The sequence below is a fragment of the Artemia franciscana genome, chromosome 3 (assembly GCF_032884065.1).
Source record: "Artemia franciscana chromosome 3, ASM3288406v1, whole genome shotgun sequence".
Lineage (NCBI taxonomy): Eukaryota > Metazoa > Arthropoda > Branchiopoda > Anostraca > Artemiidae > Artemia > Artemia franciscana.
Genome location: NC_088865.1, coordinates 40,808,108 through 40,873,440, shown reverse-complemented (window position 1 = coordinate 40,873,440; position 65,333 = coordinate 40,808,108). Strand labels below are relative to the sequence as shown.

The 65,333-nt window shown below is 35.1% G+C and overlaps 1 protein-coding gene across 1 annotated transcript; it reads left to right on the top strand.

Moving 5' to 3' along the window:
* The first annotated feature begins 10,355 nt into the window (after positions 1 to 10,355).
* On the top strand, positions 10,356 to 56,084 carry LOC136025268 (CWF19-like protein 2). Its single transcript, XM_065701129.1, has 5 exons — positions 10,356 to 10,584; positions 17,467 to 17,583; positions 23,998 to 24,153; positions 27,475 to 27,657; positions 55,893 to 56,084. Exons 1-5 carry the CDS (start codon positions 10,435 to 10,437, stop codon positions 56,031 to 56,033), a joined length of 747 nt encoding a protein of 248 aa, XP_065557201.1. The 5' UTR covers positions 10,356 to 10,434; the 3' UTR covers positions 56,034 to 56,084.
* Positions 56,085 to 65,333: the final 9,249 nt, after the last annotated feature.

The following is a 65,333-nucleotide window of genomic DNA, read 5'->3' as shown; positions in this document are numbered from 1 at the left end:
ATCGTGAGTCTGCTGAAAAGACAAGTGGATTACTGACAATTGAAAACCAGACCAGAAAAGACAATTTTTTTTTTTTTTTTTTTTTTTTTTAATGGTCTCTTGTAATTATTCCACATGAGAAGAAAGTCACAGAAAAGTAAATTATTTTTTCTTTATTTTACGGAATTTTTCGGATCATGCAAATTCTTATTTACTGTGGATTGGATTACCGAGTTCTCGGTTCTGTCACAAATATAGTATCGTTCCATCTACCTCTATATTCTGAGGTTTCTCTGATAGGAATTGTGTGACTCCTTTTCTGCTTAACACCCACATGGATGGCATGGAAATATAGATCCCAGGTTCACAAAGGCCGAATTCCTAGAGTAATTTTAATCTGTAATCTGAGACGTTCCAAGCTTCTTTGACCCTTTTTCTTAACTCTACTTTTTAAAACAGTAAGAAACTTTAGCGTAAAGAGCGGGGCGTTGAGGAGGAAAAGCCCCTTTCATATACGGAGTAATTTCTGTTCGTTTTAAGTTTTAATGTCGTTCCTTACTTTCCATTACAAAAACTTGTTTTTTTTATATAATTTCTGGACGTTTTTGAATTAATGCATGTTTTGATCTTTGCTCTCCGCACATAAATAATTAAAACAAAATTTGCATATTAATTAATTGCAATTAATCGAAAAATTTTTAGAAAAAAGAAGCAAAGGAGGAGGCCTAGTTGCCCTCCAAGTTTTTGATTACTTAAAAAAGAAACTAGAACTTTTAATTTTTTACAAACGTTTTCATTGGTAAAAAATATACGTAACTTACGAATTAACTTACGTAACGAACTTCTATATTCGTATGTTTTTATTGCGTATATGAGGGGGTTCAACCCTCGTTGATACCTCGCTCTTTACAGTAAAGCTTAGATTGTGTCCCAATTCCTTAAAAATGACCTCTGAATCACAAAGGCCGTAGAATAAATATTTGAAGTTACTAAAAATGCTTTAGCGTAAAGAGTGAGGTATAACGAGGAGGTAAACCCCTCATATGCGTAATAATTTTTGTTTGTTTTAAGTTTTAATGCTCCTCCTTACTTTCAGTAGAAAAATATTTTTCATATTTATTTTTTCATTGTTTTTTCAAATAAAGCTAGAAAATCCTGCGCCCCCTTCATTGAAATTCTCTCCCCCCATGAGAGGTCTCTCCATGGAAATATCTTCCCACGGACCCCCCCCCCCCCTCAACTTTCTCCCCTAAACCAAAAAATCCCCCTGAAAACGTCTGTACACTTCCCAGTAACCATTACTATATGTAAACACAGGTCAAAGTTTTCAACTTGCAGCCCCTCCCACGGGGACTGCGGGGGAGTAAGTCGTCCCTTAAAGACATAGTTATTAGGTTTTTCGACTATGGAAAATAAAATGGCTATCTCAGAATTTTGATCCAGTGACTTTGGGGAAAAAATGAGCGTGGGAGGGGCCTAGGTGCCCTCCAATTTTTTGGTCACTTAAAAAGGGCACTAGAACTTTTAATTTTCCGTTAGAATGAGCCCTCTCGCAAGATTCTAGGACCACTCAGTCTATACGATCACCCCTGGGAAAAAAAAAAACAAAAACCAAAAAAAAAACAAATAAACACGCATCCGTGGTCTGTCTTCTGGCAAAAAAAATGCGAAATTCCACATTTTTGTAAATAGGAGCTTGAAACTTCTACAATAAGGTTCTCTGATACGCTGAATCTGATGGTGTGATTTTCGTTAAGATTGTGTGACTTTTAGGGGGTGTTTCCCCCTATTTTCTAAAATAAGGCAAATTTTCTCAGGTTAACTTTTGATGGGTATAACTGATCTTGATGAAACTTGTATATTTAAAATCAGCATTAAAATGCGATTCTTTTGATGTAACTATTGGTATCAAAATTCCATTTTTTAGAGTTTCGGTTACTATTGAGCCGGGTCGCTCCTTACTACAGTTCGTTACCGCGAACTGTTTGATTAAAAAAAAAAGCAGTTTTCTCAACTGCAAATAAGGAACAACACAAAAATTTGAAAAGAATAGAAATTAATATGTATTTGTGGGAGGTTACGTAATATTCGTGATAATTTATATTACGGTATATACGTAATAATTTCTGTTCGGTTTAAGTTTTAGTGTTGCTTCTTACTTTCAGTTGAAAAAACTTGTTTTTTTAATCTAATTTCTGATCGTTTTTATAAATAATGTCGGGAAATCTCCTCCCTTCTTTAGGGAAAAATCCCTTCCCCTACGGAAAATTCCTCATGGAAAGATCCTCCCACGTTAACCCCATAAACCCCCTCCCTTACCAAAAAGATCCCCCTAAAAAATATCTGTATGCTTCCAAATAGCCAATTCTTAAAAGAATGGGATATGTTCATAGCCAGCAGCCTATCTCCCGGGGCTTTTGGGGTTCCAGTCATCCTAAAAGACACATTTAATAGACCTTTCAACTATGCTGAACAAAATGTTTATCTCAAAATTTTGATCGGATGACTTAAGAAAAAAGGGGGTGGGAGGGAGGCTAGCCGCCTTCAATATTTTTGGTCACATAAATTGGGCACTAGAACTTTTGATTTCCGATCAAATAGATCCTCTCCCGATATTCTAGGATCACTGGTTCGATACGATCACCCCTGGAGAGAAAACAACAAATAAACACACATCCGTGATGTTGCTTCGTGCCAAATATGCAAAATTCCACATTTTTGCGTACAGGAGCTTGAAAAGCGTTGCAATATCGTTGTCTGATATGCTGTGTGATTTTCATTAAGATCAGTTAATTTTTTGGGGGTTCTTCCTCCGTTTTTTTTTATAAATTGGGAAAAACTTATCAGGTTCGTAACTACTCATGTATAAATATCAAACTTGATGAATTTTATGTATTTTGAATAAGCATCAAAATTTGATTCTTTTGATGTACCCATTGTTATCAAAACTTAAGGAGCAACATTGAAACTTAAATCGAAGACTCATTATTACATATATGAGGTGAGTTGCCCCCTCCTCAAAACCTCACTCTTTGTGCTAAAATTTTTTAGCGCTTAAAAAGCTTTTTATTGTTCTAATTCAAGAACCCTTGTGGTTCAGGAGTCGTTATTAAAGAATTTGGACACATTTAGAACTTTAGCGTAAAGTGTGAGATATTGAGGGGACCCCTCCCCCATATACGTAATAATTTCTGTTCGTTTTAAGTTTTAATGTTGCTCCTTACTTTCAGTTGAAAAATCTTGTTTTTTTGGTTTAATTTCTGATCCTTTTTGAATAATGCCGGGAAATTTGTCTTTACCTCAACGGAAAGATCCTCTTGACGATTCAATCCCGGATAAAAATATACCAAAGACAATTACCCTTAACATCTCCAAACGTGACACGGAGACGGGCAAATAACTAAATTAACAAAAAAAAAAAACTACAACCTAGTGATTTTTTCTCACCGAGTGGTAACCCTCTTTCGGTGTCTGATTATAGTGTCCTTCTGTTATGATGACAAGAGCGTAGGGATCTGATTATTATAAGAAGAAAAAAATTTAATGTGATCCTTAATGAAGAAAAACTTAAGTTGGGGATTCAAGAATCACTTAAACTGAATTATTCCCGAGAAACCTGGATGAGATATAGTATCAATCCCAAGTTTCGGGAAAAGAAGGTTATATTTTGTTCACGATTCTTCCATTACTGGATCCTTTAATTTTGTGTCCTTTGTAAGAGCTACGAATTTTGCGACAAGCCTACAGCTGTAACTTGCGCCAAAATGACAAGATACGTATGTAATTGGATCCATTAGTTTCAGTTCTATCCATTTACCTAGCCAGAATTATGGTATTACTTAGGTATTTTCTTATAGAGTGATCTGAACTTGTCTAAAAAATAGCAAAATTTTCCTATTTTGCATTTTTTATTGCATATTTTAACCATACAATCTGAAAAGAAAATACGCAGTAAATATCAAAAATATAATTTTGTAGATGGAAAAAGCTGAATCTAAGCTATCGAATGATAGCGTAATTGTCGTCTTAGGTTTAATTAAATAAAAAAAACAAGTTTTTTTAAACTGAAAGTAAAGAGCGACATTCGAACTTAAAAACGAACAGAAATTACTCCGTATATGAAAGGGGCTGTTCCCTCTTCAACCCCCGCTTTTCACGCTAAAGTTTGACTCTTTTTCTCAACTCTACTTTTAAAAACAGTAAAAAACCTTTAGCGTGAAGAGCGGGGCGTTGATGAGGAATCAGCCCTTCTCACATGCGAAGTAATTTCTGTTCGTTTTAAGTTTTAATGTCGCTCCTTACTTTCCGTTAAAAAAACCTGTTTTTTTTAATTTAATTTCCTAACGTTTTTGAATCAATGCATGTTTTGATTTTGGCTCTCCGCAGATGAATAATTAAAAAAAAATTTGCATCTTTGTTTTTTTCGCTAAATGGCTTTCTCATAGTTTTGATTGAATGATTTTGAGAAAAAAGTAGCGGGGGAGGAGGCCTAGTTGCCCTCCGATTTTTTGGTTGCTTAGAAAGGCAACTAGAACTTCTAATTTTTTGCGAATGTCTTTATTAGTAAAAGATATACGTAACTTATAAATTAGCTTAACGTAACGAACTTCTCTATTCTCCTGTTTTTATTACATATATGAGGGGTTTCACTCCCTTGTCAGTACCTCGCTCTTTACACTAAAGCTTAAATTTTGTCCCAATTTCTATGACCCCTGAATCACAAAAGCCGTAGAATAAATAGTTGAAATTACTAAAAATACTTTAGTGTAAAAAGCGAGGTATTAGGAGGAGGTGAGCCCATCATATGCTTGATAATCTCTGTTCGTTTTAAGTTTTAATGCTGGTCCTCACTTTCAGTGGAAAAAACTTTTTCATATTTATTTTTTCATTGTTTTTAAAAAAAATAATGCTAGAAAATACTGCGCCCCGTTCATGGAAATTTTCTTCTCCCATGACAAATTCCTCCAAGGGAAGATCCTCCCACGTAGCCCCCTCCACTCACCCCCCTCCCAACCAAGAAATCCCCCTGAAAATGTCTGTAGACTTCCAAATAACCCATTACTGTGTGTAAACGCTGATCAAAGTCTGTAACTTGCAGCACCTCCCCCAGGGACTGGGGGGGAGTAAGTTAGCCCCAAAGACATAGTTATTGTGTTTTTGACTATGCTGAACAAAATGGCTATCTCAAAAATTTGATTTGTTGACTTTGGGAAAAAAAGAGCGTGGGAGGGGGCCTAGGTGCCCTCCAATGTTTTTGGTCACTTAAAAAGGGAACTAGAACTTTTCATTTCCGTTAGAATTAGCCCTCTCGCGACATTATGGGGCCATTTGGTGGATACGATCGCCTCTGAGAAAAAAACAAACAAACAAATAAACACGCACCCGTGATCGGTGTTCTGGCAAAAAATACTAAGTTTCACATGTTATAGATAGGAGCTTGAAATTTCTACAGTAGGGTTCTCTGATACGCTGAATGCGATGGTGTGATTTTATGATTGTATGACTTTTAGGGGATGTTTCCCCCTATTTTCCAAAACAAGGTTAATTTTCTCAGGCTCGTGACTTTTGATGAGTAAGATTAAATTTGATGAAACTTAAATATCTAAAATCAGCATAAAAATCCTATTCTTTTGGTGTATTTATTAGTCTAAAAAATTCGTTTTTTAGAGTTTTGTTTACTATTGAGCCGGGTCAATCCTTACTACAGTTCGTTATCACGAACTGTTTGAAAATCAAAAGCATAGGACTGGAGAAAAATGAAATGCTAAAAACTTAAACTGTTTGCAGGGAATATGAACAGTTTTCGCAGGGAGTGCAAAAACTGAAAAACAAATGTAGACAAATCTTTGTAGACAGGTCTTGTTATCTCGGCTTGGCTCAATGTGTCCACTCTTGTCTTGGGATCTCAGAGTGTGTTTGCAGTAAATATGTTGTGGTTGTTGTGTTTAGGTTTCTGTTGATTTGTCGTTACAGTGTTTTTTTTTTACTCTTTGTAAGTGACCGGTTGGCCTTTTTTGTGATTATTTCTGTTTTTTTAAGCAAAATAAAATAAATGCCCTTAAAATTTTCCTTTATATCTTCTAATAGACTTTTCCCCCTTCCCTATTCAGCTACTATTTCCATTGATTTTCTTCAAGTAAATTGCCTTTCCAGCTTTCTGCTACCAAGCCTCGTTTTCTAATCTTCTATCAATTTGAAGGAAGATTCCAAGTAAACTGAATCAAGATGGGAAGTACTAATGGGAATACTGATTTTGGCATAAATCTTCATCACTGACCAAGGAAAAAAGAGGTTTCTACATTCTGACTTTTAAGATAATCGTAACACCAATTAACTCTTTTTTTTCTTCTTTTTTTTACGATAATTGAACATATTAGCGGCCACAGGAAAAACCCCCAAAAACCTGGAATAATGCTTAGTCATATCAAATTGTTCTTTTGTTCATGTTTTTTTTCTTCTCCATGCATCTCCTTTTATTTCTGTCCCTTTTCATACTTGTATCTACTTATATCCTTAAGTTCAGATGAAATTAAATTCATTCCACATTTTCCTCAATTTTTCATATAAATGAGAATTTTAAGCACCTAGAAGATACTGGTTTCTAAGTAGGCAGGGAAGCGAACTATTTTGTAAATTGCTTTTCAGCATAGTAAGTGAAGTTTTTTAGGGCTGTATTGAAAGCATTTCTGAGCGCAACCTGGCGGGCAATTTAGTTCTGCTTACGTATTGTGTTTTAAAACAATTGAAATCAAAATTACATTTTTTTAAAAACAAACGCGTATTAATTGGCCTTTTCATTCCTTAGGCATTGTGAAAAATGACTTCAATTCCATTCACATTGCCCTTGTGTTTAGTATTCGCTCTTGAAGTATCGGAAAAACAATTCTAGCTTTAAATTTTACGATCTACAAATAGGGTCCTGGAAAAACTGTGTGGTCTTCAACTATACAGACAGTTTCTTATGAAATATAGAAAAAAAAAACACATTTCCTCTATCGGCTGAATGGCAGAATACGTTTTGAGCCTTTTATGCAATAAAATCATAAAATCAACCACGAAGTTCTGTAAATATGTAAGGTCATTCCTAAATTCACATATAATATAATTTTTCACACTATAATGATGGAATTTTTTATGAAATTAAATAAAGAAAAACTAGTTTTTTTTAACTGAAAGTAAGGAGCGACATTAAAACTTAAAACGAACAGAACTTACTCCGTATATGAAATGGGTTGTCCCCTCCGCAATCCCTCGCTCTTTACGCTAAAGTTTTTAATTGTTTTAAAAGTAGAATTGTGGCAAAGAGTCAAACTTTAGCGTAAAGAGCGAGGGATTGCGGAGGGGACAACCCATTTCATATACGGAGTAATTTCTGTTCGTTTTAAGTTTTAATGTCCCTCCTTACTTTCAGTTAAAAAAAAACTAGTTTTTCTTTATTTAATTTCTGAAAGTTTTTGAATTAATGCAGTTTGATTTTGGCTCTCCGCACATAAATTATTAAAATGAAATTTGCATATTAATTCCTTTTTTGGCTAAATGGCTTTCTCTTAGTTTTGATCAGACGATGTTGAGAAATAAGGCATGGGGAAGGAGGCCTAGTTGCGCTCCAATTTTTCGGTTACTTAAAAAGGCAACTAGAAATATTAATTTTTAACGAACGTTTTTATTAGTAAAAATTATACGTAACTTAAGAATTTACTTACGTAACAAAATTTTATATTCTTATATTTTTATTATGTATATGAGGGGGTTGGTCCCCTCGTTAACACCTCGCTCTTTACACTAAATCTTAAATTTTGTCCCAATTCCTTAAGAATATCTCCTGAATCAGAAAGGCCGTAGAATAAATAGTTTAAATTACTAAAAATACTTTAGCATAAAGAGCGAGGTATTTATCTTCTCCTAAATACCTCGCTCTTTATGCTAAAGTATTTTGAGAACCCCTCATATGCGTAGTAATCTCTGTTCGTTTTGAGTTTTAATGCTACTCCTTACTTTCAATTAAAAAAAAACTTTTTCATGTTTATTTTTTCATTGTTTTTTTTTATAGTAATGCTAGAAAATCCCGCACCCTTTTCATTGAATTTATCTTCCCCCATGACATATTCCTCCTAGGAAAGATCCTCCCACATAGCCCCCTCCCCTCAACCCCACCTCCAAACCAAAAAAATTCCCCTGAAAACGTCTGTACGCTTCCCAATAACCATTACTGTATGTAAAGACTGGTCAATGTTTGTAACTTGCAGCCTCTTCCCCAGGGACTGTGGGGGGTCAGTCATCCCCAAAGACATAGTTATTATGGTTTTCGACTATGTGGAACCAAATGGCTATCTCAAAATTTTGATCCGTTGACATTGGAAAAAAAATGAGCGTGGGTGGGGGTGCACTCCAATTTTTTGGTCACTTAAAAAGGGCACTAGAACTTTTCATTTCCGTTAAAATGAGCCCTCTTGCGACATTCTAGGACCACTTGGTCGATACGATGACCCCTAGAGAAAAAATAATAATAAAATAAACACCCACCCGTGATCTGTCTTCTGGCAAAAAATACGAAATTCCACATTTTTGTAGATAGGAGCTTGAAATTTATGCTACAGGGTTCTCTGATACGCTGAATGCGATGGTGTGATTTTCGTTAAGATTCTATGACTTTTAGGGGGTGTTTCAATCCTTTTTTCCAAAATAAGGCACATTTTCTCAGGCTCGTAACTTTTGATGACAAAGATATAAAACTGAATTTGATGAAACTTATATATTTAAAATCAGCATGAAAATCCGATTCTTTTGATGTGTCTTTTAGCATCAAAATTCCGTTTTTTAGAGTTTCGTTTACTATTGAGCCGGGTCGCTCCTTACTACAGTTCGTTACCACGAACTGTTTGACAAATAAAAGCAAAGCTTATCCTTTTCATTTTGTATGAAATAAAGTCACAAAATCAATAATAAATTATATGAATATGTACAATCACATCAAAAATTTATTTCTTGTTTATCTTATATACTTCATTTCTTGGCAACTCAACCATTTATAATGGCGTCTTCAGAATAAAGGTAAGCCCAGCGTCACTGGTAAATAAGTTTTTTGATATGTAAAAACGGTTTTGGAAGAACGATGTAGTGTTGACACTATAATGACGGAGTTTATTTTGCGAAATGCGAAAAAAAGAATATATCCTCCACTAACTGGATAATAGAATATTTTCAGAATTTTGTATGTTATAGAATCACAACATGGACCACAAAATCAAGAAAATATTCACAATCACATCTAAGTTGCTTGTTGTTATGTTTAATATTGTTTACTGTCTTGATTGCGGAACAATTTACAATTTAGTCTTCATATTAACTCCGATTTCAGACAGTTTTGTAAAACAGTTTTAGACCGGTAAAAAAGACTTGAAAAAACACTGTAAAACGAAACTTATATAAAATATCACCCTCTAGCTGAACAACACAGTATTCTGAGAATCTTTTATGTGCAAAAATTTTTGGAAGTGAATAAAAAATTATTTAAATATTCAAAACTACATTTAAAGACCCGTGTTCATTTTACCTGATTAATTAGTTTATTAACTGAACCGTTTATATATGACTCGGCAATTATGGTAAGTTCACATACACTGTATCTGAACGTATAAACATAGTCATAGGCAAGCAGTATATCCCCAAGAAGCAAAAAAAAAGAAAAAAAATTGGAGAAAAAAAGAAAAACAAAAGAAAAATTTACACTTGCAAAACAGCGAAAGCAGTAAAAAATTGTAGCCTAATAAGAGACAAAAAAATGCAACCAATCAAATATAAATATAATAACAATCCGAAACCAACGTGACCAAAGTGTTCCTTTGCTTTCTTTTTTGTTTTCTGTAACTGTAAGGAAGGAGGAATACAGCTATATAGTGACCAACACTCTAAAAGCTTAATTTTGATATCAATAGATGTATTAAAAGAATTAGCTTATTATCTTCATTCCAAATATTTACAAATCATTAAGTTTAGTGTTACCCATCAGCAATTACGACGCTGACAAAATTTGCCTGATTTTGAAAAAAGTAAGGGAATACCAGATAAAAGCCAGGTGATCTTGATAAAAATCACACCCTCAGATTCAGCATATTCGAGAACCTATTGTAGACCACCCCCATCCCCAAGAAGACCTATTGTAGAACACCTTCTTATCCCCAAGAAGCAAAAAAAAAAGAAAAAAAATTGGAGAAAAAAAGAAAAACAAAAGAAAAATTTACTCTTGCAAAACAGCGAAAGCAGTAAAAAATTGTAGCCTAATAAGAGACAAAAAAATGCAACCAAACCAACGTGACCTGCAGTTATCTTTTTGTGTTTTTCAACCAGTTCTGATACTGTGATTTTTGGGTGCCTGAGCTTACCATTTTTTTTCAGGGTTTGGACAAAACCGATGAGGATTACACTGTTGATGAGGTTTTCATTTCAAGGGCGCAGATGGACGAAAGTGATGCTAAACAAGCCGAAAAAGATAAACAACACGCTATCAAAGAGTATAAACAGCAAAGTCGTGCATTGGAAGGTTGTAATCGATGTCTTGATAACAGAGAAACGATTAAGCATTTAATTGTTTCAGTTGGATCTAAGGTAATTAGCCTTGATGTTTCAGTTATCCCTGCATAATAATTGTCAGCTTGTCTAGTCTTAGATTTTTTTTGCAAAAAGAATGTTCAGGATTTTTCTGATTTAAAAAGTTTAACTATTTTTGGTCTATCACATCCAGTTTTGCAAAATAACGCTTTTTAGTTTTCACTTGCCGCCAAATTTGGTATTTTTTTTATATTTGTTGTGATAAAAAGAATGGAATCACCCTCCCCCATTACCAACGGAGGCAGAATTGACCCTGATCATCGAAAAAGCATAAATGTGACTTCAGTTCTTGCTTCCACAAAATTTTGGTTTTTGACTGATTTGTGACTAACTATTTTTTTTTATAAATAAATTAGACAGACACAGGAAACTTGTTCTTGTAGGTTTTGCTACAAACAAAAGGAATGTACCCTTTTCTAAAAGGTTGCATCGGTTACGAACTTCAAAAGCCCAGAAAAGAAAACTTAACCTTGATGTCAACTGCTTCCTTCAGTGTTTTGCCAGTGACGCCTCTGGAAATATGGTATATGTGCTGCAGACTAGCTATTAACGTGTAGAATGAACATAGCATACAATTTGAAATTTGATAACCCTTTCTCTAGGTTTCCTAATCACAAGAACTTAGAACCCCCCTGTCCACTCCCCTCCCACCAGGGGTCATATCAGACGGGATCTCCCCAAAAATATTCAACTAGTACACCTACTCGTAGTTTCTACCAAGTTTCACTGAAATCTGATAACACCTTCTGTTAGATAAATTTGTGATGATGGTTCGCTTCCCCCTTCTTCCTTACCTTCCTATCCCCCACTGAGGCCAGGTTCTTGGCTCTAAGAGGAATAATAGGACAATAGGTTTCAGTTCTAAGTTTGATTTTGATTGGGCAATCTATTTTGGTGGATGTTCCAGTTGCAGGGAAAGTTCTCCCCCCGCCAACTGAGGTCAGCTTTTATCTATACCCAAGAGGCACAAAACCGATTCTAAGTTTTACATCTCATCAAGTTTAGTTTAGATCCGACGAACCATTTCGGTAGATGCACAAATGCCAAAATTCTGCAAAACACCCTCCATTTCCCCCACCTGTAAGACGAATGAAGAAGGACTTGTTTCAGTATACTTCTAAGACAAATTTTCGCATACGAAATCTCAGGAAGTCTGATTTTAATCGAAAATTTCTTAAGAATAAAATGAAAAAGCAAAATGTAGGGTTTCCAGAAAGATCTCTTTAGAATTATTTCTTAGAAATATATCTGAAATTTATGCGGTCTCAGGTCTTAAAAGATGACTCCATATTCGTGCTTTACATGGTTCTGACACTAATGATCTCTAACAAGTTTTTCTTCTGAGCCAAGACAAGTTCGTTTTGTTTATTGTTTATACTGTTTAGTAGGCTAGAAAAAAATGGCGTTTTCCTTTCAGAAAAATGTGGGAACTTGGTAAACTTCAGGGAATCGTTTTTCTCTGTCTCACAATCCCAATGCAACGTTTTGATTTATCTTTTCTTACCGTTATTGAGGTACAGACCGCTGAATATTATATAGAATAAAAGTAATAATATTGTTCTGCAGCAGGATCAAACGTTACGATATGGAAACTGAAAAAAAAAATGAGAACAAGAAATAAATTGTTGAAATTTAGTTGTAAAACATGAGGGATGGCTGAGAAACTTTTCTTGTGGAACTTCAGAATTATTTTTTTTTTATGGCTTTGAAATAAACTCTCTTTGATAAAGATTTATTTTCAGATGCGTTGCTAATTTGCTGGCGTTGTGGAAACCCAAAAGATTTTAAAAGAGAATTAATAAAATGACTGTCTTGCCTTTTTTTTGTCTTGCAAAACTGGAATATAGTCACTTGCAACTTTGACTTACAAAAGGACTTTAGTATTTATTATACTCATTTCATGTTAAAATCCCTTGTGCTTTACTAATTTAGTTTTCTGGGCTGGTTTTTCATATCCTTTTTTTACGTAGTTGTGTTTATGGATTTATCTATTTTTTTCTGTTTTTTTAATGTTGTTTTATTTTATGTTGTTTTTTTTATGAGGGTAAAGTCGCAAAAATTTAAAAGGTCGATTGTAAACCATTTATTTCATGTTATATAGATTTAAATGCAAAAATAGTTTCAAAAAGCATATACCACATGAACACCACATTTAACCTTCAGCTACCCAATGGAAACATGCTTTACTTTTTAATTGTACATCAACGTGTCTTAAGACGGATTGCAAACAACTATTGTTAATTTTCAGACTTAGAATTTGGGCCCATGGCACCCACAGACGTCTTTTGTATGAGTTAAATAAAATCAAAAGTTTTTTGACTGAAAATAAGGAGCCACATTAAAACTTGAAATAAACCAAAATTAATGTGTATGTGAGGGGGAATATCCCACCCTCAACCATCACTCTTTACGCTAAAGTCTTAAAGTTCTTTGGAAATACTTCTCTCTCAAAGTCAACGGTCCTTGTGTTTGAGTAGTAGCCTATTTCTTGAAGAATTGTGACAAAGTCAAACCTTAGTCTAAGGAGCGAGGGCTTAGGAAGGAGTAGTCCCCTTCATATATTGAATAATTTCTGTTTGTTTTAGGTTTTAATGTTACTCCTTACTTTAAATCGATTTTTCTTTATTTGATTTCTGACTGTTTTCCAAATCATGCCAGGAAATTAATAATGCTTAATTATTGGACATTTCAACTATACTGAATCGAATGACTATATCAAAGTTTTGATTGGATGTCTTTGTGGACAAGAGGGGGGTGGGAGAGAGGTAGTGCCCTCCATTCTTTTTTGTTGCTTAAAAAGGGAACTAGAACTTCAGATTTCTGTTCGAATGGGGGCTCTCGTGATCTCCTAGGACCAGTGGTTTGATACGATGACCCATGGTAAATAAAATAATTAAATAAACAGGCATCTGTGATCTTTCCTCTGGCGGATTACGCAATTCGTCATTTTTGCAGATAGGGGCATGAAACCTTAAACAGTAGGGCTCTCAGATATGCTGAATCTTATGGTTTGATTTTCTTTAAGATTGCTTGACTTTTGGTGCATAACCCCCCCCCCTCTTTTGAAATCACGCAAATTTTCTCAGGGTTGTAGCTTTTGATGGTTAACATTAAACTTAATAAAAAAATATATATTTAGAATCAACATAAAAAGTCAATTCTTTTGATGTATCAATTATCAAAGTTCCGTTTTTTAGAGTCTCGGTTACTATAGGACCGAGTCGCTCTTTACTTACAGTTCGTTATCATGAAGTGTTTGACAAATACAAGTCGAATTCAAAGAGGACTGGAAACTATTACCTTTTCTAATTTTCTCAATCTTTTTCTTTAATGTTCTCTTATTTTTTTTCCCTGATTATAGAGTCGCAAAACCGTAACTCACGATAAAAATAGTACAACAGAAGAAGCATATAACACACATATGCTGCTTTTACCCTTTAGCTACGATGGCAACAGGCTTTATCATTTATTTCTACATCAGTTTATCTCCAGGCGAATTAAAAACAATCAAACATTTCGTGGTAGCGAACTGTAGTAAGGCTCGATAGTAACCAAAACTCTAAAAAACGAAATTTTAATACCATTAGTTACATCAAAAGAATCTCGTTTTAATGCTGATTTTAAATATATAAGTTTCATCAAGTTTAGTCATACCCATCAAAAGCTACAAGCCTGCGAAAATTTGCCCTGTTTTAGAAAATAGGGGGAAACACCCTCTAAAAGTCATAGAATCTTAACGAAAATCACACCATCAGATTCGGCGTATCAGAGAACCCTATTCTACAAGTTCCAAGCTCTTATTTACAAAAGTGTGGAATTTTGTATTTTTTCCCAGAAGATAAATTACGGATGCGTGTTTATTTGTTTGTTTTGTTTTTTTCTTTTTCCCAGGGGTGATCGTATCGACCAAGTGGTCCTAGAATTTTGTGAGAGGGCTCATTCGAACGGAAATGAAAAGTTCTAGTGCTATTTTTAAGTGACCAAAGAAATTGGAGGGCACCTAGGCCCCCTCCCACGCTCATTTTCTTCCCAAAGTCGTCGGATCAAACTCTGAGATATCCATTTTATTCAGCATAGTCGAAAAACCCTATAACTATGTGTTTGGGGACGTCTTACTCCCCCACTGTCCCCGTGGGAAGGGCTGCTAGTTACAAACTTATGACCAGTGTTTGCATATAGTAATGGTTATTGGGAAGTGTACAAACGTTTTCAGGGGGATTTTTTGGTTGGGAGGAGGGGTTGGGAAGAGGGGTTATGGGGGGAAACTTTCCATGTAGTGATTTGTCATGGGGGAAGAAGATTTTCATGAAGGGGGCGCAGCATTTTCTAACATTATTTAAAAAAAACAATGAAAAAATAAATATGAAAAGAAATAAATATAATATTATAAATATCTATATAAATAGAAATAAATATAAATATTTCAACTGAAAGTAAGGAGTAGCATTATAACTTAAAATGAACAGAAAATATTACGCATATAAGGGGTTCACCTCCTCCTAGTACCTCACTCTTTACGCTAGAGTATTTTTAGTAATTTCAAATATTTATTCTACGGCCTTTGTGATTCAGGGGACAAAATTTAAGCTTTAGTGTAAAGAGCGAGGTATTGACGAGCGGGCGAACTCTCTCATATACATAATAAAAACATACGAATATAGAAGTTTGTTACGTAAGCTAATTCGTAAGTTACGTATATCTTTTACTAATGAAAACTTTCGTAAAAAACTAAAAGTTCTAGTTGCCTTTTTAAGTACCCAAAAAATTGGAGGGCAACTGGGCTTCCTCTCCCCTCCTTTTTTCTCATAATCATTCGATCAAAACTATGGGAAAGCCATTTAGCCAAATAAATAAATATACAAATTTTGCTTTAATTATTCATCTGGAGAGCCGAAATCAAAACATGGATTAACTAAAAAAAACGTTCGAAAATTAAATAAAAAAACAAGTTTTTTTTACTGAAAGTAAGGAGCGACATTAAAACTTAAAACGAACATATATTACCCCGTATATGAAAGGGACTGTTCCCTCTTCAACCCCCTGCTCTTTACGCTAAAGTATATACTGTTTTAAAAGTAGAGTTGAGAGAAAGAGTCTTTAGCGCAAAGAGCAGGGCGTTGAAGAGGTTAATTGTTGACAAAAAAAGACGTCTTTTGCGTGAACAGATATGAATTTTGGCCAAAGGTGGCTGAAAACTGTTATACTATCCTACTAAAAATAGACTAAAGATACTAAATACCTAATAGGACATCTTTAATGATTCAGAAGTAAGGATACAATTTATGCTGGTGATCAATAATTGTTCATCGGAGCATTCATCATAAATTAAATGGCTGTGAAATTATGATCACTGAAGTGTTTCCCATCTCACCTGATACGAAACAATGTCCTAAGTAGATTAAATGGGACTAAATTGCATTGGACAATTTTTCAGTCTAAGAAGCAAATGCAGTTTCCTAATAATTATATTAGATGATAGATTGCGTGATTTGGGTTTTGAAACGATAGAAAATTTCTTTTAAGTTTCGGCAGGCAGTATAAGTGTTATAAGAAATGAAACTTACAACAGAAAAAAAAATCGTTTTTTCTACGCTAATTGGATAAAAAATTGAGATTGCACAAAATGACATCAATTAATTAAAACAAAAGCTTACGAAGTTTGTGTTTTAGGTAAATAGCGAAGTTGAAACTTAAAACGAACAAATGTTACCGCTCCGCAATTTATGCAATATATTTTTGAAACAGTATTTCAAGTAGACTTTCTAGTGAGATTTCTCTGTATGTGTATAATTCAGAACTTTTGACCTTAAAATAAATGCCAACATAACAAAAAGTATGGTGAACATTGGATCTCCACTCGACCTACGATGCAATAACCAGACGATAAAGCACGTCATGGAGTTCTCGTACTTAAAAAAGTACCATCCACAGTTCAGGATCGTGTCAGCGAGAAGCCAAGCCAAGAATAGGCCAGGCTAATGCAGCTTCAGGAAACTGTCTCAAATTTGGTGCAGCCAGAATTATTCTCTGTAACTCAAGCTGAGGTTGTTTAACAGTAACTTCCTCTCAACGTTTTTGTATGGCTCTAAAACCTGGCCCATAGATCAAAAACTTGAAAAGAAACTCCTCCTGTTCGAAAAAATGGGTTTAAGGCGCATCCTAATATCAACTGATTCCAAAAAGTAACGAACGCTACTGTACGACAGAAGACATCTTAGCCACTGATAACCAAAGTGATCAAATATAGGAACTGGACATATCTCAGTCATGTGATCCGTATACCCGAAGTTCGACTACTGAAGTTCGTCCTACAGTGGTTGTCACGTGGTACCAGAAAAAGATGACGCCCCAAAAATACCCTACGACGCAGCTACCGGGCTGACCTCGAAAATATCAATGCCTCAGTCGAACCTGAATGGGAAGATGTCTGGGTGGCTGCAGCAATGAGATATGACTAGTGACTCTTCTCGGATGCCCTAAGCCCTCTGGAGGCACAGGAAAGTCTAAAGTAAGGTATAACACAGAAAAACTAGAGCTTCAATTTTACTGCAGGATTTTAATAAAATAAAAAACTCAAGCAAGCTTAGTCTTGCTAAACTCAAAAAAGCTTATCAATGAGTCTGTCTAAATAAATATGCTGTAACTATTTTGTAACTAGTTACAGTTTCTTCTAATCAGTTTTTCAGTTTTCAGAATTAAGTTTTCCTAATCGAAGCTTGACACTGATTTTACTCTGATTTTACACTGATTTTACACTGATTTTACTGATTGACACTGATTTAAATTGGTAATAACAAAAAACAGTTTTAAGTTTGGCAGTTACAATAGGTTCATTGGGTATCAATTGCACGAGTCTATGCCATTTAATTGTTCTTTCAGGCCTACCTTGCCTTACCCGCTCACACTCCTCTAACATCTGGACACTGTCTCATTATTCCGGCTCAACATATATCCTGTTCTGTGCAAGCTGATGAAGATGTCTGGGAGGAAATTCAGGTAAATAACGGTCCTGTTTTCTATTTCATTCAGTATTTTAGGCCACCTATAGATACATATATTTTGTCATAACGGGGTCAGCAGAGTCATATACGGATTTACAACCTGTACAATTGGCGTGGACCTGTGGGCCAAGAATCCTCCGCTAATCTCATATTTGTAAAAACATTAAACCTCTTTTGAATCGAAACTGTTCTGAGATCGTTTACTGAATCATAATGCTGGTCGTCAATCGTCTATATTTTTGAATGATTGTAATTTAAGAAGTGTGGATCATCTGCTGTCTACTATAAAGGTTGCAGAAGGGATATCTAGTTCCTTGTACTTTTCGATTATACAGATTATAAATCTTTGCATAGTTATGATTTCTGCATGGTAGTGTGTGCCCAGTTTTCCACCAAAGGACGATGGAAACCTTCGTCCTTGTGAAGGAGGGGATGGAAACCTTCAATTTTACAAATTATAAATCCCTGTGCGATTCCCATTTTAACGAAATGTAGCATGTCCGATATGTAGCATGTCCACTCCATCTGCCTAATAGCGTCATAGCAATCACTTCGAAATCACACTTGCCACCCTATTTCATACCCAGATTCCATTTGTCAGATCCATCTATATTTCACACATCAAAAAGATGCTTTCTTTTTTGCGCCCAAACAAATTGGCTACATATGTCGATCTTTTCCCTTTTTTGCTTCCAGTTGTTTTTTTTTTTTCCTCGAGAGGCAACCAACTAATTCAATAACCCATCTTAAAACCTACCTCTTTAAATTCTTTTTAAAATAATTGATTTTCTCCAAGTCTCTTTGGACCGATAATAGATTTTCAAGGATTCCACGACTTTTTTTTGTTTTATCTCACGTTTGGATTCCTAGGTCTCTCTAAACGTTTTCTATGTTTATTTAAGAAAAGTGAACGATGACTTTTCGGACAAACTTTTCGAAATCAGCTCAGGTATCTCATCCTGAAAATGTGATAGTTTTGTTGGCCTAGCTCAACTAATTTTGTTAAACACAGAGAAAAACTCTCTCAGAAGTAATTGTTTACGCTACTGCTACTTCCCAAATCACTTCATTTCAACCCTTTTCCCTGTCTAAAAAATCTCTAAAATATTACTAATTTTATAAGAACTGTGAATCCTTATCCTACTCCAGATGTGTCAACTTTACTATCCGTTTTGTGGCAACTTAACAGTTTTTTTTCATACCATTCTATCTATAGCGGGTTGCTTTTCAAAACACGTTTTTCTAAATATTTCTGTAAATAATGATTCCCTATTTTTGCTTATTTGGCCCCGGGTTACTGATTTTTATTTTCTTTATGTTGCCTAGCTGTTCAATCTAAAATACGAACAAGTTTTAGGACTTGTTCGTTTCTCAATTATTTTGATCTTGTTTCTTTTTCAGGTATGAGTTTTCTTGATTCCTATTACTTGAGTCTCCAATTTCCTATTATTACTGCAATTCAGAAAAGATGAGCCTGAAAATTTTCATATTCAACAATGCCCTAAATTTTCTCTTTTTGCATCAGGTTAACAAATCTTCCTTGCAGTATATTCATTTACTTTTTGTAATTAAATATTAGATATATATTTGATATGAAGTAAAGAACAACATTATGGTTTAAATTATTGTAAGTTTCAATTGTGTTGCCGATCCCTCCAAACTCCCACTCTTTGGACTGAAGTTGAAATAGCGCATTAAGCAGAACTACGTTTTTAGAAATGCTCTTGTTAGAAATTGCAGTATTCTTTTGAAAGACAATGGAGCAGAATTAAATGATAATTATCTACTTGTTAGGTATGAAACATTCTATTAAGTGATGAGTACCATAAATTGAACTTCTGCGTAAGGAACAATAGCAGTTCATGCCCATTTACTTAAATTTCCGCTTGTTTTAAGTTCTGCTCTTCAATTTCTTGTAACAACGACCCTGTTTTTTTTTTCCTTCGATTTCTTTGATAAATGAATTACAGACTGCTCAGTAATTTGCTTAAGAACAAAAGCCATGACTGTACGTGTATTTGCTCTGGGAAACAGACATTGTTTTCCTAAGGCTTTTCAATTGCTTAAAGTGAAATTGTTAAATAGTAATTTTCATCATATGAAATTTTGCCCTATTTGGCACACGTTTGCGCTCTGCTGCATAAGTTTAGGAAAATATGTTAAGTTTGATGGCATAATTTACTTTAGATATTGTATTCCTTTTCAGGTTTTCCCTCTTTTTTCTAATATGATAGAATTGTTTTCATGCTAGTATCCTCTGATGGATATCTTCAAACCTAATTTATTTTACATATTTTGAATCAGCTTGAAAATTATTTGGATCTCCAGTTATTGTTGACAATGGTCGCTCTTTACTTAATGTCTTTACTATGACCAGTTTGATCTAGAAAACGGGAAAGTTGCTAGTTCTTATTCTCTGTTTATAAATTTCTCGAGACTTGAGATTTGCAATGTGTCATCCATATCTGAAACAATTTGATTTTAATTTGTTTTTAGAATAGTCCTTAGTACGGTTTTGAGAAGAACAAATAGGAACTTTAATTTTGTTAGGAAAAAACTATTGGTACCTTTAAAAGTGCGATGAAAATAGCATATACAAACCGGAGTCTTTTTAAACAATTATATATTACCCCAAAGAAAAAAATGGAAGCGACTGTCGTTTGATAACGGAAATACCGATAACAGTTTTAGAAAGTACCTTACGTGTATAAAGTTATACATCAAGAGATAATTGTCATGTTCCAGAAACAAATTATAATATTAGCATTTTTTTAAATTTTTTATATTATATAAAGAATATTTTTTTATTTATATAACAAATTTCTATATTATAAAAAAATAGAATTAAAAATTTTAATGATTTTTTTTTAAATAAAACCAAAAATTTATTGGAATATAAAAAATTAAAGAAATTATAATATAAAATGAATCATAAAAAAAAAACTGTATCTTAAATAGTAAACACTTTCAAATGGAGAAGAAAATCAAACTATGGACTGTTTCCCTTAGCCTATTGATTCCCTGAAGTATCCTAATATTAAAAACAGAAAGGTACAAGAATGAAAATTAACAAAGATTTAATTTCTAAATTTATGTATTAGAAGGCGGCTGTCATGATCACAAAAAATTCATACAATAGAAAATGAAAAAATTACGAATATCCAAAAGGGTAAACCAAATCAAAAGTATAAAAAGATCAGAAAAGAGAGAGAACCACTTCCTTTATTGGTATCAAACCCAAGATCTACTCGAAGAAAGGCGTACCCTGACATAATTGCCCAATGTCATGATGATCTAGTTTCTTTTGTTTCGTATGTAGCTTTATCCGCATTAAAATACGTAATGTCCTTGCACTAACAAAGAGCAGTCAGTGTCGTGATTTAATTTTAGTGAATTTGTGTTAAATTGTTTAACACAAATGAATGAATAAATGAATAAATCTATTGAAGAAGATTTATTACTTGTAAAACGTAACATAACTTCTAACGTAACGTAAACGTATCTTCTGCGGTTTCAATCTCTGTATATGAGTTCATTAAGATCCCAAAAGTGTAAAGAGCGTATCGTTGATTTTCCTCTAAACTGCATCTGTGTTTAAATACTAAATACTGAATACTGAATACTGTACTTAAATACTGAATACAGTACTTAAACACTGAATACTGATGGTGTTCATCAGAGTTGATTTCATTTTCTACGTTCCTAGCTGTTGTTTTGCTTGAATGCTATGTAAATTCTTTTTTTATCGTTTTTACTTTCGTTTTTAATTTTCTTTTTTGTGTGTTCTCTTTTTGCATTTATCTACTGATATGTAACAGTATTTTTAATTTTTGTAAGAAATGATTACTTCTATTATCTTCATTATATGAGTGTCGGTGCTTTAAATTTACTGAGATTCTAAATTCTAAGATTGTATAAATGGGCTATTCCAACCTAACGTGGCTGCTAAAAGCTTGGAAGATCCTTTATCTTAACTGTTCTTCTCATATTTAGCGTGAAGCGCTTTTTGCGAGATTCAACCTCCAATCTCGTTTGTAAGGCTAAAACTCTCTACAAATTATGAATTTGTTATAATAAAGTTATAAATGCCTGCTTTTAGGTTCCCCCCTCTCCTCTAGTGGGTCTAACTTTTTCTTTTACAACCCTTACTTTTGATATTTCTGCTTGAACCGCATGCCAACAAATTTATTTCAATTCGGAGAGTTTGCCCTTCTATCTGTGTGAACATGTAATTATATCGTAAAAAGAAAATAGATTATTATTAGAAGAAAAAAAGTTTCAGAAGAGATGATGCGTTTCATCAGATGATCCTTTCCATCTTTGTCATTGAGGAAAATTTATTTTTCACTGAGACTGACTTCTTAAGTCTATATTAGCTGTTCCATAGAGAAAAAGAAATTTTGTAACAGAAGCTTAGAAATTCTATATATCTTTATAATTGCTCCACTCCTAAATATTATAGATTTATTCTGTCCACAAGGCTTAGTATGATATTACTTTAAGGGGCTAGTCTGTATGTCTATTTCCCTTTTCTCAGTGAAGTGGAAAGGCTGATATAAGTATCATCAACAACGGTTGAATAAATCTCTTTCTTTTTTCTTTCTTGCGGAAACGATTTGTCAAATGAACTCTTTTACATCTATGAACTTGTTAGGTATAAGAGGGCATTGATGCTTTTGGTAAAGATATCTCTTTGAGTTCCATTTAGAAAATAATTCTGAAAAGACGAGGAGGATTTATTGTGTGTTAAGGTTCTATATAAATTTTATTGTTTTGATTGAATTACAATGGCACATCGGACACGCATGAAATGTGGCTTTTCAGCCTGTAAAGCACCGTCTTAATTTTTAAATAGTGGCCACGCGCCTTGTGATGCCTATACAAAAACTGCGAAGAACAGGTTTTGCCTAGTGTTAATTCATGTTTAAGACGATTGGAGGAGATCTCGTCCTCATCCCCTTTACCTCCCTCCTTATTAGTTTAGGAGACGATTTAGAAAAAAGGAGACGATTAGAAAAAATCATGGATCCCTCCTTCCAAACCAATAACCATTTTGAACCTATAACTGGGTATTGTTTCAATATTAAGATGAATAAGAAAATTAAAATGGTGTTTTACTATAGCATTATTAGCTTAATTCTCCTTATTCACGCTATTGCCTGAAAATGAAGGATCCTTATTAATTTTATTGACCAATTACGGCAACCGACTACGCCATCTAAGACGGGTCTTATAGCCGGTTACTTCGCATGAAGAAATTATTTGTCGCCTTTTTATCTAGAAGAGAAAATATTTTGCTGCTCACCATTTTCCATTCCTGTTCATATTTGCGTAAGAACTTTCCCTTTCTTGAAGAAGACATAGTAAAGCAGCAGAACCCCAAGTAAGACGGGTCTTAATGACGATATCTTGGCCTGGAAAAATATAATTGTTCGTCGTTTCTTCTAGAAATGAAAATATCCTGCTGCTCACCAATTTCCTGTTCTGCTTTTATTTGCATAATGATTCTTCTTTTCTTGGAGAAGACCTAGTAAAGCTACAGAACCCCAATTAAGACGGGTCTTAATGACGATTTCTTGGCCTGGAAAAATATAATTGTTCGTCGTTTTTTTTTCTAGAAATGAAAATATCCTGCTGCTCACCAATTTCCTGTTCTACTTTTATTTGCATAAAGACTCTTCCTTTCTTCGAGAAGACATAATAAAGCAACAAAACCACCAATTAACGTCTTATTGGCCTGGAAAAATATCATTGTTCATCTTTTTTTCTTGAAGAGAAAGCATCCTGCTGCTCCCCAATTTCCAGTTTTGCTTTTATTTTCATAAACAACCTTCCTTTCTTGAAGAAAGCATAGTAACCACCATTTAAATGCTTTAACTGAGCTTTTGTCTATTGATTCGAAAAATTCTCCCCCTCCTCTGGAAATCTCTTGCGTGAGTCAAAAACACTTCTCAAGGTTGAAGAATATTAAAGCTCTGTTGGATGACTAAAAGTGCAAGGGCTATACAGATTCCATTTAACTTAAAGGTGTAGAGTGTACCTCCGTGGCACTAAATCTATGAAGCATAATGAGTTTCTATCAGGATTCAAAAATTGATTCCCAGGTTAATAAATATCCCTGTAATTGCTAAACTTCACAAAAGAATAGGACAACCAGTTACCCAAAGTTCAGACAAATATCTCCTCTAAACTTTGGAAATTCTCCTAGGTTTTGCAGGCAATACCTGACCCATGGTTTTTGGAGAGGAAGGGGCCAACTTTAGAAAACAGTGTGTTTTGAAATAATTTTTTAAAGTTAGGTGAGATTTTCAGATAATTTTCTGTTTTTGCAATTTTGATGAACTTATCCTCTCTAAAGTGTGACACTAATCCGCTCAAAATAAGCTCCTTACTTATCCTCTCCTTATAGCGATTTAGGAGAGCTCTTGTATCTATGCTCAGTGAGGAAGAAGAAGACTGTGTCTTTTTTGAATCGGCAATGAACTTGAAAAAATGGCCGCATATGGTCACTGAATGCGTCCCTCTTCCAAGAGAAGTTGGTGATCTTGCACCAATATACTTTAAGGTAAGTTCTATTTCCTTTTTTTCTAGTTATAATAGGCAGATTTATCCAATGGCTGGAATCGGTAAGTCCAGATTTTGTATATTAGAAGTATTTAAGTCATTAAGAAAAAACAAACGCCAAAATAAAAGTATATACATTCATGGAAGTACAAACTAATACCCAAAAGCCATAAAATATTTGTTTTGAAGGAACGGGCATAGATCTAATGCTCTTTTATCAATGGAATTATACTGGAAAGAAGAAAAAGTGAAAAAGATTTCAAAGAGGAAAAAGAGCGAAAAATTGCAATGAATAAGTATAGACAAACGAAAAAGCAAACAATAAAGATGAATTATGCAAAGCAAACAAAAAAGGATTGATAATTTAATTTGCGGGCTCTATTTAAATCTCCAGATTTACTGCATTATTTAATAAGAATCACTTTAAAGTGAGTTACTTTATATCCTTTCGTTTTTTAATGTTGCTAGAGATTGTGCTAGTCGGCCATCCGTCCAGGTTCAAACGAAAAGGAGGTCGTCCTATATTGGAATGGGAGGATGTCATAAGGAAAGATTCGAGGGAAATGGGTACTTCCTGAGAGGGTGTAAAGAGGGAGGCTTTGAATAGATTGAGACGGAGGAGGAGTATGTGCAGCTGTGTTGGTCTCAGACGGCTTGTTGCCGTAGTGAGTTGTTAGTAGCAGTAATAGTATTAGTAGTGTTAAACCACCAAGTTGGATCTTTACGTAGTATGCTTTAATAGTAGAAGAAGTAGCCGATAAAAGAAGGGGATTTCTCCTATTTAGATGCTGTAAAAACATTTACCTGAATGAGTGTCTACCCCCCCCCCCAGAATCTGGAATGGATTCTCCAGAATGACGGAACATCCATAAACCAAAACTACATCCATATCCAAGTCAGGTAGTGTCATGATCATTAAGAGTAAATATTGCACAGGACAGTATAAAGGATGGTCTTGTGACTAAAAATCAGCCCGTGAAGCCTAGAGCACTGAAAGGGCACCAATAGCAGCATTGCAATATCCTTTGGCGTTGTAAAGAATGCAAACTACATCACCACATGATTAATCTGCCTAATTCTGGAATAAAGGGGGAAACACCCCCTAAAATTCTAGGAGTCGTAAATAAAGCATACCAGAGAACCCTACTGTAGACGTTTTACACTCATATATACAAAAATTTAGAATTTTACATAATTTTTTCCAAAACTAATTCTACAGATTCGTTTCTATTATTCCTTTTCCCTCGCGGATGATTGTATCGAACAAGTGATCGTAGAAAATCTGGAGAGAGATCATTTGATCGGAAAGCAAAAATTATAGTGCCATTTTTAATTGACCACAATATTGGAAAACTGCAAGCCTCCCTCCAAGGCCCTTTCTTTCACCAAAGTCTTCTGATACAAAAATTCAGATAGCCAATTTTTGTTCAAAATATTCGAAAGATTTAATAGCTGCGTTTTCGACGATAACTTAACCCCTCAACACCCACAGGTCAATGGCCCAACACTGTGACACTTCAAACCTTTAATTCAAGGCACTTCTTAATCAAATTATCTAGCTTTTTTTACAATTGCCCTCTCTCTTCCCAAAAATGGAAAATTCATTTACGAGTTCGAATTTAGTTTCTTTTTTTTAAGTTATATGCTTTCTGCAAACGCACTCGCATAAGGAGTAGTTGTTAATAGCAAAAAAAAAACGCTGACTGTGTAAATGTTTGATCACTTGAAAAGGGAACTAGAGCTTATAGTTTTCGTTCAAATGAGCCCTCTCTTGATTTTCTAGAAGCATTGTTTCGATACGATCACTCCTGGGAAGAACAGAGAAAAAAGTAATAAACACGCATCCTTGATCCTTCTTCTGGCAAAAAATACAGAAATCCATATTTTCGCAGATGGAAATTCTGATACGCTGAATCTGATGATGTGATTTGTTTAATGTGGTTATTTATTTTAATTAGTAGATCTTGTTGGGTTTCATCTATTTATTGATAGTAATTTCTTTTTGTTAGAATTTTAAGTTAGAATTATTATGTTGGCCATTATTTTTCTCGGAGTAGCTTTTTTTCGTGAATGTTTCTGTTTTTTAAATTAATATCCAGCAATAAGGAGGCTAATAAAGTAGGAAAGGGTGTAGTTCTTTTAATTGTGCCATAAAGGAATTGAGACAATCTGAAATCTGCTCTTAGCAAATTGCTGTATAAGCTTCTTAGGGGGGAGGAATCGTTATGACCCTTGATATCCGTATATCAAGCTGAGTTGCTGATATAAGCTGATTCAAGCTGAGTTGTTCGTGGTTTGCAATCATTACTCTCAAAGTTTAGCTTAAATCTTGATAGCAAACCCAAATTTAAATGAACTAAATTTACAGAATTTACGTTTATAAATAAGCCAGTTTAAATACTACTGCTTCTCATGCTCAATTTGGAGAAGTTTTGTTTCCTGTCTTTACTTTCGTATCATAAAATCGAATGACTTTGACATGCAAATATGAAGACATATCCATCACTTAGATAACGTGGTTTCATTACTTTGAAGCTTTTTCGTAAGACCAAATATGTGTCTGGTAACGTAATGACCCGAATAGAAATGAATCAACGTAATGGAATCAACATATCATGTGTCAAAACTGAATAATTACAAAATATCTTTCAACAAATTGCCATTGTAAAACAATAAAATACCCCCCCCCCCCTCAAAATTGCTAAACAGGGATGTTCTATAAATGGTTTGAACCGGATCTCTCTCTCTCTCTCTCTCTCTCTCTCTCTCTCTCTCTCTCTCTCTCTCTCTCTCTCTCTCTCTCTCCTCTCCCTCTCCCTCTCTCTCCCTCTCTCTCTCTCTCTCTCTCTCTCTCTCTCTCTCTCTCTCTCTCTCTCACTCTCCCTCTCTTTCTTTCCTTTCTCTTTGAGTATTATCAGTGTCGTCTCTCTTCCACGCTCACTTTTATGCCGCTTGACTATATTTTTTATATTTTACCGGACCAATTTTGCTAAGAGTTACGGTCTTTGTTTACTCAATGCTGTTGACTACCAGCTGTGATGAGCTATGATAAGTAGGTTAGAAAAATAGGTTTTTCACGAAGATTAATTCCCGTCTTCTTACTACTTATATTATTTAGATTACTAATTATCCTATCGACAATGGATAATATAACCGCCAATTTTCTTTTTCTTTTTTTTCCTATATTCAACTTCAATTTACTGAAATCTTTGACCTTATCTTTAACCTTTTTTCTATCTGTGGTCTAATTAGGTTACTGTTGAAACTTTTGCTACTCTGATCGATTAACCTTTTTGTTTTGTAATGAGTAATATGCTTTTAGAAAGCAATCTTGGAATCAGAAGGTGAATGGACGCAAAACAAAAAACTAATTGAATTGCGTGGAAGAGATATCAGACGGGCTGTACCTAAAGCACTCCCATATTTTTCTTGTGACTTTGGCAATGAATCTGGCTTTGCACATGTCATTGAAGAGGAAAGAGAATTTCCAAAAAATTTTGCACAGGTACAGAAATTTTTCCTTACATTATGCTCTATTTCTCCTTAAATCATCCTATATTTCTATTTCTATATTATTTTATATTATATTCTATTTCTCTTTACAATAAAGTTGAAACTATGCTCTATTAACAGCAAGCGTAATGTCCCTGATTTGTTGAATTTTCGGTGTAAAGAATATAGAGTAAAAGTGGGTGGCAGCTTCCCTCATATGTAGGATTATTTATGTTCGTTTAAGTTTTAATGCTGCTCTTTACTTTTATATGTAAAAGCTTTTTTCCTATTAGATTTTTGTCTGTGTCTAATATAGCATAAAGGGCTATTAAATATGAAGAGAGCTCCCGACCAACTCAATACTCTGCTCTTCATCTTCAAGTACAATTTTAAATAGTGGTCAATAGCCCATATTAATAGTGAACAATAATGACGATCATCCCTTAAAAAGTACAAATTTCTTGAAATATTTTTAGGGGATGTTTTTGAATGGGGTTGTAAGCATTCTTCGGATGCCTCTTGGAGAACTCTTGCTCATGGAAGATGCTTCTATTTCTTCCACCGCTACAAGTGAGAATAAGAATTCAAGCTTGTGTGTCAAAGTATACACATTATTACAATAAGAGGGGAGCTTTCACAGCCTCAGCGTACAAATCGCATTCTTAGTCCAAATTCATTATTTTAAATAAAGGGAGGCGAGGTAAAGTCTCGTCCCATACTGATAGCTCTTGACCCATTGGCTATCTCATTATTTTTGTTCAGTTTTATTTTGGCCTTAGCCGGGCCAAAATTCTTATTTGATGGCATTTAATGACTAAGATTCGTAATTTGCTGATAACTTCAAAATTCCTTTCGAATGAACACCCCGCTGGGTAGATGGACTTGTCCCTTCTGAATGAAAAAGTGATAACAGAAGGAGTGAACTTTAAACCAGCTGTCTCTTACCTTTTTATGACACTTGGTACTAACCAAGTGACATATAGCAATCGCAAATTCTGTCGGTCTGTTTGTCGGTCCCGATTTTGCTACTTTAGGCACTTCCAGGTAAGCTAGGACGATGAAATTTGGCAGGCGTATCAGGGACCGAACCAGATTAAATTAGAAATAGTCGTTTCCGCGATTTGACCATCTGGGGGGGTGGTTTGGAGTGGGGGGCCCGTTAATTCGGAAAAAATAGAAAAATTGAAGTATTTTTAACTTACGAACGGTTGATCAGATCTTAATGAAATTTGATGTTTGGAAGGATATCGTGTCTCAGAGCTGTTATTTTAAGTCCCGACCGGATCTGGTGACATTGGTGGGGGGATTTGGGAGGGGGAAACCTAAAATCTTGGAAAACACTTAAAGTGGAGGGATCGGGATGAAACTTGGTGGGAAAAATAAGCACAAGTCCTAGATACATGATTGACATAACCGGAACGGATCCGCTCTCTTTGGGTTAGTTGGGCGGGCGGGGGTAATTCTGAAAAGTTAGAAAAAATGAGGTACTTTTAACTTACGAACGGGTTATCGGATCTCAATGAAATTTGATATTTAGAAGGATATCGTGTCTCAAAGCTCTTACTTCAAATCCCGACCGGATCTGGTGACATTGGGGGGAGTTTGGGGTGGGGGGAACCTAAAATCATGGAAAACGCTTAGATTGGAGAGATCGGGATGAAACTTGGTGGGAAAAATAAGCAGAAGTCTTAGTTACATGATTTACATAATTGGAACAGATCCGCTCTATTGGGGGGGGGGGCAATTATGAAAATTAGAAAAAATGACGTATTTTTAACTTACGAAGGAGTGATCGGATCTTCATGAAACTTCATATTTAGAAGGACCTCGTAACTAAGATTTCTTATTTTAAATCTTAACCGGATCCAGCGTCGTTGGGGGGGGGGGCAGAAATCGTAGAAAATACTTAAAGCGGAGAGATCAGGATGAAACTGGATGGGACGAATGAAAACCTGTCTAAGATACTTGACTGACACAACCGGACCGGATCTGCTCTCTTTGGCGGAGTTGGGGGCGGGGAATTTGGAAAAATGAGGTATTTGTAACTTACGAAAGGGTGACCAGATCTTAATGAAATTTGATATTTAGAAGTATCTTGTGCTTTAAAGCTTTAATTTTAAATTCCGACCAGATCATGTGACGTTCAGGGGAGTTGGAAGGGGAAACTGGAATTCTTGGAAAACGTGAAAATTGGGGTATTTTTATCCTACGAATAGGTGATCGGATTTTAATGAAATTTGATATTTAGAAGGATTTCGTGTTTCAGAGCTCTTATTTCAAATCCCGACCAGATCTTTTGACATTGGGAGGAGTTGGAGGGGGAAATCTTGGAAAACACTTGGAGTGGAGGAATCGGGATGAAGCTTGGTGGATAGAATAAGCAAATCTCCTTGATACGTGATTGACGTAACCGTACTGGATTCGCTTTTTTTGGGGGAGTTGGGGGGAGGGGTTCAGTGATTTGGCGAGTTTGGTGCTTCTGGACGTGCTAGGACGATGAAAATTGGTAGGCGTGTCAGGGAGCTGCACAAATTGACTTGACAAAGTCGTTTTCCCCGTTTCGACCATCTGGGTCGCTAAAGGGAGAGGAAAAATTAGAAAAAAAATAGGCATTTGTAACTTACGAGTGGGTGATCGGATCTTAATGAATTTTAATATTTAGAAGGATATCGTGACTCAGAGCTCTTATTTTAAATCCTGACCGGCATTAAGCCTCTGATTTTCCTTTTAAATCAATCTATTGATTCTTAGAATTCTGTTAGAGCTCATACCATATGAGCTCTTGGCTCTTAGCTCTTCTTGCCTCGTTACAATTGCAATATGAGCTCTTAGCTCTTGTTTTTTAAAGCATCTCATTTAAAAATGCCTAAAATTCTAGCCCCTCTCCTTTAAGGATTAATTTGATTTAGCAGTTGGTTAACCATCTTTCAAGATCGGAAATTGAAGATCGTTCTTTGCAGTTATTAAATGAAAAAAACTAGTTTTTTTTAACTGTAAGTAAGGAGCGACATTAAAACTTAAAACGAACAGAAATTATTCAGTATATGAAATGGGTTGTCCGCTCTTCAACGTCTCGCTTTTTACGCTAAAGCTTTTAATTGTTTTAAAAAGTAGAATTGTGGCAAAGAGTCAAACTTTAGCGTAAAGAGCGAGACGTTGAAGAGTGGACAACCCATTTCATATACTGAATAATTTCTGTTCGTTTTAAGTTTTAATGTCGCTCCTTACTTACAGTTAAAAAAACTAGTTTTTTTTCATTTAATTTCTGGACGTTTTTGAATTAATGCATGTTTGATTTTGGCTCTCCACCATAGGACTTGTCCAATCTTATTGAATTTTTTGTATTGAATCAGAATAACAGATTATTAAAATGTAATTTGCATATTAATTCCTTTTTTGGCTAAATTGCTTTCTCTTAGCTTTGATCAGACGATTTTGAGAAATAAGGGGTGGGAAGGAGGCCTAGTTGCCCTCCAATTTTTCGGTTACATAAAAAGGCAACTATAACTTTTAGTTTTTAACTAACGTTTCTATTACTGTTTATTACTGTTTTAAAATGTAGAGTTAAGAGAAAAAGTCAAACTTTAGCGTAAAGAGCGGGGTGTTGAGGAGGAAAAGCTCCTTTCATATACGGAGTAATTTCTGTTCGTTTTAAGTTTTACTGTCGCTCCTTACTTGCAGTTAAAAAAAACTTGTTTTTTTATTTAATTATCGAAAAGCGCTTGCATTGCTATACATTAGTTTTTGCGACCATTCAATACTTTTCCTATCTGGTATTTCACCTATTCTGAAAAAAAGACAAGATCTGGCTGAATTGTGTATATTATATTTCCGCTATTGTAAGTTTCTGTTTCATTTACCCCGGTCTTATAGGAAAAAGAAAATAATTCGGTATTTCGGGGCTTCTGACATTATTACTCCTTTGCGGAAGTTAGGCTCAAAATTGGAAAAGGATTATATTTTTTCTCTGGGCCCCTTCCACCTCTTAGTTCGTTTATTTTCCCGTTAGTTTTCACCTGTTTTCGCCTTATAGTTGGGTTATCTCTTAGCAGTTCTTTCGTTAGTTGAGTAATGGTTGTGGTATATATGTTTTATCGCTCGTATAGTTGTGTTATTTTCAAATTATACTCCATAATAGAGAGGCTCCGAACACCCAGCATTGTATATTAAGCTCTGAATTTGACGTTTTTTTCTAACGTGACCAGATTAGTCCTGCGCCCTGCGCCCTTTTCATTGAATTTTTCTTCCCCCATGACATATTTCTCCAAGGAAAGATCCTCCCACATAGCCCCCTCCCCTCAACCCTACCCCCAAAACCAAAAAAATCCCCCTGAAAACGTCTGTACACTTCCCAATAACCATTATCAAACAGTTCGTGGTAACGAACTGTAGTAAGGAGCTACTCTAAAAAATTGAATTTTGATATCAATAGCTACATAAAAAGAATCGCATTTTAATGCTGATTTCAAATATATAAGTTTCATCAAGTTTAGTCTTACCCATCAAAGGCTACGAGCCTGAGAAAATCGTAGGATCTTAATGAAAATGCATCATCAGATTCAGCGTATCAGAGAACCCTACTGTAGAGGTTTCAAGCTCATATCTACAAAAATGTGGAATTTTGTATTTTTTGCCAGAAGACTAATCACGGGTGCGTGTTTATTTGTTTGTTTGTTTGTTTTTTTTTTTGTTTTTTTTTCCCAGGGGTCATCGTATCGACCAAGTGGTCCTAGAATGTCGATAGAGGGATAATTCTAACGGAAATGAAAAGTTCTAGTGCCCTCTTTAAGTGACCGAAAAAATTGGAGGGCATCTAGGCCCCCTCCCACGCTCATTTTTTCCCAAAGTCAACGGATCGAAATTCTGAGATAGCCATTTTGTTCAGCATAGTCGAAAACCATAATAAATATGTCTTTGGGGATGACTTACTCCCCCACAATCCCTGGGGGAGGGGCTGCAAGTTACAAACTTTGACCAGTGTTTACATATAGTAATGGTTATTGGGAAGTGTACAGACGTTTTCAGGGGGATTTTATTTTGTTTGGGGGTGGGGCTGAGGAGAGGGGGCTATGTTGGAGGATCTTTCCTTGGAGGAATCTGTCATGGGGAAAGTAAAATTCAATGACAAGGACGCAGGATTCTCTAGCATTACTATAAGAAAACAATGAAAAATAAACATGAAAACGTTTTTTCAAATGAAAGGAAGAAGTAGCATTGAAACTTAAAACGAACAGAGACTATTACGCATATGAGGGGTTCTAAAAATACTTTAGAATAAAGAGCGAGGTATTTAGGAGGAGATAAATACCTTGCTCTTTACGCTAAAGTATTTTTAGTAATTTCAACTATTTATTCTACGGCCTTTCTGATTCAGGGGTCATTCTTAAAGAATTGGGACAAAACTTACGATTTAGTTTAAAGAGCGAGGTATTAACGAGGGTACAAACCCCCTCGTACACATCATAAAAATATAAGGTTATGAAAGTTTGTTACGTAAGTTAATTCTTAAGTTACCTATATTTTTTACTAATAAAAACGTTCGTTAACAATTAAAAGTTCTAGTTGCCTTTTTAAGTAACCGAAAAATTGGAGGGCAACTATGCCTCCTTCTTCACCCCTTATTTCTCAAAATCGTCTGATCAAAACTAAGAGAAAGCCATTTAGCCAAAAAAAGAATTAATATACAAATTTTATTTTAATAATTTATGTGCGGAGAGCCCAAACCAAACATGCATTAATTCAAAAACATTCAGAAATTAAATAAAAAAAACTAATTTTTTTAGCTGAAAGTAAGGAGCGACATTAAAACTTAAAACGAACAGAAATTACTCCGTATATGAAATGAGTTGTCCCCTCCGCAATCCCTCGCTCTTTACGCTAAAGTTTGACTCTTTGCCACAATTCTACTTTTTAAAACAATTAAAAGCTTTAGCGTAAAGAGCGAGGGATTGCGGAGGGGACAACTCATTTCGTATACGGAGTAATTTCTGTTCGTTTTAAGTTTTAATGTCGCTCCTTACTTTCAGCTAAAAAAATTAGTTTTTTTTTTATTTAATTATATGTAAACACTGGTCGAAGTTTGTAACTTGCAGCCCCTCCCCCAGGGACTGTGGGGGAGTAAGTCATCCCCAAAGACATAGTAATTATGGTTTTCAACTATGCTGAACAAAATGGCTATCTCAAAATTTTGATCCTTTGACTTTGGGAAACAAATGAGCGTGGGAGGGGGCCTAGATGCCCTCCAATTTGTTTGGTCACTTAAAAAGGGCACTAGAACTTTACATTTCCGTTAGAATGAGCCCTCTTGCGACATTCTAGGACCACTTGGTCGATACGATGACCCCTGGAAAAAAAAAGAACAACAAACAAATAAACACGCACCCGTGATTTGTCTTCTGGCAAAAAATACAAAATTCCCCATTTTTGTAGATAGGAGCTTGAAACTTCTACAATAGGGTTCTCTTATACGCTGAATCTGATGGTGTCATTTTCGTTAAGATCCTACGACTTTTAGGGGGTGTTTCCCCCTATTTTCCTAAATAAGGCAAATTTTCTCAGGCTCGTAACTTTTGATGGGTAAGACTAAACTTGATGAAACTTATATATTTAAAATCAGCATTAAAATGCGATTCTTTTGATGTAGCTATTGATATCAAAATTCAATTTTTTAGAGTTTCGGTTACTATTGAGCCGGATCGCTCCTTACTACAGTTCGTTACCACGAACTGTTTGACAAGTTTTTTACTAGTGATGAAACGTTATTTTTTTTTTATTTTAAATAACTTCTTATTTGATGGTATGAATGAATGAATGATTTTATTCAGTGACCAACACAAGAACAAGGGTCTTTTAGTTTTCTGCCTTAGGATTACAAAAACTTTTTGTCAAATTCAAAGGCCAATAACTAGTTTTTGCCTGGACAGATTGAAAATAATTTGAATCCTTGTCAATCGATTGAAAACGTTTTCTAGTTCATTTTCACGTGAACCATTTTTTTTCAAGTTTTTTTTTTATGCACTCGGGATTCATTCACCCAGGGATATACAGATATAAGTCTGAAGTTGCCTGTAAAACAGCTTTTGGTCCATTTTATATCCCTTTTCATGGCGAGTTAACATCTTTTCAATTTTTTATGTGTTGAAGTCTAATTTTCCCAATGATCTGCAGAAGTAATCACCAAGACAACCAACAAAATCAAGTCGGTTTGTCAATTTTTGAACATATTTTTTGTTTTTCTTTTTTTATGGGGGGGGGGGCTCAACCCGTGGATTTTGTTTTCAAAAGTTCTCTTGTCCCCGGGGCTTTGGTCTGGGATGTAAATTTCAAGTTGGTTGTACAAAAATAAATAATAATTTTTGTTCGTTTGGGCCCAGGACAAACCAATTTTTTGTCAGGATACCCATGGACAAGGGACTTACGAATTGAAACGAACTAATTGAAGTTTTAAGTGAAATAGAGCCAAAAGTTTTCGACCCATTTTCAGGCCGTATTCTCCCTTCCTTCTCCCGACAGAATTTGCAGTCATCACTGCAAGCCATCATTCCCTTCTTCACTTTGACTCCTCTATTAAATTTAAGTTGTTATTTTGGTACGTTAGAATTGCTTCGTAAATGCGATTCTTGTTACTCTTTTAAAGAGAACTCTGACCAAATTTATTGTAAATTTGGCTTATCATTATTTTGCGGAAGAAGATAATCTTATTCAATTTTCATGAGAACGTTGACCCCCTTCATGTGGTAGCACATAAATAACACTTTGCATCTAGCCCTTCTTCCCCTTTATTTCGTGTTTTTATCTAAGTCAGTAGTCATCTAAAAGAAGAAAACAAATTAGGATGACATTTTTATAAGATTTTGTGGGACCTCGTAAAAAACACTAAGAAGTCATTTAAAGGGTCAAATGTCAAAGAGATTGGCTCAGGGAGTTTGCCAAAAAACTGTAAAGGTCCTATGAAACGGATATTTGGCTAGAGACTTTTGCTATTTATGGGACTATTTTATAGTCTCATACATCATTTTAGCTTTTTTAAGTGGATCATTACATCTATCCTTATTAATAAGGTGATGTTCTTACATATTTTTTTTAAATGTATATTCTCTAGAACAATAATATACTGAAAATTATACTAGAACTTCCGAAGATGATCTCAAATCACTATCAGGTGCAGTGCGCCCGGCCTAAGTAAAGAGTCATAGGCCTACCATGTATTTTTTTCACCCGTCCACTACGGAATGGCTGATCATGAAAACTTTGGAAGGAGCTCAATCAATTGAAAATTGACATCCCTAGTGCCCTTTGTAAGGATCGAGTGATTGGAGGGAAACTAACCCCTCCCAAGCTCTTTCTTGACACCCACCCCCCTGTGGCCCCCAAGACATTTTGTCAAAATTCTAAGGTAGACATTGTGTCGAAAATAGTCAAAAGCCACTCAAAAAATTTGCTTTCGCAGTTGGCTTAATTACCTCAGTCTGTAAATAATGAGATAATATAGGGCCGTAGTAGGAACTTAAAGTGAAAAAGTGTTTGGAGATTAAAGACAAACATTGGTTAGCCTCTCCCCTCCCTGAACACGAGATACGTCGTATTGCATTACCCTGTCCTCTTCTTGCCCCTAGAGTAGCCGAAAGTTTCAACTCTAACCCCCAAGCCAGCCCCAAGGTATTGCACGTACGGTACTTAAATAATCTGAGTGCACCTAGTTTATTTTGAATTGGTTCTACACTCTTCCCCCAAGTCATATTTTCCCTCTCATCGCGTAAGAACTCCCTTAAAGTTTTATTTGATACGTCAAGCCTTACTGACATACACTATTCTGATTATACCAAGTAATACAAGTTTCTTTTGATGAAATGCGCTACCGTACTGTGTATAGATTGTAAGTTTCGTAGGAGGTTGTTGTGCAAAAACATCTTGGCTGACTGAACACCCAAATTGTTTAGCGCCTTTTCCCCTCTCCCATCTCTCTCTACGCAAATATTGAAGCCCCCTTGCCCCACAATGACTTCCTTTCCAATACCCAAAAGTTCATTCCCCAAGATATACCCGATATATCGATATATTGCACACTGGTATTTTGATGAGCTGGATATAGTTTCTTTTAAATTTACCTCTTTTCTGTCCTTCAAGTAAAAATTTAAAATAAACGTGACTATTCCCTCGAACATATCCCGAGAATTTCAACTCAATTCCGCTTGTCATTTGTGAGTAATTGCGAGTAATACGTGGATCCATCTAGCGTCTTTTTATCTACGCAGGTACACTTCATCATTTCCAAAGTGTACCGTTGGAAAACGCTGGGGATCTCGACTAATCGAATGATGTCTAGGAGGTCCTAGCTGATTAGACAACCAAGACCAAACATTATCATCTTTTCTACCGACGCCTATCTGGAAAAAAATGGGTTGTTTACATAATATAGGGATATTGCCTTTGGAGCTGTGGTGGTGATGTCAACACCAATAGAATAGTTATTAGACCTTTTGGTTCTGAACAACAGGACTTCCTGATAATTTTCATGCAATATCATGGGAGATATGGATCGTTCGAGTTGTATAAAAGGATATTAGAGGGATGCTGCTTTCCCTCCAATCTTTTGCTCAAAAAGGGTAGCAGAGCTTTCAATTTCCATTTGAAGGAGTCCGGTCTCAAGTTTCTACAACCACCCTTTCTATACTAAGTGCCAGGGAGGGAGGAGATTTTGGTGCTTTTCCGGGTTGCGTTTTGAGGGAAGCCGATATTTGCCCAAGAACTAAAGTATATTAAATTCGAACAAATCAAAAGAAAAAACTTCGGAGTGCAGCCTCTGGTATTGTTGTACTGTGTTTCCCAATTGTATACCAATCTCTGTGTCTAAAAGTTTTTAATACGATCAATCGTAAACATAGTGTTGCTTTAGCCAATAGAAGCGTTTAGTTAAATCCTATTAGAGACTAAAATCTCATTTCTGAAGATAATAATATATTCACTACGTGCACTATTCTGAAGATAAGTTCTATTCACTACGTGCACTATACACTAGAAGCACTAAAGTTCTATTCAATAGGGCGTACAAAGCAGACGAAACTTATAACGAAAAGAGAAATAACCAATGCAACAGCACAAACACACAAGAAAAAAATAAAAGGAGACAGAAGGAGAAAAGGAAGAATGTTTTCCTAAATTAGTGATTAATATAGACCAGCACTTGAATGAGGCCTTAACCCTACTCATCCATACAATCACATAGGTCAAACAGCATAGCCATACACAATCAACCATAAAGAATAATCCATGGACAGGCAGTCATGTCGTCAATAAGTATAAGTCGTCATTTACCAAACAATAAAGAAAAATAATTCAGAGGCAACAACCCAACACAAGGGCTCATCAGGAGAATACACTTGCCTATAGGGTTTCGGCATATTTTAGCTTATGCTAAAGTAAAAACAATTTGAGAAACTTATGCTAAAGTAAAAACAATTTGAGTAAAGGTGAAGATTGGTTCCCTCTGTAGTGTAGGGCACAGAGACCCTACCAATAGAACTGGATTATGCAGTAAGAAGTTAGTTGCTTATGTTCTGCTTCTACTTGGCAGTATCTGTGCACCTTTAGAGCCCAATTGACTGAACAATATGCAGTTAGAAATAAGTTATTTTTATCAGAGGGGAACTAATCTGTATCTTTGCCCAATTGGAAACTCAGGAAGCTAGAGAATTGGTCACTAAGTTATCACTGGTTGAAAACTTATGCAAGATTTACACATCAATATTCTTAGACAATGTACTCCTGCAGGATCAACACATACAAAGCACTTGAATCCTTGCCTGTGCATTGAACCTGCTGAAGTCGGGCAGAGTTGCAAATATTCGGAAACCAAATTCCAGCTATTATACTTTTCTGTTAGTCAGTCTTTTTTTTTTGTTCAAAAATCTGGATTATCAATGAAGTGATAACATTGACGCTTGTTTAATGAGCCTCTGTTCGTAAATGGCGCTCCAGTAAAATTTCTGCTAGGTACAGAAGCGTACTGCAAAGAGTGGGTTCGACCGTAGAAAGATCTTGGTCACATCGCTGGGAGGGGAAGAACTTTCTAAAATAAACAGTATTCCACAGGTTTTATCTATTTTATACCGATGTCGATAAGTTGAAGAGCTAGAAAATCATTAATCCTTGCAAGTGAAAACAATGGAAGGTAAATATGAAAAGTAGAGTGGAGACCTAATTCTCTTCATCTGCTTTGTAAATCTCTCACTAATAGAATTGGATCGTGAATTGCATTCATGGAGAAATATTCTACCTTGCAATATGCCCGAAAAAGCTCCCTAGAATAAAAATTGCCCAATCGTCCTCTCTTTCTTATTTCTGAAGATGCCCCATTTTGCCTTTGGTGCAAGGAATTTTGAATGGGCCACCACATATCGTTTTTAGCTCTTGTTTTTGCCCTAGATTCCATACCCAAACTTTATTCAGCGCGATGAAGCCTGGGATCTTTTTTTTGCGATATTTCTTTATCGTGTATCCTTGACTAATGGCTTCCTAATTTTAGAAGCAATATAATTGTGTTGTAGGGTGTTCATTCTAAAGTCAGATGAATGACTGCTGTAATCTGTTTGTACACAAATACTCACTGTTCTGCAGTATTCCAGGCTTGCGTACCACATTTTAGTGGGTCATTAGAAAGTTTTTCGGGGCTGAGTTTGCCTGAAGCCTCAAAAAGTTTATTTTTAGACCCAATTTATCTAACTTTTTATGAGGAATCCTTTTTGGAGGGTGATTTATCTCCTAAATTCCAATGATGCGTAGAGACTTTTCGGACTGAGCGGGTAATTTTGGGTTTGAGGGGGCAACAGATCCTCTCTTGTTAATCAAGAATTTTGAGTAAAAAAAGAACTTTAGTCGTATTTTACCTGCAAAGGACAAGAGATATTCCGCAGGAGCAAGAATTTTTATCGAGCCTCGTCCCTCTTGAAAAATGAAAATCCTTCCTTGAATTTAGTTTGGTGTTTCGCCTTCTCCCCTTCCTTCAAGAAATTTTTAAATGGTGATTGTCATCATCGAACCATTATTACCAAAATTTAAAGTTCAGATTAGAGAGTCTGGGGCTGGTTGAAGAAAACAGACCTTCTTTACGCTTAAGATACCCCTAAATATAGTATTGAACACGGACAGAAATCCATGGAAGAAATTGGGTGTCGGGTACTTTTGCGATCTTCTTTCCCCTTTCCAGAAAACTTATACTAGAGTACAAAATCAATTTAGTTTTTTCAAATATGTATTATTTTAAATAAACAAGCTTATCTCTGCTCATGTCTAAGAAGTACGAAGTGCTAAATAGAATAAGAAAACTTAAGACCGTTTATCAAACAGTTTGTTTAACGAGCTTTAAGTACAGAGCAATCCATGTCAATAGTAATCAAAATTTCAAAAACAGGATTCTGACTACAGTATATTCATCATAAGAATCTTCTCTTAATACTGGTTTCTAGCATACTAAGTTATTTAACTTGGAATTTACCTTTCAAAAGTTATTATGGATCAAACAGTTCGTGGTAACGAACTGTAGTAAGGAGCGACCCGGCTCAATAGTAACCAAAACTGTAAAAAACAGAATTTTGATAACAGTAGTTACATCAAAAGAATTGTATTTTTATGGTGATTTTAAATATATAAATTTCATCAAGTTTAATCTTACCTATTAAATGTTACGAGCTTGAGAAAATTGGCCTTATTTTAGAAAATAGTGGAAAACAACCCCTCTTTACACTAAAGTTTCTTATTTTTTTAAATAGTAGAGTTTTGAGAAAGAGAGAGATAGAGAGAGAGAGAGAGATAGGTTTATTTAAAACAACATCGTAGCTAACAGCTAATTTGCGTTGCTTCACTATGCTAAATAACAAACTAACACAAAAAAAGGTACAAGCGAATTTGCGTGGCGGTTCGTGCGTAGAAGTAGCTCTACTGTGAACAGTGCTGACATCTAAAATAAGGGACGGTAGCAGCATCTGGTGGCCTCGTCAGAAGATTAAAAATCACCAAGTTCGAAAAAAAGTCAAACTTTAGTGTTAAGAGCGGGACATTGAGGAGGGGACAGCCCCTTTCATATACAGAATAATTTCTGTTCGTTTTAAGTTTTAATGTCGCTCCTTACTTTCAGTTGAAAGAACTCGTTTTTTTTTTTTTTTTTTATTTAATTTCATACAAACAAACGGTTGTTATAGACCAGTACTACTAACGGTTATGAAACACTGTGTTTTTTTTTTACAAATCTTTTGAGGGGGGGGGGTTGTCAGTGGATCTCTTTTTGGGAGGAAAGGGCTGCCTATAGCCCCAGAAAGTACGTTTTCCGCTGAAATTTGGTTAGAGGATTTCTCCATAAGTGGTACTACAATACAAAAAAGGCGATCGACAGATTCTAAGGGGTTAATAGCTCCAGCCTTACCGCGGAAATGGTAGAATTTAACGGAAAATGGGGTTTTTTAATCATAATATAAAAGCGTCATGATGAAAGCTAATTTTTCCATAAATAGCATTTGATCCCTTTTTAGGAAAATCGTAGTTCATGTTGTAAAGCAAATACACATAAATGAAACTTTATCCTCATGATTACGCAAAAGTTTAACTTTATCGCAAATAGCAGGTAATAGTTAAGATCAAATCTGTATCAAATGGAAGTTTTGGAAACATGATATAAATCAATAAAATATTCATTTTATGCTAGTTCCGCCTACATAAAATTTTAGGTTTAATAGTACTCATGTAAGTTATTAGCCTAAGTAAACTTACATAATTCCAGCAAAAGGAGAAAACACCTTCCTGATGTGATCTGACCTATATGAAAATTGCTCCGTCAAAGTCTGGATGTCCTAGAATTCCCTCATAAAAATCCAAGCCCCCAAGTACGAAAATCATATTTTTCGTGACACGGGTGCGTGTTTATTTGTGTGTGTGTGTGTTTTTTTTTTTGTTTTTTTCTTTTTGTATCGAACTAATGGTCTTGGGATTTCAGGAGGGCCTCATTTGAACGAAAATCACACGCTCTAATGCTTTTTCAAGAGCCAACAGTGAGCAGGTGTAAAGTCTTCCCCCCCCCCCCCGGGCGTCGCTTAAAAGTTTCAAGGAAAGTGCTTTAATGTAAAATGTTTGAATGTGTAAAATATGTCTCCGAGGTCATTTTGACCGGTGTAACCCCCGGGGCATGGATCTAAAGTTTTTAACGATTGCTCATTTGATATAGAAAGATTAATAAATGAATTTTCAAAGACAGTTAGGCTTATAATAAATTGTTCTATTCGAGATCTCGTGTATATTTTAATCAAGGGCAATTTAGGTTTTCTAAATAACTTTGGGGAAACGATTCTAACTAATTAAAGTGCCTAATTTGACATAAAAGAGTTTATCAATGAATTGAATAAGAAAGGTGAGAATTTTATCCCTGCTTAAAATTTGGATTCCACAGAAATTTTTTCCGAAATAAATTTAGGACCTTCCCTTTCTTATAGAAATTAACTAATTGTGCAAATGCCATGTTCTAAACTGAGCTGCTTTCATTCAGCTCCTATTTTGATTCTCGGGTATTTTTGGGTACATACTTAACTTGTAGATATCCGTTACCTATTAAACAAAATAGCCCGTACTTAGTTTACTTCTGGTTAACCACTCCTTTTCACATCACAATAGAGTGATTTGAACGATTTCAAAATTCCAGGGTTCTGAGTAAAAGTTTCATTCTGGCTGAATTGTTTACTTTCTCGACGAATCATGTGCAAGAAGAATATGATAAATAGTTTTATTTATTTTTCACAATACTTCGAGAATAGATGGGCTTATTCATTTGAGATTGCTTTAAGCATTTGAGTTTTCAGTCCAAGTACTTTCAAAAGACTGCTTATATTCCAACTGGCTGCTTATTTTATTAAATAAAAAAAACTAATTTTTTTAGCTGAAAGTAAGGAGCGACATTAAAACTTAAAATGAACAGAAATTACTCCGTATATGAAATGGGTTGTCCCCTCCGCAATCCCTCGCTCTTTACGCTAAAGCTTTTAATTTTTTTAAAAAGTAGAATTGTGGCAAAGAGTCAAACTTTAGCGTAAAGAGCGAGGGATTGCGGAGGGGACAACCCATTTCATATACGGAGTAATTTCTGTTCGTTTTAAGTTTTAATGTCGCTCCTTACTTTCAGCTAAAAAAATTAGTTTTTTTTATTTAATTTCTGAACGTTTTTGAATTAATGCATGTTTGGTTTTGGCTCTCCGCACATAACTTATTAAAATGAAATTTGTATATTAATTCTTTTTTTGGCTAAATGGCTTTCTCTTAGTTTTGATCAGACGATTTTGAGAAATAAGGCGTGGAGAAGGAGGCCTAGTTGCCCTCCAATTTTTCGGTTACTTAAAAAGGCAACTAGAACTTTTAATTTTTAACGAACGTTTTTATTAGTAAAAAATATACGTAACTTAAGAATTAACTTACGTAACAAACTTTCATAACCTTATGTTTTTATTATGTATACGAGGGGGTTTGTACCCTCGTTAATACCTCGCTCTTTACACTAAATCGTAAGTTTTGTCCCAATTCTTTAAGAATGACCCCTGAATCAAAAAGGCCGTAGAATAAATAGTTGAAATTACTAAAAATACTTTAGCATAAAGAGCAAGGTATTTATCTCCTCCTAAATACCTCGCTCTTTATGCTAAAGTATTTTTAGAACCCCTCATATGCGTAATAATCTCTGTTCGTTTTAAGTTTCAATGCTACTTCTTCCTTTCATTTGAAAAAACGTTTTCATGTTTATTTTTCATTGTTTTCTTATAGTAATGCTAGAAAATCCTGCGCCCTTTTCATTGAATTTTTCTTCCCCCATGACATATTCCTCCAAGGGAAGATCCTCCAACATAGCCCCCTCTCCTCAGCCCCACCCCCAAACAAAATAAAATCCCCCTGAAAACATCTTTACACTTCCCAATAACCATTATTATATGTAAACACTGGTCAAAGTTTGTAACTTGCAGCCCCTCCCCCAGGGATTGTAGGGGAGTAAGTCATTCCCAAAGACATAGTTATTATGGTTTTTGACTATGCTGAACAAAATGGCTATCTCAGAATTTTGATCCGTTGACTTTCGGAAAAAAATGAGCGTGGGAGGGGGCCTAGATGCCCTCCAATTTTTTTGGTCACTTAAAAAGGGCACTAGAACTTTTCATTTCCGTTAGAATGAGCCCTCTTGCGACATTCTAGGACCACTTGGTCGATACGATGACCCCTGGAAAAAAAAAAAAAAAAAACAAACAAATAAACACGCATCCGTGATTTGTCTTCTGGCAAAAAATACAAAATTCCACATTTTTGTAGATAGGAGCTTGAAACTTCTACAGTAAGGTTCTCTGATACGCTGAATCTGATGGTGTCATTTTCGTTAAGATCCTACGACTTTTAGGGGGTGTTTTCCCCTATTTTCCTAAATAAGGTAAATTTTCTCAGGCTCGTAACTTTTGATGGGTTAGACTAAACTTGATGAAACTTATATATTTAAAATCAGCATTAAAATGCGATTCTTTTGATGTAGCTATCGATATCAAAATTCCATTTTTTAGAGTTTTGGTTACTATTGAGCTGGGTCGCTCCTTACTACACTTCGTTACCACGAACTGTTTGAAAGAAAAGCAAAAAAACGATTATAGCGCAGTTAAGCGGTGATTTCTGCTATTCTGAGCCGCAAAAGAATAATCTGGTTCGAGTAGGGCAAATACAGACAAGAACTCTTAAAAAAAAAAAAAAAAAAAAAAAAAAAAAAAAAAAAAAAAAAAAAAAAAAAAAAAAAAAAAAAAAAAAAAAAAAAAAAAAAACTACCGAGTTTTAAAGTCAAAGAGTCACGCATAGGCCCCTGTTGGCTATTTTAGGATATTGGTGAATAGTCTATTGAAAATAATGATACTGATAATTGTTTTTTCAACAAATTCAGTCATTTTTCAGTTTTGCTACTCTCGGGCAGTTTAAACAATATTGGCATTTTCCGAAAATTGCTTTTTTTTTTCTTGATAAATATGATGGACATGCTCGAAATGGCTGGTAGTCTTGTTTCTGCTCTAGTCCAAGGTGATTATGGCAACAAAGCTAAATTAAACTAGATTTGCCCTTTTCTCTTTTCTCCAGATAATTGGTTCTCCTTGTCGGGAACAGAAAAGCGAAACGAGGGGACACAAAAAAAAACTCAGTAACACCCGGCAATTCACTGAAGACTCTCAGTCCTTAGTTTAAAGAAAATGAGAAAACATTTTGACAACATATATATATATATATATATATATATATATATATATATATATATATATATATATATATATATATATATATATATATATATATATATATTTATATCTATATATATATATATATATATATATATATATATATATATATATATATATATATATATATATATATATATATATATATATGTTGAACTTCTGATGTTGAACTTGAAGTTCATATATATATATATATATATATATATATATATATATATATATATATATATATATATATATATATATATATATATATATATATATATATATATATATATATATATATATATATATATATATATATATATATAATATATATATATATATATATATATATATATATATATATATATATATATATATATGAACTTCTGATTACCAGTTCAATGAGCCCCCTCCGAAGTTTATACGATTACAATTTCTATATATATATATATATATATATATATATATATATATATATATATATATATATATATATATATACATATATATATATATATATATATATATATATATATATATATATATATATATATATATATATATATATATATATATATATATATATATATATATATATATATATATATATATATATATATATATATATATATATAGAAAAAGTGCGGTAGAAAAATAACGACCCAAATTTTTTAACTAAATTTTCATTGAATCCAAACATCAATGTTATCCCATTCAAAGTAATTACTTCGGACAGCTACACGCTGATGGAGATGTCGTTCCCATTGTTCGTAGCAACGGTGGAGGTCTTCAACTGTTATGGTTTTTAGCATGTTTGTTACAGCCTTTTGGATGGTTCCTAAAATCTCGAAATGACGGCCAATCATTTTATTCACATAAAAAGGCTACCGGAAATTAAATTACCATTTGAATGAGCCCTCTTTCGATATTCCAGGACCATTAATAGGGTTCCATCATCCTTGGAAAAACAAGTAAACACTCATCCGTGATCATTATTCTAATTACTTTCGATTTGAAGAAAAAAGGGCTGGAAGTCTCAATTTCCGATCTAATGAACATCCTCCAAAGTTTCTATGACCAGGAGGGGGAGGTTAAAGATGAGAAAGGGGCAGCCCCCCTCCTGTGTGGAATAAATTCTACTCATTTTGATGTTTAATGTTACTCTTTGCTTTCATAATAACTGCTTAGAACAGAGATATTCCCATAAATCAAGATGGATTCTATATCAATTTCTACCATCACCCCGCCCCTTCTTTAGGACATATTATGTATCATAAGCAGTGTAATAGCACTGCCTAAGTAAAAAGCGGTGTGGGAAGAATTTATTATTTATTTTTTGTTGTTGTTTTTTTTTGGTTTTAGAAAAGAGTACTTCGTATAGAAGGAACTGTAGACTCTTCAAAAAGGGTTTATTTGATTGGAAATTGAAATGGCTAGTGCCCTTTCTAATTGTCGAAATTGATTGAGGGGGGACCAGCCTCCCATGCCCATCGTTTCCCCATAAACCTCCAATCAAAATTCTGAAAAAACACGATTTTATTCAGCGTATTTGAAAGATCCGGAAATTTTGTCTTTGAGGATGATTACCCCCCCCCCCCATCCCTCAGTGTAAGGGTTGTAAGTTATGCCCTGGGGCATATAAGATTCTTATACAAAAGATGGTTGTATAAACTTTGGAGTGGGCTCGTTGGATTGCAAATAAGACATTCTAGTGCCCTTCTTAAGAATCAATTTGATTGGAGGGCAGACCCTCCCCCCTCTCACACGTGCCGTATTTTCCCCAAATGTATCTGATAAAATTTTTTAGGTAGTCATTTGTTCAAAAATAGTCCAGAGGTCACATAACAAGGCCTCTGATGTTGACACAGCCCCCCGAAGAATGGGGGTAAGGGTCGTAAGCTATGACCCTGGAGCATATAAAGTTCTTATGGAACGAGTGGCCGTATGAACTTTCGAGGAAGCTCATTTGATTGGAAATGGATAGTTCTAGCTCTTTTTAAAAGTCAAAAGTAACAGAGGGAAACTAGCCCACTCCCTCCCTGACATCCTCTTTTCCCCAAACGCATCCGGTCGAAATTATGAGATATCCATTTTGTTCACAATAGTCCAAAGAGCATATAACAATGTTTTCAGGGTGAACGGAACCCCCCATAGCCCAGGGGCAAGGGTTGTAAGCTATACCCTGTGGCATATAAGGCTCTTATGGAATATTTGGTCGTATAAACTTTGGATCAGGGGGGACTTGTTTATTGGAAGTCGGAAGTTCTAGTAATTCGTTCATTATCAAACAGTTCGTGGTAACGAACTGTAGTAAGGAGCGACCCGGCTCAATAGTAAACGAAACTCTAAAAAACGGAATTTCGATACTAAAAGATATATCAAAAGAATCGGATTTTTATGCTGATTTTAAATATATAACTTTCATCAAATTTAGTCTTTGTCATCAAAAGTTACGAGCCTGAGAAAATTTGCCTTATTTTGAAAAATAGGGGGTAACACCCCCTAAAAGTCATAGAATCTTAACGAAAATTACACCATCGCATTCAGCGTATCAGAGAACCCTATAGAAAAAATTCCAAGGTCCAATCTACAAAAATGTGGAATTTCGTATTTTTTGCCAGAAGACAAATCACGGGTGCGTGTTTATTTGTTTTTTTGTTTTTTTTGTTTTTTTTCCCCCAGGGGTCATCGTATCGACCATGTGGTCCTAGAGTTTTTCAAGAGGGCTCATTCTAACGGAAATGAAAAGTTCTAGTGCCCTTTTTAAGTGACCAAAAACATTGGAGGGCACCTAGGCCCCCTCCCACGCTCATTTTTTTCCCAAAGTCAACGGATCAAAATTTTGAGATAGCCATTTTGTTCAGCATAGTCGAAAACCATAATAACTATGTCTTTGGGGATGACTTACCCCCCACAGTACCTGGGGGAGGGGCTGCAAGTTACAAACTTTGACCAATGTTTACATACAGTAATGGTTACTGGGAAGTGTACTGATGTTATCAGGGGGATTTTTTGGGTTTGGGTGTGGGGTTCAGGGGAGGGGGCTATATGGGAGGATCTTTCCTTGGAGGAGTATTTCATGGGGGAAGAGAAATTCAATGAAAAGGGCGCAGGACTTTCTAGCATTACTATAAAAAAAAACAATGAAAATATAAACATGAAAAAGTTTTTTCAATTGAAAGTAAGGAGAAGCATCAAAACTTAAAACGAACAGAGATTATTACGCATATGAAGGGTTCTAAAAATGCTTTAGCATAAAGAGCGAGGTATTTAGGAGGAGATAAATACTTCGCTCTTTATGCTAAAAATTTTTTAAATAATTTCAACTATTTATTTTATGGCAATTCTGATTCAGGGGTCATTCTTAAAGAATTGGGATAAAACGTAACGTAAGTTACGTAAGTTATGTACGTTTGTTACGTAAGTTAATTCTTAAGTTACGTTTTTTTTACTAATAAAAACGTTCGTTAAAAATTAAAAGATCTAGTTGCCTTTTTGAGTAACCGAAAAATTGGAAGGCAACTAGACCTCCTTCCCCACCCCTTATTTCTCAAAATCGTCTGATCAAAACTAAGAGAAAGCCATTTAGCCAAAAAAAGAATTAATAGGCAAATTTCATTTTAGTAATTTATGTACGGAGAGCCAAAATCAGACATGCATTAATTCAAAAACCTTCAGAAATTAAATAAAAAAAAAACAAGTTTTTTTAAATGAAAGTAAGGAGCGACATTAAAACTTAAAACGAACAGAAATTACTCCGTATATGAAAGAGGCTTTTCCTCCTCGACACCCTGCTCCTTGCGCTAAATTTTGATTCTTTCTCGCAACTCTACTTTTTAAAACAATAAAAAACTTTAGCGCAAGGAGCGGGGTGTCGAGGAGGAAAAGCCCCTTTCATATACGGAGTAATTTCTGTTCGTTTTAAGTTTTAATGTCGCTCCTTACTTTCATTTAAAAAAACTTGTTTTTTTTTATTTAATTTACTTATAATATATATATTGAGAAAGGTGTGTGTTTTGAAATTTAATTTCCTAAAAGACAGAAGGCATTCAGGTGAGCCTTTTCCGAGAATATAGAGTAGTGTTGAACTAAACCAAAACGCGCTATGTGTAGCCAGATTGTAAGAAGGGCGTAACTCAGGAATAACTGAGTATATTAATTGGAACTTTCAGGAAATGATAAGGGAGGTGATCAAAAGGACAATATTCGCATGCTACCACCACTACCACAATTACCACCACTACTACTACCGCACTACTTCATTTACAATATTGAGGGTAAATTTGAACTAAATCAAAAGAAGTTGTGTGCATGCATATTGAAAGAGATTGTATATCGAGAACTGATTTGGGTATTAAGTTGGAACTTTAAGAGAATGCTTAAAGGGGACGATCATCTGGCCTAAAGGCCAGATATACACACTACCACTAATGCTACTCTCACTGCTATATTTAATACTGCTAGCATTACTACTAATACTTCAACCACTATGTCTATTGCAATGACTTGTAAGGCAACGAGCATTGAGATGAAAATTTCAAATAGTATATGAATATACAGGCTATCAAAAGGACATATCAGCATTGTCATAGCAATGGCTAATTGTATTAAGTTGAAACTGCTAGGACTTGGATGTTCTGCTGACCAAAAACAATATGTTAATAGTACTGCTGCTAGTAGTACTACCGCTGTTCAATACTATTACTAGCAATACCAATATTACTACTTTGGCTACTATTAAAACGATGCCTAAGTGCATGAAGGTGAAATTTTCAAGGAACTTCGAGGGGAGAAGGTGAACTGAATTTCAACACGTTTTGGGGGGATGCTGAACTAACCAAAGGACATAATTTCATCTTAATGCTACTGTTTCTATTCATAGAAATACTACTACTACTACTATTATTACTACTTCTATTACTACTACTGCCATTAAAGCTAAATCTACTGTTCCTACTACTACTACTGCTGCTTTTAAAACTAAGGGTATTAAGGCAAAAATTTGGAAAGGATTGAAACTTTATGAAACATAATCGAAATGCGCTATGCCTACAATGGTTGTCAAGATGACGTTTCAGAAATGCTTCTGGAACGGATGATGGCATTAAGGTGAAACTTTCAGCGGTTGTTAAAAGGGAAGTTAAAGAAACCAAAGTGATATGTGGTATTCACATACTGCTACTATTGCTGCTTCACAAGCTAAGAGTTTTAAGTTGAAGCTTAAGGAATATTTAGGCTGATGTTGAACCAAATAATAAAAAAAAAACAACGAGAATATGGATTTGCAAAAAGGTGACAAAGCAATATCGTAAGAACGGCTTACATTATTAAGTTAGGCATTTAATCGTAAGTTATGGTGGATTTTGAACTAGCCAGAAAGCACTATGTGTACTCCCACTCTATGTGTACTCTGGCACTAGCCAGAAGGCACATAATTTGCACTTTACTAAAAAAAAGTACATTTTAAATGTTTACACTTTTTTTTACCTAAAAAATAAAAAAAATTCAAAACTTTAAGGAATAAATATCAGTATATGTATATTAAAAAATATGTATGTTTTTTTTCAGTAAAGTGAAAACTATTTTCTGGTCTTTAGAAAGCATGTGGCCTGTCAACCCTGCTCACGTTAAATTTTGCTTGTTTTGAGTTTGACTTTGTTATTTATTGTAATATCTGTTCATTTTTGGTTTTATTTATTTGTTGATGGTGACTTGTGGTAGTTTTGCGCTCGGAAGATTATTTGAATTTATTTCTTCTCATTTTTGGCTTAATGGAGTTCTTTAATTTCTTTGAAAAACTTGTTTCGTGGAAAAAGTTTTTTTTTTAATATATCTGGGAGTTCAGTGCCTAAGTTTCAATTTAATGTCATCAGCCGTTCCCTAGATATTGCCGATGCGCTCTTTTGACAACTAGCATGCATATAGTATTTTTTGATTGTGTTTAAGAATCTTCTACAAAGCTGCGGAGTGTTATGTGATCCCCGATGGGACAGTTATTTGACCTTTAGACTAATTTGAGCAAGATAGCTATTTCATATTTTAATCGAATGTTTTTTTTAGAGAAGCCAGCTAAATAAGGCATGGGAGGGAAACTGACGGCCTTTCAGCCACTTTACAACATCCCCTCCAACAGGTCCTGAAAGTTTTATCTTAATGTCTTCAACCGTTCTTAAGATTTCTCCCCCCCCCCTTTTTTCTAATGATAAATCCTACATATGAATCAAGGATAAATTGCATAATTTACAATACTTGCCCCTGGGCTGTGGGGACATGGCACCCTTGGAGGGTGCCATGTAAATTTTTTTGTAAAATGATAAAATGACAATAACAAATTTTTGACCATTTTTAGGGAGAGGGGCCACATAAAAAAGGCAAGGAGAGGGTGCTTGTTTTTCTTCAATCTTTTTTGATCCCCTTTCAACATACACTGAAAGTTTCAACCTAGTACCATCAGCCGTTGCTTAGATATTGTTGATATTCGCTTATCACTACCAACAACGACAAAGTGCTTTGAACGTGTTTGGCATCCCTCACAATATTTCCTTAAAACTTCCCCTTAGAAGTCTAAGCTTTTTTTGGAGATCTAGGATCAAACCTGTCCTCATTTATTAATTAAAAACACCTTATAAGTTAACAATGAGAAACTCGCATAACTTGCAGCTCTTGCAACTGGCTGTAGGCTGTGAACAGTTGATTCGAACTTTCAGTTTCCTTTCTATTGACCATCCTTTAATTTTATGCGGGGAGGGAATTTTCCTTGGGTATAGAATTTTTCGTGGGAAGGAATTTTCCGGGGCAAATTCCGTGGAGGTATTTTAAGGGGAAACGCATAGCGCCGTGATAAGCAAGTCAATTCTCACTAGGACACCTTCATCCTCCAATATCCAATCGAAGTTTCGCTTGAAAATAATAGGGAAAATGCTTAAAACGCAAAAAATTCCAAATATTACACTGCAAAAAACTGTCCAAAGTGGAATTTTCTTTATGCAAAAAAAGCTGATTCCCCCTCCCCAACTGTGAAGCAGTTGAACAATGATTTGGTCATATTTTAAGCAGATGAAAAACTGATGAGGAGTTGGTCAGAGTAAGTAGCTTACAGCTCCATAATATTTCAGGCAAAACATCTTTTGGAAGGTGTGTCAGTGGTAGCAAAACGAAAATTTGAACTGTAGATTATCTTAATACTAGCTGTTGGGGTGGCGCTTTGCGCCACCCCAACACCTAGTTGGTGGGGCGCTTCGCGCCCCCCCAAGCCCCCGCGCGCGTAAGTCGTTACGCGCCATATTAGTTACGCGCCATTGTATGTGTCCCTGTGTCCCACCTGTGAATAGAGATAGATATAAATATATGTTTTTAACTACGTAAAACATGCGAATATACAACATTCTTCGCTGTCCCATTGTCTGTGCATATAAATAGATTGTCAGGTTTACTGACTCTTGAACATGCAACATATAATTGTCCATGGGAAAAACAATCCGTATTCAGATCTATACCTCATGATTCTAATGATGTGTCCCTGTGTCCCGGTCGTCATTTATATTCCCTGTGTCCCGGTCGTCATTTGTGTCCCGGTGTCCCAGTTTGTAATTTCTCTTTGAGTGTCCCGGCCGTCATTTATATTCCCTTTGTCCCGGTGTCCCGGTCGTCATTTGTGTCCCGGTGTCCCGGTCTGTAATTTCTATTCGAACAATCCCTGTGTCCCGGTCGTCATTTATATATCCCGCCTGTGCCCCCGGCGTCCCCGTTGTAGTTGTGTCCCTGTGTCCTGGTCGTCATTTATATTCCCTGTGTCCCGGTCGTGATTTGTGTCCGGGTGTCCCAGTCTGTAATTTCTCTTTGAGGTTCCCGGTCGTCACTTATATTCCCTCTGTCTCGGTCGTCATTTGTGTCTCGGTCTGTAATTTCTCTTTGCGTGTTTTTTCTTTTTAGTTTTTTTTAGTTTTTTACCTTTTTTCTTTTTTCAGTTTTCTTTTTCTTCTTTATTTTTCAGCGTCACTATGAAGTACATATCGACGAACCTTTGTTTTTTTAACTTAAATCTGGTAGGCATTGATGACCTTATCCAAGTCAAAATCCCAAACCCAATCATCATCGCTATCATTTTCAGTTTTGATATGTTTTGACTCGCTGTCCAGGTGGATTTTCATCTAACTGCGCGGTTTTGCGTTCTTTAGCCGCAAGCCTGTTTTCTTGCTGTTCTTGTGATTCCTCGGAACGCTTTCTTTTCTTACTTTCTCTATCAGCAGCAAGTTTTTTGGCATAAACTCTTTGAGCAGCTTCCTCGGCTGTTGCCATTGTAGGTTCTTCAGTCATTTTACAATTAAATATTTTTCCGTGAACAAATGTCTTAAATACCGTTAATGACGTCACCGTCAAAGCAAAAATGACGACAACTAATTTCATGACGTCAGTCAACACAGAAACATGACGTCACCTGATCCACAGACAGACACACAGACAGACAACTTATTTTTATATATATAGATTTACTGTTAAACGAAACTACTTTTAAAGAAAAAGTAAATACCCAAGGAGTGAAGAGGTGGCATTTTGAGATTAGATAATTTAGTTACCTATTTCAAATCTCCCATCGGTAATTTTAACTGTTTTCAAAAATTTCAAAAATTATTGGAGTTCTCAAGAAAGAATGAAGGAAGGGTCTTTGAACAGTGTGTTGGGGTTCTCATTGGACAGGGATCATATTTGCAGCTATAATGTTCTGAATAGTCCCAAAACTAACATTTGAAATATTGCTATAGCGTTAAGAAGTAGACATGTAAGATTTCAAGGTGATAGAATTGAATGGGTTTTAGTCAAGTGACAAAGAATCGAAAGAAAAACTATGATGTATAAAACTTGCTACAAATAACCGCAGCTACACCAGGGGCGTAATTTGCTGTGGGGCAGGGGAGTAACCGTCTCTTCCAGACCTTAATCCCCCCAGACCCCATTTTGCCGGCCCCCAGCTGAACTTTAGTTTCTTCAAAAATCTTGTCAAAACTAAGATAAGCCCGCTTAGTTCAAGCATCAACAGAAACGGATCAGTTTTATTCTGGTTTATAACAGATTTTATTATATTTCTTATTATTTTCATATTTTTATTATAACAGATTTATGGCATTTTGAGTTTAGATAATTTAGTTACTTATTTCAAATCTCACCTCGGTAATTTTCACTGTATTTTTAGCTCTGTATTTTCTTCTTAGCTAAGGCGACATGTATAAAGCTTTGAAACTTCATCTAAAATGTTATTGCAAACCTTCGTAGAGCAAGGTTCTTTTCGATGATCCCAGGAGAGTTGGACTAGTTAAATATCTTGTTCTTCTTAGAATTGGATTGGTTGGTTTATTGGCAGTACATGAGTTAACTTGTGCTCGTTTTAAGTTTAAACTTGCTCTTTGTTCCTGGTGGAAAACCTTTTTAATTTATCCTGATTTGAGAAGGAGCTTGTTCGATAATTCTCTCATTGTCTTACTTTCAATATGTTTCAGTTCTTATTTATGGTATCAAATTGTTTCACTGTCTTTCTTGCATTGAAAATAATTTTTCTTACCTCCTCTAAAGCTTTTTCATTTTTTTTTTTTTATCTCCTCACACGATTGAGTTTGTCATGGCACTTGATTCTTAGGTTCTAACTTGTTACCCGAAAAAAAAATATTCAATTTGTAAGGTTATGTCTTCTTAGGAAACTAAATTGCGTTATATTATTCTTTCTCTTTTAAATATGTTTGTGGCGTGTTAACTAAAATATTAAGTTATTCTTTCGTTGTTTTTGTTTTTTCAGTAGCTGATTCTAAATTATTACTTCGATTTAGAAGGTTTGGTGATTGATAAATAACATATTCGTCAGTTTTCATCTTTTTCGTAAAATCTAATAGGCGAATGTTTGGTTAATTCGGTGATGGCATCACCTTCACATTCTATACTAGGCAGGTTTTCAAACAGTTCGTGGTAACGAACTGTAGTAAGGAGCGACCCGGCTTAATAGTAACCAAAACTCAAAAAAAAAAATTTGGTACAAATAGCCACATCAAAAGAATCTAATTTTAATGCTGATTTTAAATATATAAGTTTCATCAAGTTTACTCTTACCCATCAAAAGTTACGAGCCTGAGAAAATTTGCGTTATTTTAGAAAATAGGGGGAAACATCCCCTAAAAGTCATGGAATCTTAACGAAAATCACACCATCAGATTCAGCGTATCGGGGAACCCTACTGTAAAAGTTTCAAGCTCCTATCTACAAAAATATGGAATTTTATATTTTTTGCCAGAAGGCAGATCACGGATGCGTGTTTATTTGTTTGTTTGTTTTTTTTGTTTTTTTTTGTTTTTTTTCCCAGGGGTAATCTTATCGACCCAGTCGTCCTAGAATGTTGCGAGAGGGCTCATTCTAACGGAAATGAAAAGTTCTAGTGCCCTTTTTAAGTGACCAAAAAAACTGGAGGGCACCTAGGCCCCTTCCCACGCTAATTATTTTCCCAAAGTCAACAGATCAAAATTCTGAGATAGCCATTTTATTCAGCGTAGTCGAAAAACCTTATAACTATGTCTTTGGGGACGACTTACTCCCCCAAAGATTTTTACTGCTTTAAAATGTAGATTTTTACTGTTTTAAAATGTAGAGTTAAGAGAAAGAGTCAAACTTTAGCGTAAAGAGCGGAGCGTTGAGAAGGAAAAGCCCCTTTCATATACGGAGTAATTTCTGTTCGTTTTAAGTTTTAATGTCGCTCCTTACTTTCATTTAAAAAAAACTTGTTTTTATTTAATTTTTAATATTATCAAATTGAGAAGAGGTTTTGTTTATTTTAATTCAGTTTCGTTGCTCAAAGCAACTGACAAAACAGCTAATCAACTGACTTAGAGACCTGGTTGGCATCGTTTGTTAAATACGAAGCTGCCGCATTTGCTATTCATTTATCAATGGTCTCACAACTGAGAGAGGAAGAAGGTTCTAAAATCGCTTTTGCTTTTAGGAAATTATTGGAGGGATGCTAGATTTGGATCACAGCATTTGGAGAAAGCCTAAGAGAGAAGACTTCGAGCTCCAAATGGCAAGAATTAACGAGTTCAAAGAGAAATGGAAGAAATATGATTTTAGTACAAAGACTGAATGATTTTTAGCCTTTATTTTTTTCATAATATTAAATTTTTTTGACAAGATCAAACAGTTCATGGCAACAAGTTATAAATAAGGAGTGATCCAGGCTAATAGTAACCGAACCCCTAAAAAGAAAACTTTAAAATATATAAAGTTCATTAAGCTACACATCAAAAGTTACGAGCCTGATAAAGTTTGGCTTTTTTTTTATAAATGGCGAAAACACTCGCAAGGGTGAAGATGATTCTACTTAAATTTACATTATACGATCTATTACATTAAAGAACCTATATTCTTGTGGTTTCAACCTCCCGTCCAAAAAATGTCGAATTTTGGGTTTTTTGAGAATGAAGATCACGGATCTATGTTTATTGTTGTGTGTGTTTTTTTTTCTAAGGCTATTGAACCCAGCCGAAGGTCCCGTTAAGTCAGAGGACGGCTTGTTCGAATGGAAACTAAAAGACTTAGTGTCCTGTTAAAGTAGCCAAAAAGATTTTGCCACAGCAAAGTGGCGTTTTCCGCTATTTTTTTGGCATTGAACTACAGCTTGACTCAGATAGACAAAAATTGCTATCGATTGAAAATTCTGAGGTAGCCAATCGATTTAGAATTATTCAAAAACAGTATATTCAGTATCCCAATTTCAGAAATAGCAATGCCGCAGGTTAGCGCATTCGTTCTTAAAGAGTCAACTAGTCCATATGAAATAACAGGTTATATACATTAATACTTATTTTAAGCTTCATTTCGCCAAGTTTAATTATTTGATAGTTGATAAAATTATGCACAGCAATGCATTCTTCCGCATTAGCTATTCCGAAGATGGCCGGTGGATAATAGCGTAGGTGGAGAGGGGGCTACGTGATGTTTCAAAAAGTGTCCTTTTATACCCAAAGTTTCTAACTTTCTCTAAGCATTAGGGTAAATGTAGAAGAGGGTCTAGAAGGGAGGAGATATAAATTAATATCCTACTCTTTCAGTTGAGCCTGAATATAGCAGCTCTGAGGTGAAACCTCCTTTCTTACTTTAAAAAAATGTTTTCTTTATAACACAAAATATTACTTTCATAAACTTTCATAAACAGTGGCACAAAAGGCGGGGGGATATCTTGAGAGTCGCCAGGGTATTCCCCAAGAGGGGAAGGAAAGTATTATCAGGATTTTTTTGCAATTGGAATAAGAATATTGGGTTTTAAGTTTACTTTTATGTCTTAAATAGTTATGTGTCGATGAACTGTAAGTAAGAAGTGACTCATGTTTACAGTAACCTGAAGTTTAGAAGAGCTTTGACAGTAATATATGTATTAAAAGAATCTACTTTTTATCGTAGGTCGAAAAACATAATCTCTTTCAAATTTATAGCTTCCCATTAAAAGTTACAAGTCTGAGAAAATTTGGTGCATTTACGAAGGGAAGAGAAACATTTTTGTTTGCTCTCATTTGCGAATTGAAGGTAGTTTCAAATTAATCGAAGCTTTTCTTCTGTCATTCATTTTTTTTTTAAATGGTTCGATCGCTTTAGTCACCTGCGCTACATAAAATATATTAAGTGACAGAGAAATTGTGTTGATCCTAAGGAAAATTTTCAAACTAATGTAGGACGCTTCCAGTAGATCTGTAAGTATTAATTATATTCAATTTAACAGTAATCAGTGGGGGGCTATGATGTTGGGTAACGAGAAGATTGATCAAGTGGAATATGTAATTCTCAAAAACGACTATTGATATTAAGTTATTAACTTCGAACGTTCCAAATTTTGGAACATGTGCTTATAGTTTTTTTTCCTGCAATATCCAGCGGCCTATAAATGAAACTGATACTTTTCATACAATTCAAAGCAGGACGATGTAACACAGTAACTTTCTGATCGACAAATGTTTAGGGTAAGTGAGATTTATCCAGCATACCCTATCCTCATTTTTTCAAAAATCTTTTCTTCTAGTTTGGGGTGCAATTTGTTGGAGTGAGAATGGAATTGTGGAGAGTAATTATATTTTTAAGTACTTCAGGCTATTGTCTTAAGGAATATAGTGCCCTTATGCTATTGCTTACGTAGTTTCCTGACAAAATTTGCGGATACTTGATTTTGTTCCCATTCAGGAACGCTGGTCTCTGGTCGTGGCGAAACGAGGTTAGGAACATCTTTTCTTGGATATTAGGTTGCTATAAGAGCTCGGAGTTCTACAAAACTTAGACAACGGAACCGTCCCAGATAGTACACTGTTTCCTGATGCTCAATAATAGAAGAAATTAACAATATTGCCATTTACTCATTTTATTCCAGGTAATTCGTAGAAGCAGCAGATTATCATGACAAACAATTTGAACAATATTTGGCATTATTTAAGCCTATCTGTGATGCAATCACGCCCTATCCAATGTCAGAAGTAATTTGTTTGTACAATCAGGATAGTAGCCTACTTATTATAAGGAAAAAGAAGATAATAAGGCAAACACTGGTATATTTGGTTTGGAAGAAAGTAAAATTGAAAGCAGATCTTTAGGGACTTTTCAGGCCCATAGAATTAAAATCGGTAGAGAAGAATACAAAATTTTTGTAGGTATCATATTTTACTGCCTATTCAAAGCATTATTTGACATCGTATGATATTTATTAAAACAAAAAACCTGTACGGGCCATAATTAATGCACAAACATATCAATACAAAGATTATAAATAAAGACACGCCCTTAAATCCAAGTTATATGATAAATAAAATACAAAAGTTGGTCCAATGCATCATATCTGTACGCACAAACTTTCTCATCTTCTTAGTTCCAATAAAACTTCTATCTCTGAATGTAATATCCAGCCATTCCAACCTTGTATGCGACCCCTTAAACCATTTAATTTCTTACAAAAGCCCGAAATTGAACTTCTAGGTTCCTGGTCGCCGAACAGAGATCCATTTACTGTGTTACCACAGGTCAGAGTCAACTCGGCCAGGTACTATTTATTTCAAGTTGTTCAGAACCCATTGACCCAAGAACTTTCAGATATAGAAATTAAACTAATGAAGAAAAAAATTGATACTATTTTTGGGGGCTAGTGCCTCCCCCCTCCCATTACCTTTTATTTTTTATCAGAGGGTCCCCGTTTGCAGGTGTTTGCAGGTCCCAACTTGCAGGTGTCTTTCAATTCCTTGGGAGAAAAAGTTTTGTGTCGTTTCCCAGGGGGAACCAATTTTTTCCTCCTGAATTGGAGTCACCTTGACACAAGCAGCTAACGGTATAAATTATGAACGAGTCAGAAAAAGAAGTATTTGACACTTTCTTGACCCTTTTTATAGGGGGACTACACCTAAGCTATCTTTTTACTCTAGGTGTCCCTTGGTTCAAAGAATTACCGGCTGTAAAGTTTCAAATAGTAAGCAATCATGGGAAATATGTTGATTGACCCATTTTAGGCGCCTTAGACACTTTTTTCTGTGCCAACAATATGTTTAGTTACCCTTAGGAAATGTAAAGATTCTTATAGGTTTCAGGCCAATCGGGAAAAAATTGGACAATTTTTGAGCCCCTTCCCTAGAAAGTTAACCTGTTGTAGCACAGTAGATTGATGCTCTGCTTGGCAATACGGGGCCCAGGGTTCGATTCCCGCTGCAGTAAGGTTGGACGACAAGCTTGCTGCTTGTCCCAGTAACTGCAACGTCGATTCGGTGCCCTATACACTAGCAATGCCTCTCGAAGGTCTTCCTCATTTTATACTTATCCCTAGAAGGTCAGGGCCCAACTATAGTCAAAGTTATGGTAATTTTTGGGACCAGATTGTCAGGGAAACTATGACTTTTTCTTTCAAATTAGCTTTTTTCTTTTTCAGGGGAAATTATCTTTACAGTTTTTATTTCTTGTTGGGGGAACTCATGGCAGACGCACTTGACGGTGTAAGTTTCAAGCCAATCAAAAACAGGTTTTGGAATCCATATCTGGTGGGTCAATTCCCCAAAAAATTAAATTGTTTTTGTAGTTCTTGGTTTAGGGACATACTGTTCTAGTTTTCAAGTCATTTAGAAAAAAAAAACGCCTTTTGTCTTCTTTTATCCCTTTGTGAGACCCTGTTTTAAGGGAAATAAATATATTTTTTCTAGTTTCCCGTCTGTATTTTGGTTCCCTTTGCCCAAGGGCCTAAGGTAACAAGGACATCAAAATAAATACACTACCTGCCCATCAAAAACAGGTTTTGAAATCCATATATGGTGGACCAATTCCCCAAAAAATTAAATTGTTTTTATAGCTCTTGGCTTAGGGACAAACTGTTCTAGTTTTCAAGTCATTTAGAAAAAAAAAACGCTTTTAGTCTTCTTTCATCCTTTTGTGAGACCCTGTTTCAAGGGGAATAAGTACATTTTTTCTAGTTTCCCGTCTGTATTTTGGTTCCCTTTGCCCAAGGGCCTAAGGTACCAAGGACATCAAAATAAATACACTACCTGCCCCTTATATCCATCATATCTTGAAACTGCAGATTTCTTAGATTTTCCTTTTGGTCATTTCAAAGTTATGAAGTTGTTAGTGTAGCATCATATTTTCGTCAGTGTTGCCTTGTTAAACATTGTAAACGAATAAGCAAAACTAAATAGTTGAACTTGACAAAGCTTTTTGTCTGGTAAAATTAAAGCACTAAAAATCAGTTTGATCACGAAGATAACCATACCTTCAAAGGAAAAGTGCACCCTCTTAAGCTATTTGTTGCCATATTTTTCTTAGATTTTACTGATTACTCTCCTGTATATCTATTTTTTTTCTTTTTTTGATAGTTTGGCACTCGCTACAATCAAAAGCTACAAAACTTCCAACGGAGGTCATTTTATTAAAAATCGAATTCACGATGTTTCCTATTTTCTACTGTATATATAGATGTGTTAAGTATTCTCTGATTAATTCCATCCGTCAGATTTCATTTACACAATCTTTGATACTTTAAGGATCTTAGTTTTAAGTCAACAAGAAATAAAATAAAGAACGCAGGCCCATTTTCAGGGGCCTGCGTTCCGAACAATATAGGCTCTTCTTGGCTATCGGGATCTGCGGCTTTAATTTTTATACTTATAACTAAAGTTTCTCGGCTCATTTCCGACTCCCTAGCACCTTCCGCCTTCCCATCAAAGATCATCTTTGTCCAGAGAACGTTTCCCGGAACTGTTAAACCAATAGGACATCAAGAATACTCTCTCTCTTTATTTCAGATTATTTAACATATTCTCTTATTTATTATCCCTTATTTAACATACTCTCCTTATTTCAGTGACCCGGCTCAATAGTAACCAAAACTCTAAAAAACGGAATTTTGATACCAATAGTTACATCAAAAGAATCGTATTTTTATGTTGATTTTAAATATATAAATTTCATCAAGTTTGGTTTTACCCATCAAAAGTTGAGAGCCTGAGAAAATTTGCCTTAATTTAGAAAATAGGGAGAAACACCCCCAGGAAAGTCATAGAATTCTAATGAAAATTGCACCGTGAAATTCAGCGTATCAAGAGAACCCTACTGTAGAAGTTCCATGTTTCTATATTCAAAAATGTGGATTTTTTTTTTGCCAGAAGACAGATCACGGATACGTGTTTATTTGTTTTTTTTCCCAGGAGTGATCGTATCGACCAATTGGTCCTAGAATATCGTGAGAGGGCTCATTATAACGGAAATTAAACATTTTAGTGCCCTTTTTAAGTAACCCAAAAGATTGAAGGGCACCTAGGCCCCTCCCACGCTAATTTGTTTCCCTACGTCACCGGATCAAATTTCTGAGATAACAATTTCGTTCAGCATTGTCGAAAAACCCATTGACTATGTCTTTGGCGCGACTTAATCTCACACAGTCCTTGGGGGAGGGGCTTCAAGGTAAAAAATTTGACCATTGTTTAGATATAGTTTTGATTATTGGGAAGAATAGAGACGTTTTCAGGGTGATTTTTTCGCGTTGGGCGTGGGTGGGGTTTCGGGAGTAGCGGATTGCTTGGGAGGACCTTTCAATGGAGGAATTTATTATGAGGGAGGAGAACTTCCATGAAGTGAGTGAAGGATTTTCTAGCATTATTTAAAAAAAAATGAGAAGAAAAAAAGTTTTTCAACTTAAAACGAACATAAATAGTTAGGTATATAAGGGGGTTCGTCTCCTCCTCAATTTTAGTTTTCACTAAAATTTTTAGTTTCGTCTCCTACCTCAATATGTAGTTTTCTTAATTCTGGGAAGGATTTAACCCGGGGAGATTTAGTTAGTGGGGTGTACAAAATTCCTTGTTCCTGTGGAAAGTTTTATATTGGTAGAACTCACCAACAATTTACTGAAAGATTTATTGAGCATTGCAACTCAATAGAAAAAACCCTACAACTAAGAAAGCCTCCCGAAACTTTTGTTTCGGCTCTAACTGAACATACATTCTTTTATCCCGAACAATTTATACAATTTGATGAGGCTACAGCTATTTCTAATGATAGAGGTTTTTCTCAGTATGCGAGGGAGGCTATAGAAATTAAAAAACATATATTTGCTAATATTTCAATAAATAGAGACACGGGGAATTTAAATATTGACCCAATTTATGATATTCTTTTGAAAAAAGAACCAATAGTCGATGGGGGAATTAAAATTTTATACAATCACCTGGGGACAAGATTACCCACTAGACCAAAAAGAGTTGCTTCAATGTTAGCTTACAAGAGGATTATTTCGCAACAGATTAATTAACTAAGTTTCAATTTTCATAATTTTTCCTCAGTTGCTCTTTGATTCCCATTCAAGTAACTCAAATAGCTGCTTTTCTTTACGTGGATAAGTAGCGACAATTGTATTTATTATTATTGGTGGTGGTTTTTATTTGTTTCTAGATTAATTTTCTATCTTGTGCTTACAGGCGAAATATCCGCGTTGTCTTAGTCTCTTAGTCTTTCAATTCTACTGGCCGTCGTCTCGTTTAAAGTTTTCTTTTTGTAGAGTTTTATCTCTCTTGGTTGTTTATTCTCCTCCTCAATACCTTGCTCTTTACGCAATTTTTTTTTAGTAATTTCAACTATCTATTCTACGGCCTTTGTGAGTCAGGGATCATTCTTAAAGAATTGGGACGATATCCAAGCTTTAGTGTAAAGACCGAGGCATTGAAAAAGAGGCGAACCCCCTCATTTATGTAGTAAGAATATACAGATATAGAAGTTCATTACGTAAGTTAATTCTTACGTTACGTATATTTATGACTAATAAAAATGTTAGTAAAAATATAACAAGTTCTAGTTGCCTCTTTAAGTAACCAAAAATTGGAGGGCAACTAGGCCTCCTCCCCCACCCCTCTTTTTGTCAAAATCGTCCGATCAAAACTATGAAATGGCCATATAGCCAATAAAAATTAATATGTAAATTTTATTTTAATTATTCATGTGCCGTGAGGCAAAATCAAAACATGTATCAATTTAAAAACATTCAGAAATTAAATATAAAAAACAAGTTTTTTCAAATGAAAGTAAGGAGCGACATTAAAGCTTAAAACTAACAGAAACTATTATGCATATGAAAAAGGTTGTTCCCTCCTGAACGGCCCGCTGTTTACGCTAAAGTTGTTTTGTTTTAAAAAGTAGAGCTGAGAGAAAAAGTCAAATTTTAGCGTAAAGAGCGGGGCGATGAGGAAGGGACAACCCCTTTCATATACACAATAATTTCTATTCTTTCAAAGTTATAATGTCGCTCCTTACTTTCAGTCGAAAATTTTGTGTTTTTTTTTTATTTGATAAGATAAGATAAGAGATAAGATATTTATTTCAAAAAAATCACTATCACAAGCCCTCAAAGGGCCGAATTCGGACTTCGGAGTCGACTAATAAAACAAACAAAGCAAAAAACACTAATAATAATGAATAATCAAATTATGAGTCAAAAAAAAAATATATATAAGTCAGAAAAAAAGGGAAGAGGACAAAAAAAGTCTAATAATACAGAAAAGAACAAGAAATACACATATATATATCTACAAGTTAAAAGGGACACTAAAAAAAGTCCAAAAACTCACAAACAAAAAAGAACGAAGCATAAAACACACGAAAAACACATATGAATTAAAAGGGAAACTAAACCAAAACAGCGGGGGGCAAGCAAATTAGTGTAACGACCTAAAGCACCTCACATGAAAAAGAAAAAAAGGGGGGAGGAGAAACTAGTTGGCTATTTTATTTATTTTTTCTGTGATGAAGGGGACAAAGGTTTTTTCATATCTGGAAGTAACGCAGCGAATGGGAGACAAAACTGGGATAGGCTCAGAAACAGCTCGAGGCTGTCGTAATCTGGATGGTGAGTGACGTTTGGGGAAAATACTTGCCGTCCGAGGTTCGTTATTGCATTTTTTGAAAACGGAGGCACAACGACGAACTCCTTCGCTCAAGGGTTTCCAAACTAGCTTTTTTTAGGAGCAGAGAGTAAGGCACCTTGCCTTCTTTGAAAATTATTCGCAAGGCTCTTTTTTGGATTGACTCAATTTTGTCTGATTCTTCACGGGAGATGCCAGGGTGCCAAACTGGACAAGCGTATTCAAGATGCGGACGGACGAAAGACGTGTACAACCTTAAGGAGTGAGAAGGGGGGACGCTATATTTATTTAGGAGTTTAAGGAGGGCGATAGACGCATTAGCTTTATGGATGATATCATTAACGTGGATATCCCACTTTAAATTTAAAGAAATTGTGACTCCAAGTAATTTAACCGAGGATGCATAAATTTCAGGAGGGATAGGATTAAGAAAACAGGGCGAGGATTTGAGGAAACAAATCGGCATTATCATGGACTTAGAGGGGTTTACGGTCATATCTAGGTCCAAAGCCTCACTTCCAATTTCATTGAGAATACTCATAGGGTCGCTTATTAAATTTCTGAAGCAACTTTCAACAATCGTTAGGTCATCAACAAATTTCCAACGGTCAGGAACTTCCTTCATAAGACTGTTAACCATGACTGAAAAAAGGAGGGGGCCTAGGAGAGTTCCTTGGGGTAAGCCATTGTAGATAGGGAGAGGATATGAGTAATGGTTCTGGTATTTAACCACCTGTGATCTATTTGTTAAAAATGAGGCAACCAATTTTACCAGTAAGGGATCGATATTGAACTCGCTTTCTAGTTTCTCAATTAAAATATTGTGGTTAACAAGGTCAAAGGCTTTCTGAAGGTCAATAGAAATTAATTTTAGCCAGGAATTAGGTTTTTCGAGGATTTTCCCGATGTGGTTAATAAGAGAAACGAGGTAGTGGGAAGTAGAAGTTGATTTTAGGTTTCCAAATTGTTTCAGGTCTGTAAGAGGTAGGATTTTTTCCTTTAGCAAATCTGCAAGGAATCCTTCA

Bases quoted from the DNA above. Each gene is read 5' to 3' on its own strand.
- LOC136025268 (XM_065701129.1), top strand. From the start codon at position 10,435: ATGGACGAAAGTGATGCTAAACAAGCCGAAAAAGATAAACAACACGCT. The intron at 17,584-23,997 runs GTAAATAACGGT...CTCTCCTTATAG, and splicing joins ATGTCTGGGAGGAAATTCAG to CGATTTAGGAGAGCTCTTGT. The intron at 24,154-27,474 runs GTAAGTTCTATT...ATATGCTTTTAG, and splicing joins TTGCACCAATATACTTTAAG to AAAGCAATCTTGGAATCAGA.